Source organism: Rana temporaria, chromosome 13 (assembly GCF_905171775.1).
Source record: "Rana temporaria chromosome 13, aRanTem1.1, whole genome shotgun sequence".
NCBI classification, from domain to species: Eukaryota; Metazoa; Chordata; class Amphibia; order Anura; family Ranidae; genus Rana; species Rana temporaria.
The window spans coordinates 73,217,658-73,289,746 of NC_053501.1; the positions used below are offsets into that span (position 1 = coordinate 73,217,658).

General features: G+C 45.2%; 2 protein-coding genes across 2 annotated transcripts; one reads left to right on the plus strand and one right to left on the minus strand.

The window, feature by feature from the left end:
- The first annotated feature begins 22,642 nt into the window (after positions 1-22,642).
- On the plus strand, positions 22,643-47,357 carry GCHFR (GTP cyclohydrolase I feedback regulator). Its single transcript, XM_040332523.1, has 3 exons — positions 22,643-22,803; positions 46,395-46,489; positions 46,618-47,357. Exons 1-3 carry the CDS (start codon positions 22,768-22,770, stop codon positions 46,739-46,741), a joined length of 255 nt encoding a protein of 84 aa, XP_040188457.1. The 5' UTR covers positions 22,643-22,767; the 3' UTR covers positions 46,742-47,357.
- A 9,499-nt stretch (positions 47,358-56,856) lies between these two features.
- On the minus strand, positions 56,857-58,446 carry LOC120920061 (the record flags this gene model as incomplete). The annotated part of the gene is made up of 1 exon (XM_040331975.1): positions 56,857-58,446. A coding segment is annotated over one exon (1,590 nt), but the record flags the coding sequence as incomplete, so codon positions are not given.
- Between the last annotated feature and the right edge of the window lie 13,643 nt (positions 58,447-72,089).

The window sequence follows — 72,089 nt, forward strand, 5'->3', positions numbered from 1 at the left end:
CCGCGTCCCTCTACACAAACTGAATGGGGGGGATATATTACTACCAGTGCGAACCCTGGCTGTAGGTGATCCATACAGCAACTTGATCCAGCCTATGAACCTAGAGCCGAAGCCGAATTTAGACAACACTTTCCACAGGAAGGCCCACTCTACCGAGTCAAAAGCCTTCTCTTCGTCTAGTGAGGCCACTGCCCCTTCAGTGTTCTGTTCACTAAAGAGTGCTATATTAGTGTGGAGCCTGCGATTATTTATATCCGTGCCCTTCCCTGGCATAAATCCCGTCTGGTCACCATGTACCAGCGAGAGGATCACTGTGTTCAACCGACCGGCCAGGATCTTGGTCAGAATTTTGGCGTCTACATTGAGTAGTGATATTGGCCGGTAGGACGAGCACAGCTCCGGGTCCTTCCCAGGCTTAGGTATTACCACAATCACTGCATCCATCATGGAAGGCGGGAGGTTTTGGCTCTCCAACGCTGCACAGAGTGTAGAGTGAAAATAGGGGCCTACCACCTCAAGATTAGATTTGTAGAATTCCACGGGGAGTCCGTCAGGGCCTGGGGTCTTACCTGCCTGCATAGATTTAATTGCATCTTGGACCTCCTTCAGCGTGACAGGGGCCTCGAGGGTTCGGCTGGCAGCGGAGGTCAAGGAGGGGAAGTCTAGAGTGTGCAGGAATGCGTCAAGGTCTTCCATGATATAGGAAGCTCTGGACGTGTAAAGGTCTCGGTAGTAGCGCTCGAATCTAGCGTTAATTAACAGAGGGTCCGAGATCAAGGTATGATCCTCGTTCCTAATATTTGCTATACAGGAGTTCCCCGATCGCTCAGTCGCCAGCCAGGCCAGCATCCTACCCGCCCGCTCCCCCTGCTCAAATATTCGCTGGGTTTGAGCCAGAAGGAAACGGCGGCAGGAGGCAGCCCGGATGAGTGCCAACTCCCTATAGGCAGTGAGCATGTCGGCGTGGGATCCCGGGTCGGGTGTCTCTGCATACCTAGTTTCTAATCTCATGGCCTGTCTCTCTGCCTCAGATAGCTCCAACCTGGACTCTTTTCTCACTTTGGAAATGTTAAACTGGTACCTTCCCCTGGTATAGGCCTTGAAAGCGTCCCAAACCACCCCAGGGGGAGCCGTGCGGTCATTGTGGGTCCAGTAGTCCCCAAGCTCTGAGGGCATTAACGGCTCCAGTCTCTCGTCAGTGATCCAGTATCTAGAGAGCCTCCACAGTCCCTGCGCAGCGGCAGTGTCCGTGGAGAGCTCCAAGAGGACCGGGGCATGGTCCGAGATCCCCCGCGACAGGTGAGATATCGCCTGCACCCTGGACAGGAGGGGGTCTGTGACATACATCAAGTCTATCCGGGACAGTGTCGCGTGGGTGGCTGAGTGACATGTGTATTGTTTGTCTACGGGTATTTCCATCTCCATACATCGGTCAGTCCATACACCTCTGCCCATCTAGACAATGCCGAGTCAGTCGTTTGGTCAGGGTTTAATCTGTCAACAATGGGCTTGGGGACCCATGTTAAAATCACCTGCCCAGAGCACCGTGGCCAAGGGGTAAGCAGCAATGGCTGTCTGCACCTTGCGTAGAACCGTCATGCCCATTGAGGGGGGCAGGTACAGTCCGACGATCACTACCTCTAGTCTGTCACACAGAGCATGGATAACGACATATTGGCCATCGGGGTCTAGGCGGAGATCCAGGAGGACGAATGGAAGCGCTTTGTGAATCAGGACACTGACTCCGCGGGAGTGAGAGGAGTGGGTGGAGTGAAAGTAAGAACCCACCCAAGGCTTTTTAAGTGAGAGGACCCTGGAGCCAGTAAGATGGGTCTCCTGAAGTATGCTTATGTGCGGGTGATATCTCTTGAGATATGAGAACACCAGGGACCTCTTAAATTTAGAGTTCAACCCCCTCACGTTCCAAGACAATATTCTCAGGGGAGCCATAGCGAGGGGAAGAAAATATACTGCGCTCCACCGTCTACCGGACCCCCGCCCATCTCCCTAGTTAGAGAGCAAGGACACTCCCCTTCCAGCAACCACATCACACCCTTCATAGTCAGTAGGAGAGCAAAATTAAGCATGTAATCACATCTATTATTAAATGCACCTGTACCGTACCAGTAACTGAAAAAAAAGAAAAAACAGAAAAGAGAACTGAACCCCCCCCTCCCCCCACCCCACGCAACCGCTAAAACACGGGCGCGTTTGAAATCCCAAACAGTCCATGACTAATAGTCTCTGGGAGGCAATGCACCAACAGGGCGCCTAGGAGGCCCAACAGAAGATGTCCACTAGATGGACCTGCATCTATGCCACCCGCTTCATAAAGGAAGTGTAAAACAAATAAGAAGATGCATAGAAGTAAGGATTCCGGATAAGAAAAAGTATATATAAACGTTTTCCCTGCGAAGGAATCTAATCACCCAGCTACTGCTGGGGGCACGTTCTTAAAACAAAAAGTTATGCGGTGCCCCGCCAACTGTTACAAACCAAGAGTGTAGGTAACGGAACCTTGTTAGGAACCGAATCTTCTCCGCTCCCGGGTCCCCGGGCAACAAGTAATAAAGTAGCTCCGTCCCCCGTCAACTGTTACAAACCAAGGAATGTATGTAACGGAACCTCGTTAGGAACCGAATCTTCTCCTCTCCCGGGTCCCCGGGCAACAAGTAATAAAGTAATAAAGTAGTCCCGTCCCCCAGCGCCCCACATACTCACAAATGGGTCCATAGTCAGGCGTCCAATGGCGGGGGGAAGCATCTTACCCGTCGGTATCCGCAGGACTCGGAGTGGTGACGCACAGCCGGTGAAGACGGGAGAGGTGAGTCCACATCAGGGCGGGCAGGGGGAGACAAAGCTGATCGAGTGGAAGCGGGATCCGTCCGGGAGATCATCGGGAGCGACGATCAGGAAGGCTCCACAAGAGAGCACACCTGCTGTGTTGATAGCTGATCAATGGCGCGGAAGGGTCTCCAGCCAGGCAGCCGCCTCTTCAGGAATCACAAAAAAGCGATGGGACTCCCCATCCTGGACACGTAGTCTGGCGGGGAACAGCATACTGTACTTGATCCCTCTCTGGCGTAGGGCCTGTTTCACCTGGTCGAATGATTTCCGTTGTTTTTGAGTCTCCACGGAAAAATCAGGGAAAATCATTAGGCGGGCTCCCTCGAAGCGCAGGGCCTCAATCTTCCTGCTTTCACGTAGCACTGCATCCCTGTCCCGAAAGTTTAAAAGGCGCAGGATGAAAGTGCGTGGGGGTGCACCTGGGGGGCCCCGGGCGGCCGGCATCCTATGGGCCCTTTCCACGGTGAAATATGGAGAGAAGGGAGCCTGGGGGAGCAGCTGGCGAAGGAGGCGTTCTGTGAAAGCGACGGGGTCAGGGTCTTCTGCCCTCTCCGGGAGGCCGATGATACGGAGATTATTCCTCCTGTTACGATTTTCTGCGTCCTCTGCGCGGTGCTCGAGGGCTCTGACCTTGGTAGTAAGGGTGCGAATAGAGGAGGCATGGTCCCCGAGCACTTCTTCCGCGTCCCCCACGCGGCGCTCGGCCTCCGTCAGTCTGGTCCGGACCTTATCCATATCTTTCCGGATAAAACCCATCTCCAGCTGCATGCCATCTATTTTCTCGGTCAGGGTAGATTGGCAGGTGGAGATGGCTTGCATCAGGGCAGCGAAGTGGTCCTGGTCTTGCAGCGCCGGGTCTGCTTCGTCGGTTTGGGATGCCATGTTGGACACCACGAGGGATCCGGGCTTCCCGCCACTAGGACGAACGCGGGCTGGAGGAGACTTCTGAAAGGTGGTTTTCTTCCGCTTGTAGGGCATACCAGCCCAGGGGGCAATCCGGTAGGGTCCCCGATCGTCAGGGACAGGATAAACCGCAGGGAAACAGGATAAATAGCGGGTATGGCTGCGGAGCTCCTCTGCTAAGCGTCCATCTCCGTCGCCATCTTGGACACGCCCCCAGGAGACATACATTTGAGATGGTAGTTGAAATTTCAATGCCTCCAAGTACAGATTACTGTAAAAAAAGTTAGGTTAAAAAATATTTTTGTAGGCAAAAGAAAAATAACAAACATGTTAAAACGTAAAATTTTATAAGTAAATTCCTTTACACAACCCTTAACCACTGACACGTGTGATAAATTACCGCATGAGAAAATGCAGTAGTTACCGAACAATCTAAAAAATACAGCATTTGTTATTTAAACGAAATTCTTAGTGAATTTTACTTTCACAACTGATTTACCGCATGCGTTATTTTACTGCATTTTATTTGCCGTTATTTAACTCTTAGTAAATTGACCCCTTAGGAGCTTGTACATCCCTAGGACCCAGAAAGCATAAAAAAGAGTCATATACAACGTACATCAAACTGGGAAAGTCATCCTTCGAGGAGGGGGGTTTGACACCATTTGTCTCCCACATATAAAGTTTCAATATCTCTCTGCCCTGTTGTTTTGACAATTTACACCTGCTGCCATGTAAACCAAAGATTTAGACCTATGCAGAGTTTCTGACACCAAAGATGGGATTATGTAACTAGAACAGGATGGTTTCACAACTTTCATCCTGTTCTTGGACAATCAACATTTCCCTTTCCATGGTGATTGAATTAAGGTGTCAGTGATACCGGTTTATTTACTGTATAAATGCTGGGGTATATTCTTGATGCTCATCCTAGCGGAAGAAATTAGTGAATGCTAAATTAAATATTATAACCACCATGCTACCAGTGTGGAAAAACGAAACCAGGGCTCAAGTCCTGCAGGAACGCGTGGAAACGGAGTTCCTGCACTTTTTTCACAGCAGGAACGCAGTTCCCTTTGCAGGACTAGAGCAGCCGAGCCGCCCGAGCCAATCCTTCACTAAGGGGCGATGCCCAGCTCGAGTCACTGTCAGGGGCAGGTAAACCTTAGTAATCCTTTATGTTATTGGCCGCTTCCTGTATATGGATTCATCAGGTAGTGTGCAGGTATTTCGTCACTTTCTCGATGCCGCAATGTCTCCTGGGAGCTTTTGTCATTGTTCCCAGGAGACCTTGCGGAGGTTTGCCGCGAGTTATTGCGGGATTTAGAAAGAACTTGCAGTGGATCGAAAAAAAAAACATGCGGTTCAGTAATTATGCATATGAGCGTATCTTTTTTTTTTTTTGGTGGGGGAGTGGATCTTGGGTGGGAGTTCCCACACTTTTTTCCCCAGGACTTGACCCCTGAACGAAACCAATCATTTTTGAAAGAGACTTAATTGGTCTTCTAGCAGCATCAACGTGTTCCCAACCCACACGACTAAATATTGGTATAAAGAATGCAGCGCAGCCCTCCATTCTATAAGAAAAATCCTAACAGGTGAAAAATATATACAAGTGTAAATATGTAAGTAGGCTATATGCAAAAAAAAAACATATACCGGTATATTAAAGTGGAGGTTCACCCTATAAAACATTTCTAACACTGCATCCAGCCCAGTTGTGCATATAAAATGACACTGACCTTTTTTTTTTCTTTTCCGTAGATAGCGTTTAGCCGTAGAATTTGACCGCCGCTTCCGGGTAGGGAATCCCGCGGGAGTGGGCGTTCCTATCGACATGCCAATTGATTGACATGCTAAACGACGCGCACACAGTGCGTCTCGACTTCCCGAAGGAAGCTCGGCTCTATTCGGCGCCGGTGCGCAGGCGCCGAATAGAGCCGACCCGAGCTTCCTTCGGGAAGTCGTGACGTGCTGTGTGCGCCGTTGTTTAGCATGTCAATCAATTGGCATGCCGATTGGAACGCCCACTCCCGCGGGATTCCCTACCCGGAAGCGGCGGTCAAATTCTACAACTAAATGATATCTACGGAAAATAAAAAACAAAGGTCAGTGTCATTTTATATGCACAACTGGGCTGGATGCAGTGTTAGACATTTTTTATAGGGTGAACCTCCACTTTAAGTTCCCACCACAATTCGCTAAATATATATATTTTTTTTGTCCTTTTGCGAATCTGCAGTAGGTGAGCTAGGGGGTTCTACCACCACTCATCTATTCACTTAATGATATTCACTCATTAACTGTTAATCTTAAAACCTAAAGTAATTTGATTAAAACAAGTCACAATTGCTTTGCATATGGGAAATGGAAGCTTGCACCGAGAAAATATGGAAGCTGTCAATGATGACCGCCCTTCTAAAAAATATATATATTAGCTCCCTGACTGTCATCCCAAAATAGTGTCAAAAGTGTCTGATCTGTCCACCGCAATGTCCCAGTCTTGGTAAAAAACAACAACATCACAACCATTACTAGTAAAAAACAAAAACTAATAATAAAATTGACACTATAACTTTTGCGCAAACCAATCAATATTTGTGTAGCGCCTGTGTACTTTTCAGTACAGGTGCTATGTTAAATTTAGAAGGGGGATGAGAGAGTTACCTTGCTCTCATCCAGTTGATTTATGTAAAATGGGTTTCGGCCTAGCTGGGCTGTACTGCCAGTTCATTTTGTGTTCCAGATTTGGGTACTGGGTACTAGTACAGGACGTACCTGTACGTACATGTGCCCAGTCGTGCCATTCTGCCGACGTATATGTGCAGGAGGCGGTCCTTAAGTGGTTAAGATGACCTTAACAAAAAAAAATTAAAAATAGTGATATTTATCATGCCTTGTGATACCTTGGGTATTGACATATTCTCTTTATGGAGAAATCTGGGGTTTATTAGACCCCTGATCCCTCCTCTGCCCTCCAAGGCCAGGTAAATGCAGAACCAATACTGGAAGTGAAGAAATCTTCATGACTTAAGGCCTCAGTTTTCACAGAGGAGAGGGAGAAACTGATGTTCCTCCTTCTTTGTGCGCTGTCAATCTGACCAGATGGAATGGGAGAGCCTGGCAGAACAGGGGAGGGCTTTGGCGAAATGCAGCAGGGATAGCGCTGCCATTGTCCATTAGCAAAGGTGCTGAAAAGGAGATCCTGCCTATGCTCGAGAGGAGGGAAGAAGAGACCCTCAGACCCTGGTAAGTGTCTTGCTGCCCAGCCACTCAACAGTGCCCCCTTCATAAGGCGCCTATGGCACTTGCCATGGCTGCCATACCCTAGATACGCCACTGGTCACAAACGTGAGTTCTGTGAAAAGTGGTGTGAGGTCTCCACGCAAAACTCGCTTAACTACATGTTAATTGTCATAGAGGAAGTCAAAGATCAACTGTGTCAAGTCAATAGAGAACTATCGACCCTTGAAATATCAACTCAGGACAACAACGTAGATTCGAGTGCACTACAAACTATTGACAATGAGATACTAGCATACTCCGAAAGACAGAAGCAGGCCAAACGAGATAAATTAAGACTGGTCAATCAGGATTCCCAAGAAGGCCGCGTTTATCTTCGGGTCACAGGTGCCACATGCCCTAGGAGGAGACTCCGTGCACGCAGAGGTGTAACATGGAAATATGGTCAGAGAGCTACCACCCTACTGAAAATCCATCAAGTTACAGTGAGGCCGGGCATCAGCAGGCATTAATTCCTCTGGAGGTGTCAGCAACACAAAAAACGTTTTCCGGTGGCCAGTGGAAACGTAGATTAGACCGTTCCACCACTTCGCAGCAGTGTACGACAGGGAGTCAGATGTGCCCGGTAATTAAGCTCTCATCACGATCCATCACTAATGGTGAGTCCAGACTGTTATCTAAAGGCCTGTCATTCTGCCCTGCAAATAGACTAAACCTGTTTGATTTTGTTTAAATGTTTAAATCTGAACGAACATTGAAAATAAAACAATTTTTCCACACCCAACCCGGGACACCGGCCAAGACCACACTAGCCCCATTTAGACTGAAAAGCAGATTCATGCCTCCTGGGCAGTTCCACTACATTGAAAATTATACTAGGACGATCAACCATGATGTGCCCAGTAATATTTCCAGTAGAATACAAACCAATTTGGGTCCTGAGGATTTTGCAGCACTTAAATCCCTTAAAGGAGTTGTAAAGGAAAAAAATGTTTTGCCTAAAATTAATGTCTGCAAGTAAGGCCCCGTACACACGATAGAATCTATCCGCAGATAAATCCCAGCAAATGGGTTTCTGCGGATAGATCCTATGGTGTGTACACGCCAGCGGATCTGTTTCCGCTGAGAAATCTCCTCTGGGATGGATTCCAGCAGATCGAATATTTGTTGTGCTGCACAACATATCCATCTGCTGGAATCCATTCCAACGGATGGATCCGCTCGTCTGTACAGACTTACCGGATCCATTCGTCCAAAGGGATTCCCCGCACGCGTCGTAATGATTTGACGCATGCGTGGAATTCCTTATATGACAGCGTCGCGCCCGTCGCCGCGTCATAATCGCGGCGACGGCGCGACACGTCATCGGCAGAGGATTTCCGCGCGGATTTCAATGGGATGGTGTGTACACTCCATCCCATCGAAATCAGCGGATATCTTTGAGAGGATTTATCCGTGGAAACGGTCCGCTGGACCGTATCTGCGGATAAATCCTCTCGTGTGTATGGGGCCTTAGACAGACAGATTCTGTTAAAAAAACAAGTAAATACCTAATCCATTCCTTCATCTATATCACCTCCGGCATTCTAGTTTCTGTTCTCTCATTCACTTCCTGGTTTGCATCGTTAGTTCATGTAAGAACTACATTTCCCAGTATGCATTGCGGCACGCCCAGTAATTCACACCTCCTTGAGTTCTCTAACACGTAGAGAGCATCCTGCCGCACAGATGTAGTTCCCAGGAGGGGGTGAGCACGTTACTGACCACGGCAGTAAACCCTCCCGTCATGGTGGTCAGTAAAATCAGACAAGCAGGAAGTGAACAAAACAGAGAAGAAATAGAGCAACTTCTGAGCAAAAACGAACAATGAGGAAGTGAAAAGAGGAATGTCTGCAGGTAAAGGATGCTTATTATGAAAAATAGATTCCTTTACAACCCCTTTAAGGACGATGGGAACATCATCATCAAACCTGCCGATAAAAGCGGGGGTGTTGTAATTATGGATTACAGTGACTATAGAGATGGCATGCTTTTTATGCTGGCCGACTCTAGCAGCTATATGACACTGAAGAGGGAACTTTCACAGGGCACTAAGAACGGTCTGTCTAACCTTATAAACATGGGGCGGTCAAATGGCTGGCTGACCAATGAGGTTGCCAACTTCTTACATAATGACTTTCCACCTATGCCAGTCATCTATGGACTACCAAAAATCCATAAGGGCACTACACCGCTCAAGTTCCGGCCTATAGTCTCCGGCACAGGTTCCGTCACCCAACCGCTGGCCCAGGTTATCGACTTCCATTTACAGCCTCTTGTGAAGGACTTACCTGCCTACATCCTTGACACAAGTGACTTTCTTGAGAAACTGGGGCCCTTCTCGACATTTCATGATGAGTATAAACTTGCCACAATGGACATTTCTTCCTTATACACTTGTATATCAAATGCTGCTGGCCTGCGGGCCGTTGAACACTTTCTTGCTAAACAGGACTCTCCTGTGTTACTGAGTGGTTATATACTGGAATGGCTTGGATTTATCCTCACTAACAACCATTTTATGTTCGAGGGGAGGGCATATACACAGATCAGCAGCACCCTCATTTGCCAACCTATTTGTTGGTTATTTCGAAGAGATATACATCTACCTATCCCCCATGATCAACAAATATGTATAAAAATGGATGAGGTATATAAATGCCATTTTTCTCATCTGGACAGGCAGTGAGGTCGACTTCACTGTGTTCGTTGACTTCCTGAATTGTATCCATCACTTATTTTACTATGCTGGTAGTTTATCTGTTTTAGTTTTGTTTTGTTCTTTTATGTCTAGTCTGGGCAATACCTTATCGGGTATGATTCTTACCATGTGTTATATTTAGCACTTTTCTTTCTTCTCTTTGGGTCTGATTTTTCCTTTTTTTCCCTACACAAAATGCTTATTTGTGATATTTGCTTAGGAAAGTCATGTGATTAAGTAGACCCACACATTTTTGCTAGGTCCTGATATACTTTATAGCAGCTAAATGTGATGACTTTAGCTCCATTTGCCTACACACCAGATTAAATTTGTATTTGATAAATCCTAAGCCACCGCTGTGATATTAGCATTTAGTGTTTTCACTTTGTAGCGACACGCTTGGACTTCCACTTTGTATCTACGGTCATCTTTTTTCCATTGTCTATATGCTATCCTGAGTCTATTTTTATTTATTTAGATTTTATTTTTATTCATCTTTATTAAATTTTCTATCTCTATCTTTTTTCATTATTATTTTTTATTTGATTTTACTCACTTTAATTTTATTCTTTACTTTACTTTATTTATTTTGTTTTCTGCATTTTTATTAAATTTTTTCGCTTATTTTTGTTTAATTTTAATTTTATTTAGATCATTATTATTTATTTATTTTTTGTCCTTACCATTTTTTTGTATATATATATATATATATATATATATATACAGTGAGGCAAAAAAGTATATACCGGTAGTCAGCCACCAATTGTGCAAGTTTTCCCACTTAAAAAGATGAGGGAGGCTGTAATTTTCATCATAGGTACACCTCAACTATGAGAGACAAAATGTGGAAACAAATCCAGACAATCACATTGTCTGATTTGGAAAGAATTTATTTGCAAATTATGGTGGAAAATAAGTATTTGGTCAATATCAAAAGTTCATCTCAATACTTTGTTATATATCCTTTGTTGGCAATGTCAGAGGTCAAACGTTTTCTGAAGTCTTCACAAGGTTGTCACATACTGTTGCTGGTATGTTGGCCCATTCCTCCATGCAGATCTCCTCTAGAGCAGTGATATTTTAGGGCTGAAACTGGGCAACACAGACTTTCAACTCCCTCCAAAGGTTTTCTATGGGGTTGAGATCTGGAGATTGGCTAGGCCACTCCAGGACCTTGAAATGCTTCTTACAAAACCACTCCTTTGTTGCCTGGGCGGTGTGTTTGGGATCATTGTCATGCTGAAAGACCCAGCCACGTTTCATCTTCAATGCCCTTGCTGATGGGAGGAGGTTTGCACTCAAAATCTCACGATACATGGCCCCATTCATTCTTTGATGTACACAGATCAGTCGTCCTGTTCCCTTTGCAGAGAAACAGCCCCAAAGCATGATGTTGCCACCCCCATGCTTCACAGTAGGTATGGTGTTCTTTGGTTGCAACTCAGCATTCTCTCTCCTCCAAATACGACGATTTGTGTTTCTACCAAACAGTTCTACTTTGGTTTCATCTGACCATATGAAATTCTCCCAGTTCTCTTCTGGGTCATCCAAATGCTCTCTAGCAAACCTCAGATGGGCCTGGACATGTACTGTCTTAAGCAGGGTGTCACGTCTGGCACTGCAGGATCTGAGTCCCTTGCGGCATAGTGTGTTACTGATGGTAGCCTTTCCTACGTTGGTCCCAGCTCTCTGCAGGTCATTTACTAGGTCCCCCGTGTGATTCTGGGATTTTTGCTCACCGTTCTTGTGATCATTTTTACCCCAAGGGGTGAGATCTTGCGTGGAGCCCCAGATCGAGGGAGATTATCAGTGGTCTTGTATGTCTTCCATTTTCTAATTATTGCTCCCACAGTTGATTTCTTCACACCAAGCTGCTTGCCTATTGCAGATTCAGTCTTCTCAGCCTGGTGCATGTCTACAATTTTGTTTCTGGTGTCCTGACAGCTCTTAAGTGGAGTTTGGAGTGTGACTGTTTGAGGTTGTGGACAGGTGTCTTTTATACTGATAACAAGTTCAAACAGGTGCCATTAATACAGGTAATGAGTGGAGGACAGAGGAGCCTCTTAAAGAAGGAGATACAGGTCTGTGAGAGCCAGAAATCTTGCTTGTTTGTAGGTGATCAAATACTTATTTTCCACCATAATTTGCAAATAAATTCTTTCCAAATCAGACAATGTGATTGTCTGGATTTGTTTCCACATTTTGACTCTCATAGTTGAGGTTTACCTATGATAACAATTGCAGGCCTCCCTCATCTTTTTAAGTGGGAGAACTTGTACAATTGGTGGCTGACTAAATACTTTTTTGCCCCACTGTATATATATATATATATATATATATATATATATATATATATATATATATATATATATACACACACACACACACACATAATTTTGTGTATGTATATATTTTCTCTGCATTCCTTTTCAGCATCCTGCTTATATCCTTCCCCCCTTTTTCTCTCTTTCTTTCCTTTTTTTTCCTTCTTTCGCTTTTTTCTCCCCTTTTTTGTTCCTCCCTTTTTTTCCTCTTCTTTTTTCCCTTTTTTTTGTCTTCTCGTTTTACTTTTAGCTTTCTCCTTTTAGATCACCTCCCCTTTTCTCACCCCTCTTGTCCTTTTTCTTTTCTTTTTCCTTTTTTTTTCTCCTCACTTTGTTTTCCCTTTCCAGCTCTGTCCTTTTTCCCTTTTTTCTCTTTTTCCAGTCTTTCTTTTGCTTCCTGCTTTTCTTGCTTTCCTTACATATTCTTTCTCATCTCCGTTCTACCCTCAGGTTTATCTCTCTTTTGTTCTGCTTGCTTTCCAAGCCTCGCTCCCACATTCTCTTACACTCTTTAGTTGCCCGATGCGGCGCCACCCGTACATCACTGGTTTCTGTGACTACGGCGGCCCCGCAGCTTGACGTCCTCCCCGCCTTCCTGACATTATGGGCTCAGGTGCATGCGCGGCATACGTGGCACGGCGTGATTGGTGGCCAGGACTGTGAACCAGCTATTGGACCGCTGGATCCTGGCGATGATGAGCTCTGGATTGCACACAACAGGTTAGTGCATCCAATCTAGTACTCGCAAACCAACGGCAGATATGTGGTCGGTATTGTGCGTTTTTTAGGCTTCAAGATCATTGACTATTTCAGTAATTTTTATTGCCTGGCTACTTTTTACTTTTTTTGGGCGGGATTCTGACGCCTTAATGACATCACAGGGAGGGGGTGTCAACCTTTTTTTCCATTCTCACATGTTGATTGGTGGCTGTTGTATATATATTTTGCTGCTCCACTGATACACTTTATCACGCGCCTGACGAAGGGGTACTACGTGACTCCAAAACGTTGCACCTTTGTGATGTTATTTTTCTGTAATAAAATATGTCTGATTGTTTTATGACTCCAGGACCCAACTGGTAATCGTTGCAGCACCCACCATTTTATGAGCCATTTTACCAGGAATGTGTGCGATTGGAATATTGATCAGACTGCACTGTCAGTCTGTCTGCCTTCTTTGTGTAAAAGGAATAGTCGCGCTATATATGTGAGTGAGAATATGTGTTTATAATACTCGATGTGCCATTGAAGTGCAAACTACAGTGGAACGATAGATCCAACGGCATATATACACAGATAAATATATCAAACTGTGAAGTTGGTGTATACTAATAAGAGAAAATACAAGCAAAAAAAAATAATAAATATATGAGAAAAAGTCCACAAGTATATACTGAACAAAAACATGCTCAAAATGAATAAAGAATAAAATGTGTGCAAAGTCCACTACATCCAAGGAAAGTGAATCCAATTCCCCAGTGCAACAAAAGAAGATGTGTTGAAAGGCTGAAGCTGAAATTGAAGATGGATATCCACCACCACCAGAAGGTAGGCTTCTCTTTGTGACACACACTAGAGGTAACAGGGACCCTTACCATATAAGGTGGACCTCCTAAAAGTAGCAAGTGTGATGGAAGTACTAAAATGAATATTTTTTGTGTTTTGATTACTTTCCTCCTGAGCTACTCAAATGTTACACATGTATGTGTGAAAATATACTACAATGCTGTTACTTTCCTTAGAAGACATTATAGGGTTAAAATCTCGGCTCAGGAAGTGAATAAGTGATGACAGCTGTTATCCCTCCCTTGTACGCACTCCTAAACTCCCTCCTTCCGGCCCATCCCATTGAGTGAAGAAGATGGCCCCCAAAAGACTATGATGTCATTCTGTTTATAAAAGACCAATTAAAAAGTCCAGCCCCCTCTCTGTGGCTGAACGTTGGAAGGTGAAGATGTAGACTGTTTTTCTTTCTGGTCTGCATGTTTCACTATTATGATTTGGGTCAAATGGCAGAATGGGTTTATTCTCTGGAATTGGGTCAGAGTACCACTATATCACAAGGTCATGAATGCCTGCAGATTTTACCCTCTGCGGGGTCTTGAGTCCGACTGAGATTTCAGAACCCCCAGGCTTCTATCGTTCTTCTCACCGCCAGTGCTGTATTTCCGTCCGGTATGTTACAGGAAGTTTCTCTCGAATGTGGGGCTAAGCCCTCCCTCGGACCGGGACCAGGCGTGTGAAAGGGTAGAAAAAGGGAACTCGAATAGTGTGTTATTCTTTAAAACACTATATCCTTTATTGGAGATCCAAAAAAGGTTTTAAAATTCACAACAGATTTAAAAATTGCCGGCATAAAATTCTTCTAAGCGGAAACCTGTGCTTCCGGGGTCAAGCGTGGTGACGTCAAAGCGTGGCACCGCCCTGACATTTTTCGACAAAAATTATGTTTTCAAAGGGCAAAGCCATTGGATCTATTGTTCCACTGTAGTTTGCACTTCAATGGCACGTTGAGTATTATAAACACATATTCTCACTCACATAGATAGTGCGACTATTCCCTTTACACTTTGGCATGATTATCACATGTTATGTATCACAGCTTGGTTTCACTAGTCCTTTATTCTCATTTTATCATTAGCGCAGTATTCACTTTTAATATTACACTTTGACTGTCTGCTTCTTTGGCTAAACTTGAGCTGTGTGCATTCCCCACCCCCTCCTCCTCTGCTCCATTCGGATAGTGCAGAGCGCGTAGAAGGAGAGGAGACTGGAGAAAGTGCAGAGAAGGGCAACCAAACTGATAAGAGGCATGGAGGAGCTCACCTATGAGGAAAGATTAGAGGAACTGAATGTATTTTCTCTTGAGAAAAGGAGATTAAGGGGGATATGATCAACATGTACAAATACATAAGTGGTCCATATAGTGAACTATAGTGAGTTATTCACTTTAAGGTCACACCAATCACTAGTTACATCTAGAGGAAAAAAGATTTCATCTCCAAATACGGAAAGGTTTCTTCACAGTAAGAGCTGTGAAAATGTGTAATCCATCCAGAGGTGGTTTTGGCAAGCTCAGTAGATTGCTTTTACAAAGGTCTGGATTATTTCCTAAATGTACATAATATAACTGGGCACTGACATTTATAGGTGAAGTTAATCCGGGGAAAATCCAGGTTGCCTCTCTGGGGATCAGGAAGACATTTTTTCCCCTGCTGTAGCAAATTGGATCATGCTTTGCTGTTTTTTTTTGCCTTCCTCTGGATCAACTGTGGGTATAGGATTGTGTATATGGGATTATATTACATTTTTTGGTTGAACTAGATGGACTTGTGTCTTTTTTCAACCTGACTAACTACAGTATGTAACTTCTTCATACTGAACAGAAGCCCAGCTTCTGTGTGTGTATGGGACAGTAGCAAGCTGTGGGCAAGAGGCTAGCACCGGAGGTGGCGGAACTCCGTTCCAGGAGGAAAAAAGACCTGTGCACATGGGGTGATTAGGGTCTGCCTAGGCACATCCGGCACACCCTGTGTCCACGCCTATGTACATTGTATGTTATTGAGCGATAGTGAGGGGACAAAGACACCTGGGACATTCCAGAAATACTTAGAATCAGCCATGACACCTTTTCCTTAAAACATCCAAAAAGTAAGACATTTTTTTTTGTAATAATTTTTTTAGGTATGCTGTGCAAAAGGGAACACATAACAAATGTATAATAGAACAATGTAATGAAAAAGCCACGCTTACTCTACAAAAAATGCATGCAAACCAAAAAATCTAACAAACAGAATAATAAAAAAAGATAGTCCATAAAAAACGTTGATAATTCAAATGTGTGCCAAAATGAATGTCTCTCAAAGTGCCCGTGCTCAGAAAGTGACTGTGCGTCAAAGAATGATTTCTTCTATAATAAAGTTCCACACTCTTATCCCCCGAGGTCATCTGAATGCACTCGCATATTACTTAAAATGACAATGGTCCCAAAAATGTGTCAAAAGTGTTCAATGTGTCAGCCATAATGTCGCAGTTACGAAAAAAAATGGCTGATCGCCGCCATTACTAGTAAAAAAAAAAATATTAATAAAAATGCCATAAAACTATCCCCTATTTTGTAAACGCTATAACTTTTGCGCAAACCAATCAATAAATGCTTATTGCAATTTTTTTGACCAAAAATATGTAGAAGAATACATATCAGCCTAAACTGAGGAAAATAAAAAAATGTTATATATTTTTGCGGGCTATTTATTATAGCAAAAAGTAAAAAATATAAAAAAAAAAAAAATTGTCGCTCTATTTTTGTTTATAGCGCAATAAATAAAAACCGCAGAGGTGATCAAATACCACCAAAAGAAAGCTCTATTTGTGGGAAAAATAGGACGCCAATTTTGTTTGGGTGCCACTTCGCACGACCGCACAATTGTCAGTTAAATCTACGCAGTGCGGAATCGCAAAAAGAGGAAGAGGCACGGTCCTTAACCTGCATAATGGTCCGGGTCTTAAGTGGTTAAAAGTGTCACACTCTTCACCACCAGCCTTCCACTGTGTGCAAAATAGTGCCCTTGCCCCAATGGGACCACACTCACAAAAGGAATATGACCACCCTAGCTTATACCAAGGTAGGTCAAAAAGGCTTGTTCCTAAGCTGTGTGTGGCAGTATTCCTCTAGTTGCAGCCTTTGTATCAGAGATCCACAATATGCTCACATAGGATAAGGATTCAAACAGAGGGTCAACTCAGAGGGCATACCATTTATTAAAATCCACAGTTAAAAAGAAAATAGAAAAAAAAAAACAATCACAATCTCTAGTACACTTCCTGGCACCCCAGGATTATCTGTCTTTTTTTTTTTGTATAGCCTGTTGGTGCTCCACATGCGGGAACTGGCGTGCGTTCCAGTCTACGGAAGCGGCTGTCAGACCGAGTGGATCCCCGCCCCTGCGTGTACATGTTTCGTCACACCAAGGACATCATCAGGAGGACTATGTGGGACATGGGTATCCTTTTATGCTTTCTTCAAGTGCATGAGTATGGATGTTGGTAGCCCGATTTGGTCTTTGGAAGTGTTCTGTGGGATCAGGATTTGAGTTTTATTTCTGTCTTTGTGTGATTTCCACGAAACACCTGAAGGTATCCTGGGTCCAGTCTGCTGCCAAGTGATGGGCTTTGGTATATACCATGGATGCCAAATCATGCAATATATGACTATTCTATTAAATTAGAAGGTCATATAGTTCTGGTAAGATTCTGTAAACATTTTACCTACATAGACATAGTAGGTCAGGTCCAACCTATGTATGCTGTGGTTGTTTGGGTGCTTAGCTAATCGTTTCTTGAAACCATCCATGCCCCCCGCTTAGACCACCGCCTGTGGAAGGGAATTCCACATCCTTTCCGCTCTTACAGTAAAGAACCCTCTACATAGTTTAAGGTTAAATCTCTTTTCTTCTAATTTTAATGAATGGCCACGTATCTTGTTAAACTCCCTTCTGCAAAAAAGTTTTATCCCTGTTTTCCTGGTGGAGGTCCCCTTTTTTTCTCTGGAGTGAGAAACACTGCATCAACTTGGAGACGGAACAACATAACACATCACAAGTGGACTTGGAAGTTTATTAGTGTACTTGTTTTCATATTACGGTATATATTTTGTTTGGTGTTTGCACCATAAGCACATTTGGTGTTTTTTTATTTTTAAATTTATTTTATTTTTTAAGTGCAGCACATTGTTTGTCCTAACTGGGATCTCTTATCACATATTAAGCAAAATCTATTATACGACGTATGAGATTCTTAGGCCTAGTACACACGAGAGGATTTATCCGCGGATACGGTCCACCGGACCGTATCCGCGGATAAATCCTCTCGAGGATTTCCACAGATTTGGATCCGATGGAGTGTACTTACCATCGGATCGAAATCCGCGCCGAAATCCCCTCGCGATGACGTGTCGCGCCGTCGCCGCGATAATGACGCGGCGACGTGCGCGACGCTGTCATAAAAGGAATTCCACGCATGCGTCGAATCATTACGACGCATGCGGGGGATCCCTTCGGACGGATCGATCCGGTGAGTCTGTACAGACCACCGGATCGATCCGCGGGAGACAATTCAAGCGGATAGATTTGTAGACATGTCTACAAATTTTTAACTGCTGGAATTGGGAAATTTCCGCAGATAAATATCCGCAGGAATGTACACACCATAGAATCTATCCGCTGAAACCGATCCGCTGAGATTTTTCAGCGGATGGATTCTATTGTGTGTACGGGGCCTTACTGTTTTGATATTCCTCAATTTTGGTTTTTGATCTCTCCAATTGCTTAAAGCGGTTCTAAAGGCAGAAGGTTTTTTTACCGTTTTTTTGTCCAAAAACAGACATTTTTATGTAGAATTAAACACTATGGCCCGGATTCACAGACATTGGGGCATATTTATGCCGGCGTAGCGTATCTAATATACGCTACGCCGAAACAGCGCACAGAGGCAAGCACAGTATTCACAAAGCACTCGCCCCCAAATCTACGCTGGGTTTTCTCTGCGCAAGCCAGCGTAGGTGGAAGTGGGCGTGAGCCATGCTAATGAGGCGTGACCCCATGCAAATGATGGACTGAGCATCATAAAGATACAAATAACGTACGACGCATGCGCCGTCCCGTGGACGCATCCCAGTGCGCATGCTCAGAATCACTTCGAAACCACTGCCTAAGATACGTCGAATCACTGCCTACGACGTGAACGTAACCTACGCCTAGCCCTATTCACGTACTACGTAAACGACGTAAAAGACGGCGGCTGTGTTCCCTGGTCCATACCTTAACATGACTTGCGCCTCCTATATGGGGAATAACTTTACGCCGGACGTAAGTCTTACGCAAACCGCGTATATTATGCGCCGGGCGCAACTACGTTCGTGAATCGACGTATCTCCCTCATTTACATATTCCAATCGTAAATCAATGGGAGCTCCCCTTGCGGCCAGCGTAAATATGCGCCCACGATACGACGGCGTAGGAAAGTTGCGTCCGTCGGATGAAGCCTATTTTCAGGCGTATCTAGTCCTGTGGGCACGGCGCATAGATACGATGGCGCATATTTGCACTTACGCTGCGTATCTCGAGATACGTTGGCGTAATTGCTTTGTGAATCCGGGCCATACAGTCCAAAGAACCACAGTTATAACATATATTGCAAACAAGTACAATTCCATATATTATGAAAGCAATACGTTTTTACTCTAGTCACCATCATTAATGATCATACAACCTCAGTCAGATCCCATAGCACCCCCTGTCCATAATCTGTGACAGTTTATCCCCCCCCCCCCCCCCATACTCTCAGTATACTCTCAGGAGTGCATTGTGTCAACATTTGTGTCACATTAAAGCGGTATACCCCAAAATTCTTTATTTATTTTTTTAAACCTGCAAGGCAAAGGCATAATGAGCTAGTATGACTAGCATACTAGCTCATTATCAATTACTTACCTTAGATCGAAGCCCCCGCAGCGGTCCTCGGACACATCCTCCGTCGTCGCCATGATACCCGGAGTGACTTCTGGGTATCGTCGCTCTGGCGCTGTGACTGGCTGGAGCGGCGACAACGTCACTCTCAGGAGAGGGGAAACCCATGCCGTTTTTTTTTTTTTTTTTATTTGGCATGGAGTTCCCCCTCAAGATCATCAGAGCACAAGTCGAATGCCAAAGTCGAATCAGGCAAGACGGTGATCCGACTTTAGTGATATTCAATAGGCTGAAGTAGGATCAAAGTCGGACCAAAGTAGTACAGGGAGCATTTTTTAAGTCGGACCGACTTGTGTCGGACCAGATAAGACGGCTCCCATGCGACATGAGCGCCCAATGTCAGAGCGTTTGTCGTACAAGTGTGAACCCGGCCTAAAAGGTCAATGAGTTTCTGGACTCCTGACAGACCCTTACATCTTTCATCCAGTGCTGCACTGACGTTTCTGAATTCTGGATTCTGAGTTATGGGGGAAGCATAAGAATTGTCAAAGGATCTGTGGGAAAAGGTAATTGAACTGTATAACACAAGAAAGGGATATAAAAAGATATCCAAGGAATTGAGAATGCCAATAAGTAATGTTCAAACTCTTGACTTTTAACACCCACTCACCTGTCCCACAGTACAGCTATGCAGCCACCCAAAACCTTGCTGGCATCACTACTGTGAGCACCCGGCTGTGACAGCTTTAGTCTTCACAGCTGGATGCGCACTGCGCGAGTCGCGCTACGCGTCCTGAATGGCCCGGGCAACCTTCTCGGACCTGTGATGTGTACTAGAAGATTGCAGGGAGGGGTTGCCTAGGCGGCCCAAGCGGAAGTGAGAGCTGGGTACCTGTCAAAACGAGGTATTCGCTCCCCCCAAAAAAATTACATGCCAAATGTGGCACATCAGGGGGTCAGGATTCCTTAAAGCGGAAGTTCCACTTTTGGGTGGAACTCCGCTTTAAGGTTGGGGGTAACAGTGTGACATCTTTGCTTTAGCGTTAGAGGATCTTGTCCTTGTACTAACAACAAACAAGGCAACATGTGTAAAGGCAGAGGCGTTGCTGGCGGGTGCGGGCCGCACCCGGGTGACACCCACCAGAGGGGTGACACCCGTGTGTAGCAGCATCTCTTACACTACCCGCTGCCCTGATTAGTTGTGCCTCTATATACCTTAGCGGTGCAGACCAATGCCGCCTCCTCCTCTGTTTACATCCACAGAGGAGAAGGAGCCTGTGCTCAAGGGACACACAGTGTGTGTATCTGTCAGTGCTGAGGTATATAAGGGGGGCGTCTATACTGCTGGGGGGTCTGTACTACTGAGGGGGGGTCTGCACTGAGGGGGGTCTGTAATTCTGGGGGGTGTCTGCATACCTCCCAACTTTCTGAGAGGGAAATGAGGGACACCTATCGGCAAAAGTATGCAGGCATAGGACACACCCCTTGTCACGCCCCCTTAAAGGAGAATTGTACAAAAACATACGATTGGTTAAACCCACAAGTGCTTTTTTACCACTACTATTCCTTTATATTGGCTCTTGGAATTTAAAAATGCAGCAATTTAGAAATCAGATGAAAGGTTTAGCACTGGGAAACACTTTTTGATAGATAAAAAGTGCATTTTATATACATCTATATAGAACAGACCAAAATGAGGGACAAATGAGGAGAATGAGGGACAGAGGGACATTGATCCAAATCAGGGACAGTCCCTCAAAATCAGGGACAGTTGGAAGGTATGGTGTCTGTACTGAGGAGGGGTCTGTAATGCTGGGGGGTCTGCACTGGGGGGGTCTGCACTAGGGGGGTGTCTGTACTGAGGGGGGTCTGCACTGAGGGGGTGTCTGTACTGAGGGGGGTCTGCACTGCTGGGGAGTGTCTGTACTGCTGGGGGTGTCTGTACTGCTGGGGGGGGTCTGCACTGAGGTGGGGGTGTCTGTACTGATAGGGGGTCTGCACTGAGGTGGGGGATGTCTGTACTGATGGGGGGTCTGCACTTGGGTGGGGATGTCTGTACTGCGAAAGGGGGGGCTGTAGTTAGTGGAGGGGGGTCTGTATTGCAGGAGGGGGGTCTGTAGTTAATGGAGGGGGGTCTGTACTGCAGGAGGGGGGACTATAGTTAGTGGAGGGGGGTCTGTACTGCAGGAGGGGGGACTATAGTTGGTGGGGGGTGACACATGTTTTTTTCGCACCAGGTGACACTAACCCTAGTGACGCCACTGTGTGAAGGGACCTCAAAAGAGAAATCCACCCTTCTGACAACATTTCATGTTATACACGTTCTTATGATCGGTCTGCAGCCCAAACCATCCCCTCTACAGAATATGATCATTTTTTACATTTGGTGCCATTAGGTATCACTCCACCAGCAGTGTCATTCATTCATAGGAATCCAAAAAGACTACCATTCCCATCCTTCCCTATGGCAGAGGGACTGTAGACCTCAATGGAGCACAAGTCATCGAACTTGTATTCCACCATAGACACTTCCAGCTCGGTGTATGGTGTCGGGGTGGAGGAAGAGTCTGCAGGCACCAGAGCATTGCACCCACCATCCACTAATCACAGTGGCAATGCTTTGTAAACTCCAGTGCTAAGAACACAACAAATGCCATTCTGCCAACGTATATCGGCGTGAGCCAGTCGTCAAGCGGTTAAAAGCGGTGCCGATATTCTTTTTACAAGAGGTGAAGCAGCAGAAATCTGAACTTCTCACTCTCATCATCTCACCACACCTTCCTGGATGTGTGATGGAAATGAACATATAGGGGGTCATTTACTAAAGGCAAATCCACTATAAATCTGAGGAGAAGATCTGAAATGAGGGGAAGCTCTGCTGATTTCATCATCCAATCATGTACAAGCTAAAATGCTGTTTTTTTTTTATTTCCTTGCATGTCCCCCTCAGATCTACAGCGATCTGCAACATTTTCTCTTCCACACACAGATCCATCCCTCAGCTCAGCATCCTCCACCCGGCTTCTCTCTCCGAGCACACACGTGTTAATAGCAGAGCTTAGATACTTCTGGAAACGCCCCCCATGACGACAAGTAAATCTGATTGTAGTGATTGGCTAGCGAGTGGAGACGTGTCAAGAATGCCGAAGGTCACATCAGCAGAGAGCCCTGAATCTGATCTGGTGGAGTGACAGCGGAGAGGAGAGAAGAGGAGAGGAGAGGGGCGATCATCATCATCATCATTATGCCGTACATACTGATCAGCACCCAGATCCGCCTGGTGAGTGCACGGTGCATGGAGTCTGCATTGCTATACACTGCCCGATTGCTGATCAGTGTATTATTATTATTATTAGGGATCAGTGTTCTATTATTGGTGATCAGTGTATTATTGTTGTTATTATTATTATTATTAGTGATCAGTGTATTATTATTATTATTATTATTATTATTGGTTATCAGTGTATTATTATTATCAATGATCAGTGTATTATTATTATTATTATTATTATTAGTGATCAGTGTATTATTATTATTAGTGATCAGTTTATTATTATTATCAATGATCAGTGTAGTATTATTATTATTATTATTATTATTATTATTATTAGTGATCAGTGTATTATTATTATTAGTGATCAGTGTATTATTATTATTATTATTAGTGAGTGATCAGTGTATTATTATAATTGGTGATCAGTGTATTATTATTAGTGATCAGTGTATTATTATAATTGGTGATCAGTGTATTATTATTAGTGATCAGTGTATTATTATAATTGGTGATCAGTGTATTATTATTAGTGATCAGTGTATTATTATTATTAGTGATCAGTGTATTATTATAATTGGAGATCAGTGTATTATTATTATTAGTGATCAGTGTATTATTATAATTGGAGATCAGTGTATTATTATTATTAGTGATCAGTGTATTATTATTATTAGTGATCAGTGTATTATTATTATTAGTAAGTGATCAGTGTATTATTATAATTGGTGATCAGTGTATTATTATTAGTGATCAGTGTATTATTATTAGTGATCAGTGTATTATTATTATTAGTGATCAGTGTATTATTATAATTGGAGATCAGTGTATTATTATTAGTGATCAGTGTATTATTATAATTGGAGATCAGTGTATTATTATTATTAGTGATCAGTGTATTATTATTATTAGTGATCAGTGTATTATTATAATTGGTGATCAGTGTATTATTATTAGTGATCAGTGTATTATTATAATTGGTGATCAGTGTATTATTATTATTAGTGATCAGTGTATTATTATAATTGGTGATCGGTGTATTATTATTAGTGATCAGTGCATTATTATTATTGGTGATCAGTGTATTATTATTATTATTGATCAGTGTATTATTATTAGTGATAAGTGTATTATTATTATTATTGGTGATCAGTGTATTATTATTATTATTATTGGTGATCAGTGTATTATTACTTTTATTTTTATATTCATTTATTAATATTAATAATAATAATTATTTACTAAGAGCAAGTGTTACAAATTAATGTTTCATTCCTGTTCTTAGGATCACTTAAACAGAAGTCATGTATTCCTGTTCCCCATTGTAGCATTAATATTATAGTACAGACATCAGCTGGCAAAGTGTACCTAGAGCCAAGAACAGAAATTGGTGGTAGTTCAGTTTACTGCTCATTAGATGTGGTGACCGCATACGTTTTTTTGTTGTTGTTGTTGTTGTTTGTTTTTTCCACACGTTTCTCTTTTCTTTTCACCGGTTGATCCTCCAAATTTATTTTCTTTTTTTCTATTGCTGCTCTGGCCAGTAAGGATGGGCTCAGGCGTGATCACAACTCCACGTGCCCACGCCCACCAGGAAGCTGACACTCTGCAGCGCTAATCACAGGCAGTGAGACATTTGCCGATCTATGCAGCCGGGGATTGGGAAAAGTCTCACTGCCTGTGATTAGCACTGCAAAGTGTCAGGTTCCTGGCGGGCACAGGCACGGGCACATGGACTTGTGAACACGCCTGAACTCATCCTTACTGGCCAGCCTAACACGAGGTTCACACATATATGGGTCAGGGACCTCGTTTCCCAACCCACAAGCAAATGTGCCCCTCATAGGTGTCTGAAGCCTATTGCATTAGGGTGGGCACCCCAAAGCTCAAACGCATGCAGTGGATGGTGTCAGTAGTTTTTGTTTTATATATATATATATATATATATATATATATATATATATATATATATACACACTGTATATATATACTGTATATATTTTTTACAATTGTATTTTTTTAAAGAAAAAAAAAAAGATATCGTTTTTCTGTCTTTTTTTTTTTATAATTTGTTAGGAACGCCTTTAACCACTTCAGCCCCAGAGGATTTGGCTGCCAAATGATCAGGCCATTTTTGCGATTCGCACTGCGTCGCTTTACCTGACAATTATGCGGTCGTGCGACGTGGCTCACAAAAAAAATTAACGTCCTTTTTTTCCCACAAATAGAGCTTTCTTTTGGTGGTATTTGATCACCTCTGCGGTTTTTATTTTTTGCACTATAAACAAAAATACAAAAGAATATAAGTTGGTAATATTGAGCATTTAAGTGCCACATCCAGTGAAATGGAGAAAAAACAAGCTCCCCTTGTAGTGGACTTTTAAGGCACAAAGGGCCAGATTCACGTAGAGCGGCGCATAATTAGTTTGTCGTAACGTATGTCAATTACGTTACGGCGGCTCAATTTTGTGACGTAAGTGCCGTATCCACAGCGCATTTGCGCCCAAATTTGCGCCTGCGTAACGTAAATACAGAGGCGTAAGGCGGGGTAATTGCAAGTGGGAAGGAAGTGGGCGTGCTCCATTGAAATGAGCCGTGACCCCATGCAAATGAAGGGCCGGCCGTACTGCGCATGCGTGCGTGAATATGCACCTCACTGGGCATGTGCAGAACTCGGCCCGGCGCAATCAGTGAGATAGGAAAAAGACCAGGCATACTTAGTGAGAATCGCCCTGTGCTGCTTAACCACTTGCTTACTGGGCACTTAAACCACCTTCGTTCCCGGAGCAATTTTCAGCTTTCAGCACTCTCACACTTTGAATGTTAATTACTCAGTCATACAACATTGTATCCAAATGAATTTTTTGTCCTTTTTTTCATACAAACAGAGCTTTCTTTTGGTGGTATTTGATCACCTCTGGACTTTTAATTTTTTGCGCTATAAATGAAAAAAGGCGGAAAATTTGGAAAAAAAATGAATTTTTCTTAGTTTATGCGATAAAATTTAGCAAAATATAAATTTTTCTTCATAAATTTTGGCCACAATTTATACTGCTACATGTCTTTGGTAAAAATAACCCAAATTAGTGGATATTATTTGCTCTTTGTGAAAGTTAGAGAGTCTACAAGCTATGGTGCAAATCATAAAAAAAATATCACACCTGTTGTACCGGTGCCTATCTCATTTCTTGGGGCCCTGAACACGCCAGGAAAGTACAAATACCCCCCAAATGACCCCTTTTTAGAAAGTAGACATTCCAAGGTATTTAGTAAGATGCATGATGGGGTTTTTGATGTTGTAATTTTTTCCCACAATTCTTTGCAAAATGAATATTTTTTTTTTTTTTTTTTCCCCTCACAAAATTGTCATTGTAATAGGTTATTTCTCTCACATGGCATGTGTATACCACAAATGACACCCAAAAATACATTCTGCTACTCCTCCTGAGTATGGCGATACCACATGTGTGAGACTTTTTTACAGCCTGACCACATACAGAGCCCCAATATGCAGGGAGCACCATCAGGTGTTCTAGGAGCATAAATTACACATCTAACTTGTTGACTACCTATTACACTTTTGAAGGCCCTGGAGCACCTGGACAATGGAAATGCCCACAAAGTGACCCCATTTTGGAAAGCTAACACCCCAACGTATAATCTATGAGGCATAATGAGTCTTTTGAACGATTCATTTTTTTCCAAACGTTTTTGGAAAATGTGGGAAAAAAATGAAAACGCATTTTTTTTACGCAAAGTTGTCCATTTATAAGATATTGCCAACACATAGCCTGTACATAGCAAAAATTACACCCCAAAATACATTCTGCTACTCCCCCTGAGTATGGCGATACCACATGTGTGGGACTTTTTCACAGCCTGGCCACATACAGAGCCCCAATATGCAGGGAGCACCATCAGGTGTTCTAGGAGCATAAATTACACATCTAACTTGTTGACTACCTATTACACTTTTGAAGGCCCTGGAGCACCTGGACAATGGAAATGCCCACAAAGTGACCCCATTTTGGAAAGCTAACACCCCAACGTATAATCTATGAGGCATAATGAGTCTTTTGAACGATTCATTTTTTTCCAAAAGTTTTTGGAAAATGTGGGAAAAAAATGAAAACGCATTTTTTTTACGCAAAGTTGTCCATTTATAAGATATTGCCAACACATAGCCTGTACATAGCAAAAATTACACCCCAAAATACATTCTGCTACTCCCCCTGAGTATGGCGATACCACATGTGTGGGACTTTTTCACAGCCTGGCCACATACAGAGCCCCAATATGCAGGGAGCACCATCAGGTGTTCTAGGAGCATAAATTACACATCCAACTTGTTGACTACCTATTACACTTTTGAAGGCCCTGGAGCACCTGGACAATGGAAATGCCCACAAAGTGACCCCATTTTGGAAAGCTAACACCCCAACGTATAATCTATGAGGCATAATGAGTCTTTTGAACGATTCATTTTTTTCCAAACGTTTTTGGAAAATGTGGGAAAAAAATGAAAACGCATTTTTTTTACGCAAAGTTGTCCATTTATAAGATATTGCCAACACATAGCCTGTACATAGCAAAAATTACACCCCAAAATACATTCTGCTGCTCCTCCTGAGTATGGCGATACCACATGTGTGGGACTTTTTCACAGCCTGACCACATACAGAGGCCCAACATGCAAGGAAGACCAACCGGTGTTCTAGGGACACATAGCATACACATGACAAGAATTACACACCAAAATACATTATGCTAAGCAAAGGGTAAACAAAAAATGTACCTGTGGTTTTAGTAGCGCAGTTGTCCACGGGACGATAGCACTGGTCCAGGCAGCAGGCAGGGACTTGGTCAGCAAAAGAAAATGCAATTGTCCAGGCAACAGGCATGATGGCATAGGTCCTACAGGCAGCAGGCAGAAGTAGGGCCTCGTTCAGGACAGAATGGGGACAGGGGTAGAGGCTTCTCCCACCCAAATCTCTTTGAAGCCTCCGGGCAACCAGACCCTAATCTAGAATGAGAAAACAAAAACAATAGTTTTCTTCATCCAGAAAAACAATTCTGGAGCCCCTCACATGTGAGACCCCTGTGCTTTGAATCCCACTAGTCCACTGGCAGGGTAAAAGATCAGTCCAAGAGGCAGGCAAAAAGAATGGTCAAACGGTCCAGGGTCAGTTCCAGATCAGGCAGAGGTATAAACAGAATCGGTAGGCATAAGCGTGGTCAAATAACAGTCCAGGGTCAGTTCCATATCAGGCAGAGGTATAAACAGAATCGGTAGGCAAAAGCGTGGTCAAATAACAGTCCAGGGTCAGTTCCATATCAGGCAGAGGTATAAACAAAATCGGTAGGCAGAATCGTGGTCAAATAACAAGCCAGGGTCAAATACAGAGCAAGCAGAGGCATAAGGGGTGTAAAGGTAAATGGCAGGAAGTGACTAATAATTTAGTAAGGAATGATAACGGCGGAAACAGCCGTCTATGCAGAGGCCTGGTTGGGAAGGGCATTGGGCACAATAAAAACGGGTGTCTCTTCTCACTCCATCTTTGGAGCACATCCGGCATTTTTTTTGGGAATTTCGGCCTGTTGGTCCGGGAGGGATTTTATCTGGGAAGTGGCGCTCGTAGAGTCGGCTTACCACATCGGATCGAATGGTTGCTGGTGGGTTGCTGGTGTATAAAAGGGCAGTGGTGATTTCCTCCTGGAAGTAAAGGTAGGATTTGGGTCTTGGAGTGGATTTTCGATATAATACGTACGTGTTGTATATGGCCAAATTGAATAAGTAAATTGAAACTTTTTTATACCACTGGTATGATCGTCTTGTGGAAAGGTAGGGCTCGATCATTTGATCATTGAAATCGACACCCCCCATGAACTTATTGTATTCGTGGATACATTTAGGTTTCTGGATTTGCCCATTCCTCCTTCTGATGGTAACGCATGTATTGTTGTGGATGGTAGAAAGCACGTACACATCCCTTTTGTCCCTCCATTTCACGGCCAGAACTTCCTCATTGCGTGCACTCGCCGTCTCCCCTTTTCTTAGCTTCTTGGTGACGAGGCTTTGAGGAAAGCCCTTCCGGTTCGACCGTACGGTGCCGCATGCGGGTGTCTTCTTTCTATACAAGTTTCGGAAAAGGGGCAAACTTGTGTAGAAATTGTCCACATACAAGTGGTAGCCTTTCTCCATGAGCGGGTTTAGGAGTTGCCAAACAATTTTCCCGCTGGTTCCTATGTAGTCTGGGCAATTAGGGGGGTGTAGCTGGCTGTCCTTTCCTTCATATATGTTGAAGGCATAGGTATATCCGGTGGCACGGTCACATAATTTGTAGAGCTTCACTCCATAGCGGGCCCTTTTGGAGGGCATAAATTGCTTTATGCCGAGCCTGCCAGAAAATTTGACAAGTGACTCGTCAACACAGATGTTTTGGTCCGGGGTAAACAACTGGGGGAAAATTTGGGAAAAATAATCTAGTAGTGGCCGAATCTTATAAAGTTTATCAAAATTTGGGTCATCTCGGGGAGGGCACTGGGTATTGTCACTGTAATGTAGGAATCGCATAATCATTTGATATCTGGACCTGGGCATTTTTGAGGAAAAGACGGGCATGTGGTATATGGGGCGTTTTGACCAATATGAACGTACTTCGTTTTTGTGGTTTAGTCCCATACAGAATACGAGGCCCAAAAATTTTTTAAACTCTTCCACTGTAAGGGGTCTCCATTGGAAGGGACGGGCATAATAGGATGTGGGGTGACTGGAAATAAATTGTTGGGCATAGAGATTGGACTGGGAAACAATTGAGGAAAGCAAGTCCTCAGTAAAAATTAAACTGAAAAAATCTATTGGGGCAAAATTTTCTGTGTCCACTTGGACTCCTGGCTGGGCCGTGAAAGGGGGAATGTTGGCTTCTCCTGAATTAGGAGGAAGCCACAAGGGGTACTGAAGGGAATAGGGAAGGCTGGCATGGGACCTACTGGTACGTGACCTTGCTTGACGAGGTGTTGCGGTTCTGGTGGATGGCACAGCAGTGCTGGTGGATGGCACAGCAGTGCTGGTGGATGGCACAGCAGTGCTGGTGGATGGCACTGCCTCCTTAGCAATACGCCTTCGTCTGGCCGGCGGACCCTCTTCCTCCTCTTCTTCCTCTTCTTCCTCTTTCTCCTCTTCTTCCTCTTCTTCCTCCTCTTCCTCATCTTCCCCCTCTTCCTCCTCTTCCTCATCTTCCCCCTCTTCCTCCTCTTCCTCCTCTTCCTCTTCACTGCTAACTATCGGCTCATAGTCAACATCAGATCCGGCGTCTGACCTTGCGGAGGAATCCGAATCGCAGGGCTCCCCGTTGCTCTCGTCGGCCGCAATAATTTCGTATGCCTCCGTAAGTGAAAAAGATCTTTTAGCCATGACAAAAGATGGCACGTGGCACTGATGACACTGACAGGTGGCACTGACGGCAAATGGGACTGGCAGATGGCACGGGCAGATGGCAGATGGCACTGATGGCAGGTAGCACTGATGGCAGGTGGCACTGATGGCAGGTGGCACTGATGGCACTGATGGCTGACGGCACTGATGGCACGGGCAGATGGCACGGGCAGATGGCACGGGCAGATGGCACGGGCAGGTGGCACGGGCAGGTGGCACTGATGGCAGGTGGCACTGATGGCTGACGGCACTGATGGCACGGGCAGATGGCACGGGCAGGTGGCACGGGCAGGTGGCACTGGCGGCAGGTGGCACTGATGGCTGACGGCACTGATGGCACGGGCAGGTGGCACGGGCAGGTGGCACTGGCAGGTGGCACTTTTGGCAGATTGCACTCTTGGCAGATTGCACTTTTGGCAGATTGCACTTTTGGCAGGTGGCACTGATGGCAGGGGCAGGTGGCACTGATGGCAGGGGCAGGTGGCACTGATGGCAGGGGCAGGTGGCACTGATGGCAGGGGCAGGTGGCACTGATGGCAGGGGCAGGTGGCACTGATGGCAGGGGCAGGTGGCTCTGATAAATGCACTGGCTGGTGGCACTGGCTGATGGCACTGGAGGGTGGCACTGGAAGGTGGCACTGTAAGGTGGCACTGGCAGGGACTGTGGGTAGTGTTTTGTGTCACTCACTGTTTTTTTTTTTTGACTGTAACGGATGGATGCACTGTAAAAGGCTTTCTCTCCTCACACGCGGTCTGTGTGTAAGGAGAGAAAGCCGGCGATGAGAGATGATCTCATTTGTTTACATTCGAGATCATCTCTCATTGGACGGCTAGATCGAATGCTGAATGGCCGCTGTGATTGGCCATTCAGCACGATCTGTGATTGGCTGTGTCCGAGGGACACGGCCAACACAGTTTTCTGCAGAAGCGCGCTCGCGAGGACGCGCTTCCAGCAGAGAAACGACAGGCCGTTTAAAAACGGCCACTTGGCACTTCAGGTCCGCGCTGCAGACGTATTTTTACTATAGCGCGGATCTGAAGTGGTTAAATAGCCCCAGTCAAACGCCCTTCCATTGCAAAAGTACATCCATTTGTTCCCTTTCCTGAAGCAAGGTGCTTTTGTTCTGTTGTTTGTGGCTGTTTGTTGGTTAGTGTAGTATTGTTCTAGTAAAGATTTTTTGAAGTAGGAGTTTGTATTAGTTGTGTTTTTTTTCTGAGTGTTTTTTGTGTCTGTATTTTCTGATTGTTTTTTTTTGTCAGTTTTTTCTGTGTTTTTTTGTTGCTTTTGTATTAGCTGTCTGCTTGTGTTGTTTGATTTTGGTTTCTGGTCTTTGCTGTGTGATTTTTGTGTCTGTTTGTTCTGTGTGTTTTTGTGTGTGTTTGTACTGTGTCTTTTTGTGTCTGTTTGTTCTGTCTGATTTTTGTGTCTGTTTGGTGCTGATTGTTTGGTGGTGAGATGGCACCTAAGAGAAGAAAGATGAACTTCTCTGTTCGTGAAAAGCATTTGCTTGCCAGGGCCATCACCCAATTTGGGCGTTTTTTGCATGGCCCTGACAGCCGGGACATACCCCCGGCCAGGAAGAGGGTAATCATCCAGGAGATTACGGATCGGATCAATGCGGAGGGGGGGGGAGACAAGGACCCCCAGTGGGATTGCTAAGAAGATCAATGATCTTAGGAGCCTGGTCCGGGATAAGCTGGCCCAGCAAACAGCCCATGCCAGGGGCACTGGAGGAGGTCCACCTTGCATCATAAGGTGGACTGAGGAGGAACGTGCGGTGGGCCGGTGCTTCCACAGCCAGCAAGTGGTGGGCCTGCCTGGCTTTGACTCTGATGATGCTGTGAGGACAGGTAAGGTTTTTTTTTCCATCTGGCGAGTAGCATGTGTGGGGGGGGGGGGGGGGGGAAGGGAATATGTGCCAAGTGTGTGGATCCTCCAACCTGTGTATGTTTTGTGTCATCCACAGATGGCCAGGAGGTTGCTGGGCCATCAGGCCAGTCTGCACCAACCCCAGGACGTCAGGCTGCTGAGGAGCCCCAAGAAAGGCAGGAGTCCCCAGGGCAGGGGAGTGGCCACAACTCCCCTCATGAGGAGGTTCAGGGGGAGGAGGATGAGGGGGGGGGAGGTTGTGGATGATCGGATGGACATTGCCAGAGAAATTCTGGAGTGTTTGTATGTGGATCCCCTTGTGGCTGACAGCAGTGAGGCCACCATCAGGGGTAGTCCCTCCCACTCCTCCCCCAACAGAGCTGCCCCCCCAGGGGGATCCCCTGCTCCCAGGCCACAAGCCTCATCTGGAGGCAGTGAGGCCACCATCAGGGGTAGTCCCTCCCACTCCTCCCCCAACAGGGCTGCCCCCCAGGGGGCTCCCCTCCTCCCAGGCCACAAGACTCAACTGCAGGCAGGAAGGCCACCCAGAAGACCAGGGGGGTGGCCGAGTTCCTGCCTGCAAATCTGCAGAGGGACCAGGCCCGTTAGACCCAACATCTGGGTCAGGTCACCCGGACTTTGGCCCAGATGGAGGAGAGCCTGGTCTCCATTAAGGAGTCGGTCAGTGATGTGGGCACAAATTCTTTGGCGCTGATAACGTGCTTTTGTGAGCTGCAGTCCGTCACAACAGGCATGGCCCTGGAGGTGACTGCCCCGACCCAGGCTGTCCAGGACAATACGGCAGCCCTCACTCTGGGCCTGAACAGGATAGCCGTGGCCTTGGAGGGCAGGCCAGCAGGTGGTCAGAGCCCAGGGGAGGCTCCTCCTTCACCTGCTCCCCCCCCATGAGTCTCCCCTGAGGGCCCATGGCCATGGCCGTGGCTGCGGTCAGCCCAGGCGTAGCTCACGCCGTCAATAAATGTGGATGTTCTTTTTTTTTTTTTTCTGTGATTATGATTTGTTATATTTATGGGGAATGATGTATGAATGTGGGGGAGGGGGTGACATTCCTGCTGAAAAAAGGGTGTCACCCTCATTTTTGGTGGTGTAGGGATCCCCAGGACCAGGGAGAAGTGATCCCAGGTCCATGTGAATGGTGTATTAATGCACAGTGACATAATTGGAGCCTTGGCGTGGCGTTGCTGCTCCCTAATACCATGTGGTTTACTTGGGTCTAATCCAATTCGATGAGGATGTGGGGTGTGTGTGCTAGGGACCACAGTGGTGTGCATGCATGCATTCTCATTGTGCCATGTTTAATGTGTGTGTTTACTGTGCAAAGGTGCCTTCTGCGAGGCGTCTCCTGGCTGCTGTTCCCTCAGCAGACCGGGTAGAGTTGGTTGGGGGGGGGAATGTCTGGTTGGGGGGTCAGGTCATCACATATGTCAATCTCCAGGCCCCTTCTCACTGTGAAGTTGTGCAGCATGCAACATGCCCCGATGATCTGGCACACAGCGTTTGGGGAATACAACAGGGTACCCCCAGACTTATCCAGGCATCGGAAACGGGACTTCAGGAGGCCAAAGGTGCGTTCCACCACTGCACGGGTACATATGTGTGCAGCATTGTAGTTTTCCTCTCCTGGGGTTTGGGGGTTCCGGAATGGAGTCATGAGATGGGGTCCAAGTGCATATGCAGAGTCACCTGGAAGAGAAAAGACAGAAGGATGTTAGTCATGCATGTGCCCCTCGTGTTGTCTGCATCATGGGGGGGGGGGACAGTCATACCTGACACCCATGTCACTCACCAACCAGCCAGCTGTCCCCATACACGTTCTGTTCAAATTCTCTTGAGATGTTGCTCTGACGGTATATGAAGCTGTCATGGCTGGATCCTGGGTGTTTGGCACGGACGTGCCATATGAGGCCTTGGGCATCAACTATTACCTGTACATTGATTGAATGCCAGTGCTTCCGATTGCGGTACATGTGCTCTGTCTCATGGGGGGCTGTAGTGCCACATGTGTGCAATCAATGGCCCCCACAGTGCGTGGGAATCTGGCAGTTTTGTAAAAATCTGTCATTGTGTTCATTCGCTGGACCTCCTGGGTGGGTTTGATGATTTGGTTGGCCATGCGTCTCAGAATTGCAGGGACAACCTGGTGCACACATCTGCTCATGGAGGATTGTGACATCCCAGCCACAGCTCCACTTGTGCGCTGAAAAGAGCCACTGGCAAGGAAATGCAGTGTTGCCAGGACCTTGATCAGTGGCTGCACTGCATGTGAGCGTTGTGTTGGGCTGGTGATGTCATCCTGCAGGGTTGTGGCTAATTCCAGGATGGCTTAACGGTTGAATCTGAAGGTGCGATACACCTCAGAAGCAGTCATGCGAAAGACATCTAGGCGTGTGCGGTATATCCTCTCCTGTGCCCTCCTCCTCTGTTCCCTCTTCCTTCTGCGCGCCTCTAAAGTCACTAGTATAGCTATGACCATGGATGCCCCTGGCATGTTGGCATACAGATTGTAGTCCGGCAAGTGTGTGTGCTCAGCTCTTCCTTAATGGTGTTGCTTTAGCTGACCTTTACACGGCTGGTGTAAAATTAAGGCACCTTTTATAAAGTGTAACTTTACTCCGGGAAACTAACAGATGCGCACACGGCGTAGCCTACGCCGCACAAACTTAATTTTGTGGATCGCCGTATCTCCCTCGTTTGCATCTTTGCCTATCAAAACAATGGTGTGTCTAGCGTATTTTGCGCTCCAAGATGCGCCGGTGTAATCGTTTTACGTCGGAAGGAAAAAACTGGTTTTCAGGCATATCTCGTTTTGAGGATATGGTGCAAAAATACGCGCGGCGCAATTTTCAAATACGCCGCGCATCTCTAGATACGTCGGCGTAAGTGCTTTGTGAATCTGGCCCCAACTTCTTAAAAAAAAGTATGTATCAGACACACATATATACAAATACATAGCATGCTTAAACATATTTACAGTGTTGTCAACATCATCACATCATTTTAAATACTTTAATTCTTGCACCGACACGTTTCAGAGTGCATATGTGTTTCCTTCTTCAGGGGTATAATTAAGCAAGAATATTTTTTATTATCTGTTGAATTGATGTAGTGCTTTTCAATGTATTGTAGTTAAAAACATATGAGGGCAGAGTATACTCTCAATTTTTTTGCCAGAAGTCCAAAAGGAAATGGTATGCACCCCATGAGGGTGTTGGTAGGAGAGGGGAGCGGGGCCTTGCGGATGTGCAGTAGGGTTCCCGGCGTGTAGCCTTTTGGCTTCACGCCGGGAACCCTACTGTCGACATCGAGGGACAGCAGGACAGGTAAGTGTCCATTTATTAAAAGCCAGCAGCTGCAGTATGTGTAGCTGCTGGCTTTTAATAGTTCTTTTTAGGGGCTTTGGTGAAATAGCAGAGAAAGGCACTGTGGACAGAGATTCCCCAGTTCCTTTCTTTGCAGCCTCAGGTACCATGGGGGTAGGGGCGTTCAGCAGGGAAATCTACATCACACAGGGTGATTAGCGTGTGAAGATGCCATTAATTCTTAAACCCCCTATGCACTGGAAAAGCATGACATTTTCACATGTGATAAAATCGCGTGGTTCAAAATAATCCTGCAGTTCTGTGCAGTTGCAGTTTAGAAAAGGGTTGGGCACTTTATTTTTCATGTTTCCCACAGGTACAGCAACCCGTTTTAACGAATGCAAACGCGCCCACACAGAACCCCAAAGATGTGACCCTAGGCTTAGAGGGTGACTACGTTCATTCTCTATGGTCCCACTATATGTAGGCATGTATCCAGTGGCGGCTGGCGCTCAAAATTTTTGGGGGGGGTGCAAACGAGAAAAAAAACAATTGCAGCCTCACTGTGCCCATCAAATGCAGTCACTGTACCATCAATTGTCACCACTGTGCCCAGCAATTGTAACCACTGTGCCCAGCAATTGTACCCACTGTGCCCAGTAAAATGCTGCCACTGTGACCTGTATGTGCCATCAATTGTCACCACTGTGCCCAGAAATTGTAGCCACTGTGCCCAGTAAAATGCTGCCACTGTGACCTGTAAAATGCCCCCCCCCCCCCGCCTGGCACTTACCTTTCTGGGGTCAGCCGTACTTCTACCGTCCCTCGATGTCTTCTCCCGCCCTCGATGACGCTGATAGGCACTTCCACACAGCCAACTAGCTGCCGTTATTCAGATCGCCCGGCGCTCAGCGATCCGGCCATCTGAATAATAGGCGGTAGCGGCGAAAATACATAGATTCATGCAATGCATGAATCTATGTATTTCAGTGGCTGTGCGAGGGCCAGACAGGGGGGGGGGGCGCTCCAGCACCCTCTATGGACGAACCGCCACTGCATATAGCCACCCTCTCTTGCTCGTTCCCAAGATAGACTATGGGATATATAATGTGTATAGAGCAGTGCTCATGACCAAAAGTAACCCGTACTGCTTGTTCCAAACAGAAATGAGGAGGGAGAAGAAGGTGTTTGGGAACTCATAAAGGACATTACAAGGAGGCAGAAGAACAAGTAAGGCCTTGATTACACTTGCTTTGCTCTCTAAAGAGTGATCCACATTTGACAGGCAGTGAGAAGGCATTGTATCCCCCCTAAATGCTGGATCACCATGCCACAACCATGTGCATTGTGCGTGGTAGTTGGGCGGTTGCAACGTAACCCCAATTCCATTGGGGGTATAATTACTGTCTTGGCCATGAAGCAAAGCGTTGCAGCCATGGTATGTGTACACCCCCATCCGTCGCCTTTCCAGGTAAAGGGAAAGCATTGAGGGGTGATAAAAACACAGCTCAACTGCATGATTTTACCACCACCAAACTGCTAGCGTAAACAAGCCTTTAGAAATGATTTCATTAAAAAAATATATATTACAGTTCCATTAAAGAGGAAGTAAACCCCGATGGGTTTTACTTCCTCTTTTGCTACCTGAAAAGCCTGCAAATTAAAAGCATAATGGGCTAGTATGCATTGCATACTAGCCCATTATGTGACACTTACCTGCAAAAGAATCCAGCGATGTCCCCTGTGTAGGCATCGTCCATCTTCTGTCTCCTCTTCCTTCTGGGCTGTGGACTCCGGCTATGATTCGCCGGAGCGGCGTGACGTCGCTCCCACGAATGCGCACGAGAGCCGCCATTAACGGCACAGGCTGGGGAAGAAACGGCACCGAGTTTCGTTTCTTCCCCGCGCCTGCCCTGTTAACATTTTCGGTGGACTACAAGTGCAACATCTCCTAAACGGCGCACGTTTAGGAGATATTTCCACTACCTATAGGTAAGACTTATTCTAGGCTTACCTATAGGTAAAAGTAGTCAAAAGGGGTTTACAACCACTTTAACTAGTGTATGTGTATGGAATATTTTTGTGGAATAAGAATGTTATTTAGTATCACTTCCTGTCCTACAGTGACAACCGTACTGAGCAGCTTTGTCACCTTTGGACAGGCAGTGTGATAGGTCTATACAGTAAAACCTTGGTTTGAGAGTGTTTTGCAAGACAAGCAAAATATTTTAATTTATTTTTCCTTGATATACAAGCAGGGCTGGACTGGGACAAAAATTTGGCCCTGGACTTCATCCAGACTGGCCCACTTTGACGGGTCTCTCCCATGGCGGCCAGACAACTCCCTCACCCCCCCCCCCCCCCCCCCAGCCACCCAAGCCCCCTCTCCCCCTTCACTAGCCACTAGCCATTCTACTTTAGTAGAGTAGAATGACTGGTACTGGTACTCTTATATGCAGTACCAGTGGGGAAGCTAGACAAAGAATCAGTTTGGTGCCCCCCCTTTGGGACAAGGTTAGGCAGAAGGGAGAAACTCCCAGGCCATAGCTGTTGAGTCAGCTTTCTGTCCCCTCCCCCATGCTCCTGTGTCGTCCCCTCTGGTCCTCCCCCTGCTTCTCTGCTTCCCCCCCAGGTGAGCGCTGCGGGGAGGGAGAGGAGGTGAGCGCTGCGGAAAGGGAGAGACAGAGGAGCGGAGGGGGGATTGGCGGTCCGCTGTCACTGAAGCCGGCCCACTGAGTCATCGGCCCACCGGGAAACTCCCTGTAGTCCCAATGGCCAGTCCATCCCTGTATACAAGCGATGTCTTGATATAAGAGTAGCGTCATGTCACAACCGAGTATAAAAAAAAAAGAAGAGAGGAGCCTCTATGTGTAGCAATATGGTTACATTTAATGAAGGTACAACATTTAGCAACTTATTGCTACACTTAGAGGTGTCTCTCTTCTCTTTTATACCCTGTAAAAAAAAATGCTTTTATATACAAGTTGCTTTGGATTACAAGCATGTTTCAGAAACGAATTATGCTCACAAACCAAGGTTTTATTGTATATGAACAACAGGCCAAAAGGCAACAATCAGGAGAAATTTACACTATAAGTAGTGGCACATAGATTCCTATTAGTCAATGGTATGTTAAAAATATACTAAAACTTAAAGGGGTTGTAAAATCCATAATTGTTGCATCTGGTAATGAATGTCAGTTACGGACATGCAGACTACATGTCCGCAATGGACAATCAAGGACAGATGCAAAAAGTACAGATTTTACAAACTGTTCGTAAATTTACTGAAAGTTGGCAACCCTGGTTGTAAAGGTTCATTTTTTCTTTTCTAAATAGGTTCCTTTAACCACTTCATTACTGGGCACTTAAACCCCCTTCGTGCCCAGACCAATTTTCAGCTTTCAGCGCTGACGCATTTTGAATGACAATTGTGCGGTCATACAACACTGTACCCAAATTATATTTTTATCATTTTTTTCCCCACAAAGAGAGCTTTCTTTTGGTGGTATTTGATCATCTCTGCGATTTTTTTTTTTTGCGCTATAAACATAAAATTTTTTGAAAAAAAAAACAATATTTTTTACTGTTTGTTATAATAATATCCCAATTTTTTTAAATATCCCAGTGTGCATTGCTCCAAATGACGTTGCAAGGACGTCATTGGTTTCGATGTGAACATAAATGACGTCCAGCCCCATTCACGGACGACTTACGCAAACGACGTAACTTTTTAAAATTTCGACGCGGGAACGACGGCCATACTTAACATTGGCTGCGCCTCATATAGCAGGTGCAACTTTACGCTGGGAAAAGCCTAACGTAAACGTCATACTCAACGCGGAATTCGACAGAAGCGCCACCTAGCAGGCAAAATGGCCCAGATTCTCATAGGAGTTACGACGGCGCAGCGCCATGTACGCCGTCGTAAGTCCTAATCTGAGCCGTCATATCTATGCGACTGATTCTTAGAATCAGTTACGCATAGATATCCATTAGATCCGACAGGCGTAACATCGACAGGATCCACATCACAGCAGTAAATCCACAAGCTTATTATAGTGGTACAGTTGAACTGAGTTTTCATCTAATCAGAAGCTTGATTTTGTCTAGTAATCAATAGACCATTGCTGATGTTCCTGGGTTATGCCCATTCTCAGTTATCTGATCACATGCAAAGCATATACAGAAATTAGATTTGTTCTGCCCATCTCTATTGTATACTTTTCTGGATGTACAGTGGATGTATGTAAAGGATAACCGTTTTTATTTTTTTTTTGGTCACTAGGTGTATGACAGTGTTGCCAACCATCCGTATTTTTACGGACAGTTTGTAAAAACGGGCACTTTTCCCCCCCGTTCGTAAATGTCTGTGGTTGCGGGAATGTGTCAGTAAAAATAGTCGAGATCGGTTCGGCTTGGAACTGCGCATGGAGATTGGAGGCAGGGGGTGACGGTGGCTGCGGTGGCACTGCAGAGGGGGGTGGAGGCAGGGGGTGTTAGTGGCAGGGGGTGATTGGAGGCACCGCAGAGGGGGATGGTGGCACCGCAGAGGGTGGGGGATGGAGACAGGGGTTGTTGGTGGCACCGCAGAGGGGGATGGAGGCAGGGGGCCTGGGGGAGATTGGAGGCAGAGGGAGATTGGAGGCAGGGGGAGATTGGAGGCAGAGGGAGATTGGAGGCAGAGGGAGATTGTGTCACCGCAGAGGGGGGTGAAGGCAGGGGGTGTTGGTGGCAGAGGGGGATGGAGGCAGGGGGTGATGTAACTAAATAATTTGCCCTAATATCGAAAATAACAAAAATATGTTTTTTTTTACCTTTAATATCTACCTTAAATCACATTGCCATTTGCCTTGTTTGTAGCCTAAATACTGAAATTTGCACCTAAAAATTTAATTTAGTAACTTTTGTGAAATGCCAGTAAAAACGTGGCTGCACTAGTAAATTTCGGGTGTCGTGCCAGTACATTTCAATCTGGTAGGTTGGCAACACTGGTGTATGACCATTCAAGTACATTCCTGCTTACACAAAAGAAGCACTTGTCAATGGTTCATTAAGTAAATCTGTCATAAATCTGAGCGCAAATGCAGTGGTTACTTTCAGTGAAAAAAAGGAAAATTTATATGAAATACTTACCGTAATTTTCCTTTCCTGATGGACTCCATGGCAGCCTACGTGTGGGTTAATCCCGCCTCTCATACCTCATAGGACCCTACTCCCATAAAGCTTTGCTTCTCCCAATAGACTGTGTTCCGTAATATAGCCTACTCCAGCAAAGGGGAGGGAACTCCTGCTGCCATGGAGTCCATCAGGACAGGAAAATTACGGTAAGTATTTCATATAAATTTTCCTTTTTCCTGACAGACTCCATGGCAGCCTACGTGTGGGAAATAACTAGCCATACACACCCGGGTGGGCAATTTACTGGTTAAAGAAAAGTTTTTAATTGACATTGTCAACAGATAGAACATGTAAACCAAAATTAACTGACGATAAAGAAGCCCGTTCTACGCAGTAGTGCGTCATAAATGTATTCAATGATGACCAAGAGGCCGCTCTACAGATTACTTCCGGAGACACGTGTCGGGCAGCCGCCCACGACGTAGCCACGCCCCGAGTAGAATGGGCGGTTACAGCTTCCGGTGGAGCCAAACCCTTCGCTTTATAAGCCCCTTGGATGGCCTGTACAATCCATGCTGCAATAGTTCTAGGGGAAGCACGCATTCCCTTGTTCTTTCCGTGAAAGGAGACAAATAGATGATCGGATTACCGAAAAGATGCTGTAGCTTCCAGATACTGTTTTAACACATTCCCAACATCCAAAGCATGAATTTCAGAGTCCTCAGAAGAACGAAAGATGGGAAGGACGATCTCCTGGTTCTCATGGAAGACTGATGTAACTTTAGGTTTGTGACCTAACATAGGAATCAAGACCACACGATCCGGGAAGAACGTAAGGAAAGGTTCCTTACACCCCAATGAGCCAATTTCTGAAACCATTTTAGCTGAAGTCATGGCCACGAGAAAGACCACCTTGAGAGAAAGAGCTTTGATTGATTGTTGGTCTGAATTTTGCATGTTTGAGAAAAAGTCCAAAACTAGCGGAAGATCCCATTTGGAGAATCTTGGCTTTCTTAGAGGTCTCAGTCGGATAGCTCCTCTGAAAAATTGTCTGACAAGAGTGTGAGTGGCCCAGGATATGCCGGTGAATGCGGAGATAGCCGAGACTTGGACTCTTAGTGAGCTAACAGATAGAGGTAGCTCAAGACCCGTCTGAAGAAAACCTAGAATGTCTTGAATTCTGGGATTACTAGGAGAACCGTCCATAGAAGTGGTATAGTCTGAGAATTTTGACCATATCCTTTGGTAGATTCTGTTAGTACTTGGTCTTCTAGCATTCAATAGGGTGGAGATGGCTCCGCTTGGACAACCTAACGCTTCCAACCTTCCCCTTTCAAGAATCAGGCCATCAGATGTAGATGGGTTGGACATGGATGAGGAGTCGATCCTTGTAGCAGGAGATCTGGTCTGGATGGGAGAGGAACTGGATCCCGGAAGCTCAATTGAAACAGCAATGGGAACCACGGCCTGTTGGGCCAGTAAGGGACTATTGCCACTATCTCGACTTCCTCCCACCTGAGTCTCGATAGAAACTTGAGGATGACTGGAATTGGAGGGAAGGCATAAGCCCTGCGGAACCTCCACTGATCCGTTAGAGCATCCACCCCGAAGGCCTGGGGACAGCGACATCTGGTGTAATACTTCTCCAGCTTGAAATTGCATGGGGATGCAAATAGATCCACTTCTGGTGAAAAATCCAGTGACAGGATCCAACTGAAAATCTCGCTGTGGAGAGACCATTCGTTGTTGTCGTGAGATGTCCATGACAGGAAATCCGCCTGGAGATTCTGAGATCCGGGGAGATATACAGCTGTCAAATCCTTCAAGTGTGTCTGTGCCCAAGACATAATTGGATTCACCTCCTTCAGTAGAGACAGACTGCGAGTGCCACCCTGTCTCTTGATGTACGACACTGCTGACGTATTGTCCATCCTTAGGAGGACTGAAGATCCTTTTATCAGGTGAAGAAACGCTTGTAGGGAACAGAAGGCTGCGCGAAGTTCCAGCACATTGGACACGATTTTCTGGGACGAAAAATCCCACTTCCCTTGGGCTACTTCCTTCAGGCAGAGAGCCCCCCAACCTGTGTTGCTGGCATCTGACGTAATCGTGATCCAAGACACAGGGGCTAGAGAATGGCAATTGAGGAGATTTTTCCTTAGTAGCCACCAAAGAAGACTTTCCCGCATGTGTGATGTTATCCGAATCATTTGGTCTTGTGATCTCGGATCCCACTGCTGAAGAAAACCCTTCTGGAAGGGCCGCATCTTCCACTGTGCCCATCTCACCATCGGAGTTGTGGAAACCATGGTGCCTATAATGTTGAGGCATTGTGAGGCTTTCAGAAAAGGAGATTCTAGAGCGCAACGGATCCTGTCGCGCACAACTGGGATTTTCTCCAGGGGCAATGAGATGGTACTTAGAGATGTATTGAATTGGGCCCCGAGAAAGATCAGCGATTGTGTCGGTACTAGGTGACTCTTCTCCTTGTTTAGTAGCCAACCAAACTCGGTCAGAGTGGAAATGACCAGACCCCGGTGCATCAAAATTTGCTCCTTGTTTTGCGATAGCAGCAGCAGGTCGTCTAAGTAGTGGTTCTGATCAGGGCCACAACCACCAGTAAGAGCTTCAAGAATACCCGTGGTGATGTTGCAAGTCCAAACGGGAGACAAACAAACTGGAGGTGAACACTGCCTACTGCGAACCGCAGATACTTCTGAAACTCCACAGCTATAGGCACATGGAAGTAAGCGTCTTTCAGGTCTATAGCCACAAGCCAGTCGCCTGGTTGCACTGCTTGACGGATCGTGAGCAGCGATTCCATTTTGAACTTTTCCTTCTTGATAAAGGTGTTTAGATGTGTCAGGTCTATCACTGGTCTCCAAGAACCTGACTTTTTTTGGACCAGAAAAAGGGGTGAATACATCCCCTGGAACCTCTCGGCCGTTGGGACGTGTATAGCAGCACCTTGAGCCACAAGGGAGCTCGTGTATGACAGGAGGACTTGTCTTTTTTCCTCTGAGCATGGCATTGTTGTTTGAATGACTTGAAGAATAGGGGGATCTGTAAATGTCCAGGAATGGCCTGTAGATACCGTCTTGACTGACCAGAAATCTTTTATTGAGGCTGCCCAGACATGCTTGAACTGGAAGAGACGAGCCCCGACTCTTTCCGTCTGGGCCGGCTCTATATCAAAAGGATTTAGGGGCGTCACGTTCACTAGAAGAAGGGCTTTTTGCCAGCTTTTGACCAGAGGGCTGGTTTCTTCTCCAGTTCCTCCTGAAATCACGTCCAGGCCTGTACCGACGAGCCTCCCTTGCCCGATCTTGATCCTGCCTGGGAAAGAATTTTTTCTGTCCATATGGACGACGATCCTGGGGAAGGAACCCTGACTTACCCCCTGTGGCTCGGGTGATGGCGTCATCTAATTTGTTCCCAAACAGGGAAGAACCCAAGAAGGGTATCTTGCACCATGCCTGTTTAGAGGCAGGGTCAGCCACCCAAGGGCGTAGCCACAGGGCACGCTTGGCCGTCACGGAGGAGAGCATGACCCGAGACACTAGACGGATAAGGTCAAGGGAGGCTTCCCCCAAGAAAACTGAAGCCATCTTTAGTTCTTGGACTGGAATGCTTCTGGCTATGTCTTCAGAGACACAAGACAATACAGAGTCCATCTCACCTGTCCAGGCCTCCATTGCTTTTGACAGGGCTGCAAGAGCTAAGGCTGGTTTACAAGCCATGCCGGCTGTAATGTAAATGCGTTTTAAGTCAGTGTCTATTTTCCTCTCCAGACCATCCTTAAAGGAAACGGTGTCTTCCAAAGGGAGAGTGACATGTTTCACCAGTCTCATCCAGGCCGCATCAACTAGAGGAGCTGACTCTAAGTGTCTCACCTCTTCACTTTTGAATGGGTACAGCGTCGCTATCTTGGATAGTAAAGAATTTTTCTTGTCTGTGCTGGACCATTCATCTGTAATTACATCTCCTAGCTCACCAAGGAGGGGAAAATTTGGGCGGTCTTTTTTAAGCTGGTTGAAGTACTTCCTTTGCTTGGAAGGTGCTTCTACTGGATCTTCCCACTTTAAAGCGTCCTTGACTGCTTTTACCAATGTTGGAACCAGGGAAAAATCAAAACCTGCAGCATAATTGACATTTTCCATATCACTGTCTGAAGACACACTTGGGGAGCGGTTAACTCGAGAGGGCCCCGCAACTTCAGGATCATCCTGCACCAGGACTGGGGATGGTTCAACAGGAGGAACAACCGCTTGGGCGGGATTAGAGCCGTTCAAGGACTCTTGGACCACTCTTCTGACCAGGGCTTCCACCTGCTGGTCTTCACCCCCTCTTTCCCTTACAGCACGGGAATAACATGGCTCACAGAGGGATTTTCCTTCTGGGACCTGGGCTCTACATCCCCAACAGGAATTCCTTCCAGAGTGACTGGAATGGCGGCGAGAGCGGTGACCAGATGAGGATCTAGAACCTTCTCTATAATGTTTAGATGAAGATCTAGAGCTTCTAGAATTTGATTGATGTTTTTGCGATTGAGTATCAACATTATCTTCACGTGCTATTATTTGAGGAATAGACCTAGAGGGACTGGAAACAGAAAAGACAAAAAAGGTATATATATATATATTTTTTTTTTTAAAGCCAAAAACCCAATAGAAAACAGGTAGAGGGAAAATAATTCCATCCTACCTGCAGCGTAAGGTTTGGCCACAGGGGGGCGGTGACACATCCATAGCAGAGAAGGTATACAATACTGAAACAGACCAGTGAAAAAAAGAAAATGGTAAGGCAATGAGAACCAGCACAAATATAACCAAACACAAAGGCAGTGAACCAGCGCTGTTTCTTACCTTTAGGACAAACGAATACACCTAGTATACACTGCTCTCGGATTGTGCCACCAAATAGCTGTATCTGACAGCTATTTAAACTTGCCACCACGCGATGACGTCACCGCGCTCGGACGTGTGCGTCACGCGCTTGCGCAGTGTCCGGCGTCACCCGCGCATGCGCGATCGCTACCAACTGGACGGAACTGCGCGTGTGCAACCAAGCCTCGTTCGGGAAACGAGACCGGCGCACGCGCAACACCATCTGAAGGCGGCGAGGCCGGAACGCAATGCGTTCCAGCGGCCATAGTTACCTCCTAAACGACAGACAACATACGAAAACCGGCTGCCATGAGTAAGTAAAAATATACATTACCACCATGAAGTCCCGCGATCCCGCCTGGAGCAAGGGGCCACTGCTGCCCATATTGTGTAGACTGGGTCACTTAGAAACGAAGCCTCCTGCTAATAGCCAGGATGTATGGCCAATTTCTACCGCTTACCTGCCAATGCCAGGTTAGTAAGCACCATAAACCTACTGCAGACGTCCATCTTGCTAATAGCCAAGATTTAATGGAAAAAGGCATAACTACCAGGACTTTCGGACCGAGGGACATACTTCTTCTTAGGTAAAAACAACCTAGGTCCTAGGAGGAGGACAAAAAAGGAACACAGTCTATTGGGAGAAGCAAAGCTTTATAGGAGTAGGGTCCTATGAGGTATGAGAGGCGGGATTAACCCACACGTAGGCTGCCATGGAGTCTGTCAGGAAAACATGTTTTCCAACTACTAGTAGATCCTCGGATTTCCACTATACACTGAATTATGTGATAAACTTTTAGATTGTTAGCTCTCCCCATTTTGTAAAGTGCTGCACAAACAGTTAGTGCTACATAAATCCAGTATAATACCAATAGCTATTCTATTAAGATGACAATGAAAGATGATTTGCCAACTTTAGGTACCGTATATGCATTGCACAGCAGAGTAATAAGGATGTGTCTTACACAGGAGATTGGCCCTACAATAGTTGGAGATGAAAGTTCTGATCCAGAGTTGATGGAGAAGCTTGGAGCCACCAGAAGAACTGTACTTGGGAATAATTTGTAAGTGTATCTAGGAGGACAGACTCAAGAACATTGTTTTATGTAGTAGGCATACCATGTTTGCAAGACATGTGATAATTTTTGAAGTATAATGTGGTTAATGCATTTTTTTTCTTTTTCTGTTCTAGTGCAGAATATTTTGTAAATGAGCCTCCACGTGTGACACTGAACAAGCTGGAGAATTTAGGATACCGTGTTGTCAGTATGACAGGAGTTGGGCAGACTCTTGTATGGTGCCTACATAAGGAGTAGACATGCTGTGCCTCACCAGCACCAAAGACTGCTTCAGATGCCCATGTGAGCAGCATCCTGCGATGTTCCTGAAGAATTTTTCCCACTGATAAGTGCAAGATAGGGTTGCCGAGTTTTTAAAATGAAGTATAATCCTTATACATAAGTTTGGATCTTGCTTGCATGTTGCAATGGTGAATTTGCCACAACAATATTAATATACTGCCAGTGTTAATTAATGTCCTGTGGGCAATGGTTTAGGTCTGTGCAACTGTACATTCCTGTGGAACTACAAATCCATATCTTTATTGCTTGATTTTCTTATGTTCCTTCAATGTGATTAAAACATTTGTATTTTTTATTTTATTTGTTTAATGAATCAAAATGTCTTCTTTAATTATAAGTAGTCACCCTGCCTTTAGTACTTTAGAATGATCAGTCCAGCGAGCAATGAGATAGAATAGCCTATGGTGACCTATTTTTGAGTAGTTTAGTATTATCAGGACAATGAAAGCACATTTCTTCCAAGCCGCTGTTATGCATCGCTGGATATCAATGCATTTGCTATAGCGCAAAGTCTGTTGTGTCAAAAAATAAAAAAAGTATACATTTGTATGCATGCTTTACGATTTAGGAATGCATATTTGTTTGAGTCTAATTTAAGGGAATCCTATATTTTATAAAAAATGGAGGCCATCATGGCAGACTTCTTGGAAAGGCAGGTTACCTAGATGTCTCTAATATCAATTATTAGGCACTGACCCAGAATTAGCATGCATATCAAAAAATTCTGAGATTCTAATTTGCATATTTGTGACTAAGCAGTAAAAATCCTAAAGCCATTGGAGCAGGATGACAGCTAGGGAGCCAATATATTATATATATTTTTTTTAGAAGGGCGGTCATCATCAACAACTTCCAGATTTTCTGGGTGCAAGCTTCCATTTCCCATTTTTATGTTTAAAGTGGATGTCACAATGTAGAGAATAAGATTTCCTATCATCTGTGCCCAGTCTTGCCACACAGAGTTAATCCAGCTCTGAGCAATCCTCTTTTAGGCTGCATTCACACCTTGGCGTACCTAATCGCGGCGTTTTGTCCCGTGAATTGCGGCGACAAATTGCGGCGTTTTGTCGCCGCGATTGTGAATGCAGCTTACCCCCAGGTCCACATCTCCTATGCCGAACGCCGCCTGAAAAAAAGACCGGGACTTGTTTTCAGGCGGCAGGCGTACGGCGTTCGGCGTGGAGATGTGAACCATCTCCATAGAGGGCAATGTAAAATCATCCCTCCAGCGTCTTAGGGGCTGCTGCGGCGTCGCGCTTCAGGCGTATATACGCCTAGGTGTGAACAGAGCCTTATTGTTCAGTGAAAATTAACAGACTTCCAGATAAAACCCTGTCTAAATTAAAAGTCCGAAAGCCTCTCTCCTTGCTTTGAGTGACAGGTTATTTACATATCTAGCTTGGACATGTTTATCATATGTTATGCTAATCATAATATGAGGTGATCCACAGGTCATTGTATATTACCAGGATGTGTTATGTGGGGGAGGGGTGGATGTCTCACTTTTTTATACTGTGGATTACCTCATATTATGATAAACATAACATAACATATGATAAAAATGTCCAAGCTAGATATGTAAATAACCTGTCACTCAAAGCAAGAAGCGAGGAATGGACTTTTTATTTAGACAGGGTTTTATCTAGAAGTCTGTTAATTTTCACTGAACAATAAAAGAGGATTGCTCAGAGCTGGATTAACTCTGTGTGGCAAGACTGGGCACAGATAATAGGAAATCTTATTCTCTACATTGTGACATAAAAAAAAAATTGGGGGTTTACATCCACTTTAAGAACTTACAAAGCAATTGTGACTTGTTTTGATCTAATTACTTTAGGTTTTCAGATCAACAGTGGTATTTCAGGCCAAAACTGTTGTGTAAAAGACTGTGGTTCAACATTCCTTCACACAGCAGGGTTTTCTAGGAGTTCAGTGTAGATCCATCAGTGTAGATCCACCATGTTTTTGCAAAAAAGAAATCTCAAAACAAGTCTGTAAACTAAAAGTAAGTTATTTTAAAACATGAGGTGTTGTCTGAAAGAATGTGTATCCAGTTAGAAATAACTGTACAGGTCAAGGGATACCTAAAACGAAGTAAGAAAAAGTATACATGGCGTACATTGTAAGCCCTGGTATTTGGGTACATAGCTAAATAAAAGTTCACAAACAATAAAGATTCGGCCTCAAGGCCATTTTTTTGGAAGAATTAAACAACTTATCATTGAGGAATCTCAAGTGTGTGATGCCTAAAGTGATACTAAACACACACAGTTTAATTTTATACTATCCCTTCTCTATATATATATATATATATATATATATATATATATATATATATATATATAATAAATAAAATAAAGGCACTGTATCCTATTTTAGTTGAAATAAAAAAAAGAGGAGGTTAATTTTTTAAGAATATATAGCAGTCATCTGACCCACCTTTTTTTGTTGGCCCATCTGCAGGAAACATTGGTGGGAGCAGATTCTACTCCTCTGCTGCTGGTCACATTTTCTTTTCCCAATTACTGTTATTGTTTTATAGTACGTGTACAATACAATTACAAACTCTTAGGCCTTGTACACACGATCAGTCTAAACCGATGAGAACGGACTGAAGTTCAGTTTCATCGGTTAACCGATGAAGCTGACTGATGGTCTGCTGTGCCTACACACCATCAGTTAAAAAAACGATCGTGTCCAGCGCGGTGACGTAAAACACAACGACGTGTTGAAAAAAAAAACTAAGTTCAATGCTTCCAAGCATGCGTCGACTTGATTCTGAGCATGCGCGGGTTTTGAACAAATGCTTTAACGAACTAACCATCAGTTTTGACCTATCGGTTATCAGTCCATCAGTTAAATTTTAAAGCAAGTTCTACATTTTTGGACCGAAGGACAATTGACTGATGTGGCCCACACACGGTCGGTTTGGACTGATGAAACTGAACTTCAGTCTGTTCTCATCGGTTTAGACTGATCGTGTGTACAAGGCCTTACAGAACCAGTTTGGTGCCACACTGAAGAGACAAACATTTAGTAATATCAGACATTGCTTTCAACTATACAAAAAAAAAACAGCCTTTGAAATACAAAAAGATAAATTCACAAATAATACCAAATAAAGGTCTTAAATTGTCATACAAATCTGTATTTGAACTCAAGTGTTTATGTGAGAGAGAAAAAGAGAGAAAAAGAGAGAAAAAGAGAGAAAAAAAAACATGGTGTGGGCTGTCAGGGGAGGTTCATAGCCTGCTCCACGCCCTTCCAGCCTGAGTTTATTGTTTATGTTCTTAGAATTACAGGGAGGTGATGACTCCATCAATTAACATGTAATATACCGCCACCATTGTGTTTAGCGGGCAGGTAGGAGGAAGGGAGTGGGATGTCATTTATCTGGGGTACATACGCCCACATGTGTGACTCTTTAGTCACATGGGCTGCACAGATAAGAAAAGGAGGAAATCAACAACTTGGGCAACTCAGACTGGAGCATGCTCAGTAGATGTGGCAATGACTGGCCTACACAATCTCAGACTGCAGCAGGAACACAGACCAGGGTGCAGGGACAGTAAACAGCAGGATCATTCAGTTTTTTTTTTTTTTTAAGAAGAATACAGAAAACACATGCCATAGTGACCAAGTGCTTTAATACAGCATGTACTGACAGTTTTTAATGATGTGGGTTTAAAATAAGTGGAGAGTTTTCCATCATACAGCTGAAGGTGAAACATTGTTTAAAACGTGGAAAAAAAAATGTGTGTGAACTATTTTTTTCCCTTCCATGTACAATGTAAAATATTGGTTGGAAATAATGCATCCTGTACTTTTATGTCTTCCTGCTGGTCTTCCTAAATTATACAGGGTATGTGGTGAATTCACATTGAATGCCACAGTTGTGTTTTACCACAAAACATGCCAAAGGACCTAGACATAAATTCTACACATATTTGCAAAAATGTGCACAATGGGCTTAATTTACAAAGTATTTTACCTCCACTAGTGCGATTATCACATTTGTGTATGTGTAAAATATATATACAGTGATGAAAATAAGTATTTGAACACCCTGCTATTTTGCAAGTTCTCCCACTTGGAAATCATGGAGGGGTCTGAAATTGTTATCGTAGGTGCATGTCCACTGTGAGAGACATAATCATAAAAAAAAAAATCCAGAAATCACAATGTATGATTTTTTTAACTATTTATTTGTATGATACAGCTGCAAATAAGCATTTGAACACCTGAGAAAATCAATGTTAATATTTGGTACAGTAGCCTTTGTTTGCAATTACAGAGGTCAAACGTTTCTTGTAGTTTTTCACCAGGTTTGCACACACTGGAGGAGGGATTTTGGCACACTCCTCCACACAGATCTTCTCTAGATCAGTCAGGTTTCTGGGCTGTCGCTGAGAAACACGGAGTTTGAGCTCCCTCCAAAGATTCTCTATTGGGTTTAGGTCTGGAGACTGGCTAGGCCACGCCAGAACCTTGATATGCTTCTTACAGAGCCACTCCTTGGTTATCCTGGCTGTGTGCTTCGGGTCATTGTCATGTTGGAAGACCCAGCCTCGACCCATCTTCAAAGCTCTAACTGAGGGAAGGAGGTTGTTGCCCAAAATCTCGCAATACATGGCCCCGGTCATCCTCTCCTTAATACAGTGCAGTCGCCCTGTCCCATGTGCAGAAAAACACCCCCAAAGCATGATGCTACCACCCCCATGCTTCACAGTAGGGATGGTGTTCTTGGGATGGTACTCATCATTCTTCTTCCTCCAAACACGGTTAGTGGAATTATGACCAAAAAGTTATATTTTGGTCTCATCTGACCACATGACTTTCTCCCATGACTCCTCTGGATCATCCAAATGGTCATTGGCAAACTTAAGACGGGCCTTGACATGTGCTGGTTTAAGCAGGGGAACCTTCCGTGCCATGCATGATTTCAAACCATGACATCTTAGTGTATTACCAACAGTAACCTTGGAAACGGTGGTCCCAGCTCTTTTCAGGTCATTGACCAGCTCCTCCCGTGTAGTCCTGGGCTGATTTCTCACCTTTCTTAGGATCATTGAGACCCCACGAGGTGAGATTTTGCATGGAGCCCCAGTCCGAGGGAGATTGACAGTCATGTTTAGCTTCTTCCATTTTCTAATGATTGCTCCAACAGTGGACCTTTTTTCACCAAGCTGCTTGGCAATTTCCCCGTAGCCCTTTCCAGCCTTGTGGAGGTGTACAATTTTGTCTCTAGTGTCTTTGGACAGCTCTTTGGTCTTGGCCATGTTAGTAGTTGGATTCTTACTGATTGTATGGGTGGACAGGTGTCTTTATGCAGCTAATGACCTCAAACAGGTGCATCTAATTTAGGATAATAAATGGAGTGGAGGTGGACATTTTAAAGGCAGACTAACAGGTCTTTGAGGGTCAGAAATCTAGCTGATAGACAGGTGTTCAAATACTTATTTGCAGCTGTATCATACAAATAAATAGTTAAAAAATCATAAATTGTGATTTCTGGAATTTTTTTTTTGATTATGTCTCTCACAGTGGACATGCACCTACGATGACAATTTCAGACCCCTCCATGATTTCCAAGTGGGAGAACTTGCAAAATAGCAGGGTGTTCAAATACTTATTTTCCTCACTGTGTATATATATATATATATATATATATTTATATTTTTAGCACTTATATAAACCAATTTGAATTTTTTTCACAAAAATTACGACTCACTTTCACTATAAGCAATCATAGTGGAAAAAAATACTGATCACCTCACTTTGGTGACACTGTACTGCTCTGGTCACAGTATGTAAAAAAATTGGGGGGGAAAACAATGTATTTTTTTTTTTAAAACACTTTTTTTTAAACAAGTTATAATAATGGAAAAACAAATATAGTACAGCACATCTCTGCAGGATAGTAATTCAGATGAATCATACAGAGAGAGTAAAGGGGTACAAAAGGAAACACTTTGCAGTAGTAGATGTGATAAATCTAATGTCAGCGAGTACGTTTAGACTAGGGATGAGCCGAACACCCCCCCCCCCCCGTTTGGTTCGCACCAGAACCTTCGAACGGACCGACCGTTCGCGCAAAAATTTAGAACCCCATTGACGTCTATGGGACTCGAACATTCGAATTCAAAAGTGCTCATTTTAAAGCCTAATATGCAAGTTATTGTCGTAAAACATCTTTGAGAACCCGGGTCTTGCCCCAGGGAACATGTATCAATGGAAAAAAAGTTTTAAAAACGGTTGTTTTTTCAGGAGTCGTGATTTTAATGATGCTTAAATAAATAAAAATAAAAAATCCTTTAAATATTGTACCTACTGGGTGTCTATAGTATGCCTGTGAAGTGGCACATGTTTAGAACTGTCCCTGCACAAAATGAGATTACTATAAGAAAAAAGTAATTTAAAACTGCTTGCAGCTTTAATGTAATGTCTGGTCCCTGCAATGTGGATGAAAATCATTGCGAAAAATAGCACAGACACAGACAGTAAACACACCACGTAGCTTTAGGTGCAAACTACAGAGCACACGGCCAGTACACACCAAGTAGCTTTAGGTGCAAACTACAGAGGACACATGCAATAAACCACGTAAGAATACTGCAGCTAGCACAATCACCTACCTGCCAGTAAATTAGGAAGAACTGATCTAGCTAAACTATACAGTGTATAAATATATGTACAACACCTGGGATGTATATATATCCTCTACACACTAACATTAACTGACAAGCCTGCCTGCCTGCTCTATCTACCTGCACAAAATGACACTCTCTCTGTTCTCTCTAACCACCGCCGCAACACACTACACAAGGCCGACCTGCAGGCGGCCTTTTATAGTGTGGGGCGTGTACTAAACCCCCCAAGCCATAATTGGCCAAAGCCACCCTGGCTTTGGCCAATTATGGCTCTCCGTTTTTTAAAAGCTGTGATTGGCCAAGCATACGGGTCATAGTACATGCTTGGCCAATCATCAGCCAGCAATGCCGCGGTGAATTATGGTCTGTGAAACCTAACTCGAATTTGGCGCGAACGGCCCAAAACGTTCGTAATTCGACGAACGATCGAACATACGATGTTCGAGTCGAACATGAGTTTGACTCAAATACGAAGCTCATCCATAAATGAGAGCTGTGCATGATGTCATAAGCCTAGGCTTTTTACCAGACAAGAAACAGAAAGTAAGCTATATATGGTATTTACTGGCAAAAAAAAAAAATATTCTCCAAAGTTAAAACAAGGGCAGAATATTTAATAGATGGAAAGTTGAAAAAATAACTGAAGATCTGCTTTAAGATAACACAAAGTCACATGGGCAGAAATATTAAGAGCTAAATTCTGACCCAAGCACAGAAGCAGGAGAGGACTTGTCCAGCACAGAAACTCCTGGGGAGAAAGTCATGAGGCTTAGACCAAGATAAGCAGGCATTACATATCCAGTGATAGATTTAACATGAAGAAGTAGACCGCCCCGCTTAGCATTAAGGGATTCCTAGACTCCACGATACTGCCTCTCGACATTTGAGCTCCAATCATCAAACTGTCAAAGGCAGCTTGATGCTGGATGGCAAAATTCCTTGGGAACAGATGATCCTAGAACAAGGAGGAACACTGGAATGCTTTCTATTCTGAACATGCGAGAAGAAGGAGGTAAGGATGTACTGAGAGTAACAGGAGGACCACTACACCTGAGCCAAAATGGACTAGCATTTAGTTAGACTTCAGGGGCTCGGTAGTCGACCTCTGAAGTTGCCTACCTGTGACACACCTCCAGGAATAGCTCCAGGGGTAGAAATAATTTTTACAGGTTTAGGCTGGGTTCACACTATAAAAATCAGCGGCTCATAGCAGGAGTCTGATGCATCTCTATTCACTGTATCAAGTCTGATTTCATCACGAATTTTGGGCTGAATTCAGACCTAAAACGGACCAAAAGACGCACAGGGCTCCTGAGTATTTCGCACCAGAGCCGCTCTGGAGATGCGTGAACCGGTTCCATATAGAGTCGGTCATAATCTCCTGCTATGTGAATTGGATGCAGGAAAATCTGCATCCAATTCGTATAAGTGTGAACCCAGCCTTAGGCGCTGCTGTCAGATGTAATCTGCCTGCCACCGTGTATACCTGGAATGCTCATGCCCAACAAGGCTAGAGCCTGACGTTTTGCAAAAGATACCAATCTATCTTTTGCTACTGCAAAACTCTGGATCAACTGAAAATGTATATACGCCACCTTCATGGCATTGTCTGCTTGGATCAAGATTATATAAACAGCCCAGAACTTCTGGCTGTTATCTTGGGAAACAAGATGCCAAAGACAACCAAACCTCTTGATATCAAGGGTGTTAAGGTCTCCACTGTCTGCAGGTGTCTTTCCTCAGGGATTCCTTAAAACAGGAAGAGAAGACTGTCTTGTTCGAGAGTCAGACCCCTGATCCTTAGCAATAGGGAAATCACCTGACCAAACACAGTCAACTTGTCCCTCTATGGCCCGTAATTGAGAGGGTGGGGAGTTTGGGACTTTAAATAATGCACAATAAATGTACCTCTATCTCGGGTTCCAGTACATAAGAAAGGAATGTGGGACTTCAAATGAGGCAATTGACTTGTGGAGGTATAGTTGTTAACATTATTTATTTGTAACAACTAAATAATGTTTATGGTCATGGCCCTATGATCGAGAGGGAAGTGAATCACATAAACACGCGACAAGACTTACAACATAAATAGACCTGGAGTGTGCCTTGATGGTCTGGTCGGAATGCCCAGAAAAAGGGGGCATACAGGAGATAGATAATGGTAGTTGTGTGGAAGGATGTGTTTGAGAACTGCCTTGAAAAGGGAAGGGTGGGAGGGTATCGTGCACTGGAACCGACAGTGAGTGTGGCTGAGTGCTCTGTTTAAATAGTCTCCGGGCTCCTCCCATAAACTCAGGCCACCATTTTGGCCTTCTAATTTATGGTCATGGCCCTATGATCGAGAGGGAAGTCAATCACATAAACACGCGACAAGACTTACAACATAAATAGACCTGGAGTGTGCCTTGATGGTCTGGTCGGAATGCCCAGAAAAAGGGGGCAAAAGACTCAGATAGGGAAATAGCTTTTATTGATTGTTGTGTTATTGAGCCAGTATGGAAAAGGCCTGTGCCATTTCTTCTTGAGGGTTCGGGATATAGGTAGCAAAGCAAGCGGACTTCCATCGGCCCAGCTTCTTGATCACGTGCTCTGGTACTCCGTGTTGGGAGGCGGCTGAGGCTGCTCCAATACGGAAGGAGTGTCCAGAAAAGTGACTGGGGTTGAAGCCTAGGTTGCTTAGGAGGATCCTGATGTGTTTTATGAATTGGCTGCTGCTGAGGGGGCTGGTTAGAAAGGGTAGTAAGGGGCTGTTCTCAGATTGGTCGGGAAGCTGAGATAGCAGTCGATCAAGGACTGTTACTGGGCACCAGGCATTGTTGGTCTGAAACAGCAAGATGTCGACCCCTGGGCCTGTTTGTTGCGTCTTACTGACTAGGAGACGAAGGGTGTAGTGGTTCTGGGAGCGAGTCAGGTGGCGTCGGAGCAGTGTGTGGCTGCTGGGGCCGCTGACGGTGAATTCACCTGGTCGTAGGAAACCATAAAAGGCCAAGTAGATGGCCGCCTGGATGACTAGGCTGGGCAGTGCCCCGAAGGGGGAACGGATGAGGATCTCGGACATGTCCCTGAAAATGGCACCGGTGATAGGTAGGCGTATGCCACTGGTCACTGGTCTGAGTTTCTGAATGCCTCGCAAGAGTGACTTAACGGCATGGGCGGTGAACACTGACGGTTTGCTGGGGTCTTCTATAGATAGGAAGTGCTGGACGCCGGCTAGGTACAGTTTTATAGTGTTATAAGCGAGGGCTAGCTGGGTATGGCAGTATGACACGAAGGCTAGAATGTGTCGGACATCGCCTGTTGCTGCTCCTGGGCAAGAGGCCAGAAATTTGCGGTAGGTGTTCCAAGCCATGACATAGGATTTGAATGTGTTGTGAGACAAAGACTTGTTGATGAGTAGAGTTGCATTGGCGAGGTGAGTTTTTAATCCATCGTTAGCAACGACCAGGGTGGGACAGGGGTGGACATTGGGTCGGCTCCAGGCTCCTGCTGAAAAAACAAGGTGAGGTTGAAACGGGACAGTGCATCAGCAGCGGTATTGAATTTGCCTGGAATATGTCTACAAACAAAATTAAAGTGGTGGCAGAGAGACAGCTGCACGAGCCTTCGCAGGAAGGACATAATATGGAGAGATCGGGATCTGCCCTTGTTAATTATGTCAGCTGTGGCCTGGTTGTCCGTGGTAAAAAGCACTGTTTGATTTGTCCACGTGTGGCCCCAGAGCTGGGCAGCTGCAACGACCGGGTAAAGCTTGAAGAGAGATGAGGACTGGGTGAAGCCTGGGATTAGGAGGATTTCTGGGGGCCAAGGTTCGGCGAACCAGTGACGGCCAAATATGGCCGCAAAGCCGGTGGAGGCTGCGGCATCGGTGACTACCTGTGGAGACTCGTCTAAAAGAGCTGGGATGAACATTGAGATGCCATTCCAGCTAGTGAGGAATTCATCCCACATGGCCAAGTCTGATACTGCTGCCTGATCTAGCTTGAGGATTCGGTCTGGGTCTTGTGCTGGCGTGAGAAAGACTAAGAGTCGTGATATGAAGGACCGTCCTTGAGGGATAATCCTCATAGCAAAATTCATCATCCCTAGTAAGGACTGTAACTGTCTCCTGGTACATCCTTGCGACTGAGTGAAGTCGTGGATAGCAGCCCTGATGCGAGTTAATTTGTCAAGAGGCAGGCTCGCTTGCATGGCTTGTGTGTCTAGGTTGATACCTAGGAAGGTGATGGAATGTGCTGGTCCTTCTACTTTGTGCTCGGCTAGGGGCACATTTAGGTTGTTGAAGACCACCCTTAATTTGTCTAGATCAGTGGGGGATGTACCTGGTTGCTCGATGAGCAGGAAATCATCGAGGTAGTGGATGACTGAGTGACAGTGGGCCTTGTGGGACAGTATCCATGTGAGGGCCTGGGCAAAGACATTGAAGAGCCATGGGCTACTTTTTGAGCCAAAGGTCAGTTTGGTGGCAAAGTAGTAGGCCTCTCTCCATTTGATGCCGTGCCAGCGCCAGAGGGACGGCTCAATGGGGAGGAGCTTGAACGCGTCAGATATATCCGCTTTGGATAGCCAGGCTCCGGGGCCTATTGAGATGATTGTTTGGATGGCCAGGTCCACTGAGGCGTACTTGAGGGAAAACTGTGCAGAGGGGATTAGGGAGTTCAGGCTGGGGATGTGGGAGCAATGAGGCGCAGACAAGTCGTACACCAAGCGGACTTTATTAGTGAACTTGCCCTTGACAAGCCCAATAGGGCTAACTCTCCAGACTGGGAAAGGAGACTGTGGGAAGGGGCCAATAACAAAGCCTTTATCCACTTCTGACTGTAGTAAGGAGTCGATTGCTTGCGTGTCGATGGCTGCTGACTGGAGGTTCTTGCACTCGTGTGAGGTGAGGGGTAAGGTAATGAGGCCAGTGTGGAAGCCTTCTGTGAAGCCGTGCACCAGAAATATGGCCAGTGAAGGAGTGGGGTGAGTAGAGAGGTAGAAGCCTAGCCAGCCAACATCTATTCGGCTTAGTCAGGCCTTTGAGTCCTGTTTGAGTTGACAGGTGGTCTTTGGGTGAGCTTTGTGGCATGCTGTGCAAATGTGGAGTAGCTTGCACTGGCTGTGAAAGCAACCGGCGTTATTAAAATTGTTGCAGATGGGAGCACCTCCTAGAAAAAGGATAGGCCGTCCTAGTCTATCCACTTGTCGTTGGTGACTGGGACCTGGGAGGCTCTGACTGGTACTGGAGAAGGGAGGGTAGGCAGGGCGCTTAGTGGAGTTATCGGAGCACCAATTTGCCGTGTGGGTAGAGGACTGGCAGAGGGTGCACAGTGGTGAGCGGAGGCCTGCAAAATGCCGGCAGAAAAGCTCTGTGTCACAAATGCTCCAGTCTGTCTTGGCCTGAAACTGGCTGAGCTTGGCAGCCGCCTTGGCCGAAAACGAGCGGTGGTAGTCATAGAAGGCGTGCCCTCCGTACTTGTAACCTAAATCTGTGACTGAATGGAGATATAGGTCCAGCTCTTCCCTCCTGTTGGGGGCGGCTGAGCAGATGATGTCCCTAAACATTCCGAATGCCAGGACGAACTCAGTGACTGTAAGTTTACGGCTGAGTCTGGGGTCTCTCGATTTGACGACTACCGATACGTCCCCCCAGGCATATGCTCGGTTGTCGGCCACATCGTGCACCGAAACCAGCAGAGACGCTAAATTTACGTCCTTTCCCTCCAATATATCCTTCCTGAGGCTGGCGGAGACAAGGTGCGCGGGGATCACGGTAGAAGAGGACTCTGGCGTACCTGTAAGAGGGGATGCCAGCGCCGAAACCACAACTGTGTCATGGATGGGTGTGAGAGGGCGAGCCTCCAGGGTTGCGATTCTGGTCTGTACGTCGGAAACTGTTGCGGATAGTGTGGCGACCATGGAGTGCAGCTGGGAGATGGCCCCGGATATGGACTGCAAAGATGTCTGCGGGTTGGAGGGTGCTGTATTGGGTGTTGGCGGGAAAAGTAGCCTGAAGAGCTCTGCCTTCCGGGCCGTAGCGGGGTAGGGGATGCCCTTGCGTCTAAGCTGTGCTATAATCCTGGGGATGGTCCATGTGCGGAGGGTCTGCAGGCTGCCGCTCTCTGAGCCCGTGGAGGGTGACAGAGGGGCGGGTGCGAGGTCAACACTGCCGGCCTGCGACATGACTCTGACTGAAAAATAATAAGGGGGTGCGAGTATACATAAAGAACTGTGGTATTGGATTGCGGCAACGAAAGGAGGAGGCAAAATATTGGGGAACGGGGACTTGGTTTAAGAAGAAGATTCGTTGGCTACACACCTGAGTGGAGTCCTGGAAGGGAGGTCCTGGCACGGACTGAGACTGGGTCGACCGGGAACTTGTTTCTTAGGGGTGAACGACCAACCTGGTGGGGTAGAGACCTGAAGTGGACTGATCTGAGGAAGAGAGAGAGGGTGATGAGTAGCTGGTACGGTACTGAAGATAACGTACGTTCTGGGTGTCGCTACGCGACTGTGGGGTTGTTGGGGGCCCGATGTTTGATGCCAAAGGGGTGAAATGGAGTCTGCGATGGTCACTGAGTGGTTTGGGCTGCTGAGGCAGCATTGCATGGTTTAGCAAGGGTCTCGGTCTAGTTTGCCGAGATAAGAAGCCTGGTCGCAAGGGCAAGAGTATGGACTGCCGAGACGATATTGCGTGGTTTAGCAAGGGTCTCGGTCTGGTTTGCTGAGATAAGAAGCCTGGTCGCAAGGGCAAGAGTGTGGACTGCCGAGACGATATTGCGTGGTTTAGCAAGGGTCTCGGTCTGGTTTGCTGAGATAAGAAGCCTGGTCGCAAGAGTGTGGACTGCCGAGACGATATTGCGTGGTTTAGCAAGGGTCTCGGTCTGGTTTGCTGAGATAAGAAGCCTGGTCGCAAGGGCGAGAGTGTGGACTGCCGAGACGATATTGCGTGGTTTAGCAAGGGTCTCGGTCTGGTTTGCTGAGATAAGAAGCCTGGTCGCAAGGGCAAGAGTGTGGACTGCCGAGACGATATTGCGTGGTTTAGCAAGGGTCTCGGTCTGGTTTGCTGAGATAAGAAGCCTGGTCGCAAGGGCAAGAGTGTGGACTGCCGAGACGATATTGCGTGGTTTAGCAAGGGTCTCGGTCTGGTTTGCTGAGATAAGAAGCCTGGTCGCAAGAGTGTGGACTGCCGAGACGATATTGCGTGGTTTAGCAAGGGTCTCGGTCTGGTTTGCTGAGATAAGAAGCCTGGTCGCAAGGGCGAGAGTGTGGACTGCCGAGACGATATTGCGTGGTTTAGCAAGGGTCTCGGTCTGGTTTGCTGAGATAAGAAGCCTGGTCGCAAGGGCAAGAGTGTGGACTGCCGAGACGATATTGCGTGGTTTAGCAAGGGTCTCGGTCTGGTTTGCTGAGATAAGAAGCCTGGTCGCAAGGGCAAGAGTGTGGACTGCCGAGACGATATTGCGTGGTTTAGCAAGGGTCTCGGTCTGGTTTGCTGAGATAAGAAGCCTGGTCGCGAGGGCGAGAGTGTGGACTGCCGAGACGATATTGCGTGGTTTAGCAAGGGTCTCGGTCTGGTTTGCTGAGATAAGAAGCCTGGTCGCAAGGGCAAGAGTGTGGACTGCCGAGACGATATTGCGTGGTTTAGCAAGGGTCTCGATGTGGTCTGCTGAGAGGGAAAGCCTGGTTGCAAGGGCCTCTGTCTGGATTTTTGAGGCGACATTGCCCGGGACTCGGAGGGAGTCTGGCTGCCGAGACGAAATTTGCGCTATTGCAAGAGTCTCGGTAAGTACAGGTGTGAAGTTGTTGTGAGACGATAGCGTGGTTGCCGGGGTCTCTGCGAGTGTGGGGCTGTTGAGATGGCGTTGCGTTTGCGAGGGTCTCAAAATGGGGGTGTACGCAATGAGAGTTGGCTGGAAGGCGGAACTTCCGGTAAACTTGCAAACAAAAGTTTCCTTGTGAAAAGGGAGAGAGAAAGAAAAAAAAAAAAAAAAAAAAACTTGCAACAAACTTTGTGATGTTTGTCATGGCAGGTTCTCCTGTCATATACCAAGCATTCAGCACTTTGCTGAGAATCTGCTAAGGCTGCCATAATTGTTACATCAATATAGATAAGGACTTTGGCGTAATCTACTGAACATTGTATTGCAATATACATTTAGAAGGTGGCATGTCTTGGGGAGTGGGAAGGTGAAGAGTTAACCTCGGGTGGAGAAAACTGGGGATGCTGTAACAGCACGTTATGATCCACCTGCATGTGCAAGCAGCACCCGGTGGCCGGAAGGGAGCACTGCACGTCTGGAGGGAAGCCAGGGGTGCTGAGCATTCTGAAACACAGGGAAACATGCCGCTGACTTAAAGCGGGAGTTCACCCATTTAAAAAAAAAAAAAAAAATCTCCCCTTAGCTTCCTGCTCGTTCGGTCTAGGGGAATCGGCTATTTATATTAAAATATGTGCAGTACTTACCCGTTTTCGAGCTGCATCTTCTTCCGTCGCTTCCGGGTATGGGTCTTCGGGAGCGGGCGTTCCTTCTTGATTGACATTCTTCCGAGAGGCTTCCGACGGTCGCATCCATCGCGTCACTCGTAGCCGAAAGAAGCCGAACGTCGGTGCGGCTCTATACTGCGCCTGCGCACCGACGTTCGGCTTCTTTCGGAAAATCGTGACGCGATGGATGCGACCGTCGGAAGCCTCTCGGAAACCTGTCAATCAAGAAGGAACGCCCATTCCCGAAGCCCATACCCGGAAGCGACGGAGAGGATGCGTCTCGTAAACGGGTAAGTACTGCACATATTTTAAAATAAATAGCCGATTCCCCTAGTAATAACGAGCAGGAATCTAAGGGGGAAAAGTGCCCTCTAAGGGTGAACCCCCGCTTTAACAAGCTGGTTGTAAATGACAGGAGTTCCGCGGCGGGAAATTAACACAGGATGGGGTATACAGTACACGCCAATACTGATGTAACAACATGACCAATGAAAGTAATAGCTCCTACCTGCGCCGGAGGGCGGAATAGCAAGGAAAGCCACGGACAAGCAGTAACAAGGAAGACAGGAATATGCTGTGATCTGGATCGTCGGCCTGGTGACGTAGATATCGTGCACTGGAACCGACAGTGAGTGTGGCTGAGTGCTCTGTTTAAATAGTCTCCGGGCTCCTCCCATAAACTCAGGCCACCATTTTGGCCTTCTAATTTATTAACCACTATACCTCCACAAGTCAATTGCCTCATTTAAAGTCCCACATTCCTTTCTTACGTACTCTAATGGCCTGTACACACTATGCTAAAATTGGACGACAGATCGCACGCTAGTCGCATATCAAAAATGAAGAGTTTACTAAAAGTTACGAAAATTCTCGTACGACAGAATAAAAAAAGTCGGAAGTGATGTCATGCGTTGTTGTGTATTTGTATTGCATTTTCTGTACTGGTTAAATGAAAATCGTACTCTAGCCTTCTTCCACTAGTTCCACAAGTGTTCAACTTCAGCCACATCTCTAATGCCGACTGTAGACCTGGACTGTCCCTGGAAGGCCATGAAGGCTACGTCTTCCGACTGAGGAAAAGCTGCAGCAAGTTTCTTACCTAGGAGTAATCCACTGGATTCTTACCTGGCTCCTCTGGTTCTTCTCCACTCATGGTAAATGTACCTACCTTAAATGGAAAATGGGCAGCAGGGGCAGAGCATCAGGCTGAACATAAAGTACCAGTTGGTTCTTCCTTGCCAGCAGTTGGCCTGCTCTCTGCTGAGGGAGGCTTTATGCAGTTGATAGCAACAGTATTGGAATGAAGCTTGAGTTATTTGCAATAACTTGGATATGGTTAACATCACCCAGGCCACAGCAATCCTTTGCAGCTATAATTAGTGGGCAGGAGAGCTTCTGTCTACCCCTTTAAGGCTTTTTGGTCACACTCCATCTTGTAAAGGCAACTTCACCCAGGCTCACAGCAATCTTTTGGGAAGAAGCGACTTCGTGGTCATGGAACACATGAGCTGGAACACTCAAAAGATGCATACGACGACAAGTGGTATCCCCCTACCTTGGTGATTTATATATGCAGAAGCATTGAGATCTGTATGATTAGCATTATATATTGTATCTTATGCTTTGGGGGAGCCTGGTGTAGTCCAATACAATTTTATTGTATTGGATATTTATAATATTGGATGTTTATAATTTTTTGTATCACCGTATTTGCCAGCGTATAAGACGACCTTCTATACTTAAAAATGTGGCTCAAAAATCGGGGGTCGTCTTATACGCCGGATGCAGACGGCGGGCGTCTGTTTTTTAAAAGCCGCGCCTCCTCCTCGTGCTGTTCCGTGATAGGCTCAGTGATCCGCTTATCACGGACGTCGTCTCGTCCTCAGCCTCGGACGAGAGGATGTCCATGATAGGCGGAACACTGAACACAGGCTCTGCTGGGAAACTGAGTGTTCCGCCTATCAAATGGACGCCCGCAGTCTGACTCACTCTGCCAGGCATAAAATAATGAAGATCGGCGATTGGGGGGTGAGGCAACGGCACAGTGAGGTGAGCAACGGCACAGTGAGGTGAGCAACGGCACAGTGAGGTGAGGCAACGGCACAGTGAGGTGAGGCAACGGCACAGTGAGGTGAGGCAACGGCACAGTGAGGTGAGGCAACGGCACAGTGAGGTGAGGCAACGGCACAGTGAGGTGTCGTCTTATACGGCGAGTATATCCCAAAACCAACATTTTAGCTGGAAAACTAGGGGGTCGTCTTATACGCCAGCAAATACGGTATGTGGAAAAAGGCCTCTAAAGTCCATTATTTTCTTAGTATTCCATAAATGTATTTCCCAGGATGTGGCACATGTTAAGTAGAGGTACCCAACAGCCACCTTATGCATTCACTTAAAATAACCTTGCCCACTTCCAAGATGGCTTCCAGGCAGTCTGGCCCAACTTCAAGATGGCAAGTGAGCTCGATCCACTTCACATTTTTAGCATCATTCCCTTGACCAGGGGTCTCAAACTGGTGGCCCTCCAGCTGTTGCAGAACTACAAGTCCCATCATGCCTCTGCATGAGTCATGCTTGTAACCGTCAGCCTTGCAATGCCTCATGGGACTTGTATTTTTGCAACAGCTGGGGGGGGGCTGTCAGTTTGAGACCCCTGATGTAGACACTTAGGGCCAGATTCTCAAAGAGATACGACGGTGTATCTCCTGATACACCGTCGTATCTCTGAGTTAGGCCGGTCGTATGTATGTGACTGATTCATAGAATCAGTTACGCATAGATATGCCTAAGATCCGACAGGTGTAACTTTGTTACACCGTCGGCTCTGAACTGCAATTTTAAAATGGCCGCTGGCGGTGTTCTCGCTGATTTACCGCGACGATATGTAAATCAGCGAGATACGCCAATTCACGAACGTACACGGGCCCGACGCAGTCACTTTACGTCGTTTACGTAAGCGTTTTCCTGGCGTATACTTACCCCTGCTTCTATGAGGCGCAGCCAATGTTAAGTATGGCCGCCATTCCCGCGTCGATTTTTTTTTTTACGTTGTTTGCGTACGTCGATTCACAAAACCGCTCGTCGCAAGTTACGCTCATGCCGAAACCAATGACTCCCTAGCGACATCATTGGGAGCAATGCACGCCGGGAAAATTCGCGGACGGCGCATGCGCAGTTAAATCAGCGTGGGGACGCGCCTGATTTAAATGCTACACTCCCCTAGCCGCGGAATTTGAATTCCGCCGGGGGATTTAAGATACCTCCAAACTTGCGGCGGCGTAAGTGTTTAGTGAATTACCCACTTGCCACTAAAACTTGCGGCGGCGGATCTTAAATCAGATAGATTACGCGGATCTATAGATCCGCTGATCTATCTGAATCTGGCCCTTCGTTTTCTTTTCCAAAATTGCCACAAGAATACATACTGGAACATAGTGCAGCTGCAACTCATCTGAGAGGAGATGCAACACACAACTTATTAGGCCATTCACAAAAAAATCCTAAAAAATGAGAAAACATACTTATCTTGAAAATGTCACAGTTCCATGGATCCACTCGCTTTTGGGAGGCAGGCTCCAGACACTGACAGCTCTTCTGAGGAACATAGCCCTTGCTGCACTGCTGTGTGTTGGGCTAGTTAGCACCCAAATGTTCACCCCCCCCCCAAAAAATAAAATATATATAAAAATTCCCATTGGGCCTGCTGGCTGAAAAAAAATAAAAAAGTTTGAGCCATGTTACACTGATGCTTTATTTGCAGCAATTTTTTTTTAGCAAAGGAAATATTCTTTTGATTGGAATACCTATCTTGCAAATTATTGTAGCTCAGTCACTCAGCAAAAAGTTTAAACAGCAACAGTCGTTCTGCCATCACCTTAGCTACAAATCAGCGAAGGAAAGAGATTTGTAGCAGCAACCACTACTACAGTGGAACCTCGGATTGGGAATAACGCGGTAAACAAACGTTTCACAATACGAGCACTGTATTTGAAAAAATACAAAACTCGTTTTGCGAGTGTTGTCTTGCAATACGAGCAGGATTCAGGCCAAAGCGGTGTGCAGTACCGCGTTTGGACTGAGGTGGAGGGCGCCGGAGCCGATCGGAAAGACACGGAAATACTTAGTTTCTAAGATTAGCCAAGGTCAGCAGAGATATCCTCAGGCCTTTCCAGCCTTTTCCAAGGCTCTCCGGCACCCCCCCCACCTCTGGCCGAATGCGGTATTGCATAATATTGAAGTCAATGCGGAACAAATTATTTTTGTTTCAATGGGGAAACTCACTTTGATATGCGAGTACCTAGGATTAAGAGCATTCTCCTGGAGTGGATTATGCTCATAATCCGAGGTTCCACTGTATAATAAACTTCTCAAGGAACTGAATTTATTCACTCTTGAGAAGAGGAGAATAAGGGGGGATATGATCAACATGTACAAATATATAAGAGGTCCATACAGTGAACTTGGTGTTGAGTTATTCACTTTACGGTCAACACTGAGGACAAGGGGGCACTCTTTACGTCTAGAGGAAAAGAGATTTCACCTCCAAATACGGAAAGGTTTCTTCACAGTAAGAGCCGTGAAAATGTGGAACAGACTCCCTCCAGAGGTGGTTCTGGCCAGCTCAGTAGATTGCTTTAAGAAAGGCCTGGATTCTTTCCTAAATGTACATAATATAACTGGGTACTAAGATTTGTATGTAAAGTTGATCCAGGGTAAATCCGATTGCCTCTCGGGGGATCAGGAAGGAATTTTTTCCCCTGCTGTAGCAAATTGGATCATGCTCTGCTGGGGTTTTTTGCCTTCCTCTGGATCAACTGTGGGTATGGAGTTGGGTGTATAGGATTTTACTGTGTTTTTTATTTTGTTTTTTTATTTTTTGTGGTTGAACTGGATAGACTTGTGTCTTTTTTCAACCTGACTAACTATGTAACTATGTAACTATGTAATAATGGGGGATTTTTACTAAAACTGATGCACACAGAATCTGCTACTTAGCAAACAATCAGCATCTAACTTAAGTTTGTTCAATTAAACTTTGACACTAGGGCCCTGTTTACACTCGTGCAACACAAAAGTCTGATCTGACTTCCATGCAACTATAATGAACAGAAAAAATTAACAAAACGCAGCGCTAATGAAATCATAGTGCACACACACACCACTATACAAAGTAAGGAGGATATGTGTGCAGTAAGTGATGTGGATATGTGCAAACAAATAGTACAAGTATATATATTCGCATCACAAAAATCGCATCACACTAAGGTGCATAAACATGCATAATAAATAATAGTGGTAAACAGTCCAATCCTTAAAAATGACACACAAGTCCATATAAAAAAAATATTCTAAGGTGCTTCAGTGTGGATAAAATAATGAATGAAAAATTCCAGTGCTTTAGTGCATTTAATCAGTAGCAGCAATCCAAGGGTGATTTATAATATAGTACATACAACAAAACACGGCCCAGTGAGCGATCCAAAAGTCATGTCAAGGTGTAGTCACACAGGTGCTCCCCTATGGTAATGTACGCTAGACATGTGCACACTGAAATATTTTGTTTCAGAATTTCGTTTGAAAAATAAGTTTATTTAGTTACTCCCCAAATTTGTTTTTATTAATTTTGTTTGTCGTAAAAAAAAATGCATTCGTCCGAAAATCCAAATAAATTAAGGTTGAATCTGTCATTGAAGGCTTATGGTGTCGGTCGAATGTTCTAAGAAGATTCAGCGGAATCTGGTGTCGGTCGAATGTTCCGCCTACAAGCTATAGAAGAATTCTAATGTTGTATGATTAATAGTTATATTTATTAATTATTATTACTAGTCAACCAACATTAGAAATCTTCTATAGCCTATGGGCAGAGCATTTCACCATAAATGTCCGGTTGCTGCGATCGTATGTTTTTTTTTTAAATTCAATACTTTTTTTTATTGTTTCCATACATATATAGCAGAGAAAGAAAAAATACAAATCCATATTCTATATTCAGTGCATTATATGTGCATACAAAAAATTAATTGCATCGGTTAAAAATTTCCTTCAGTCCCATTCCCAACCCTCCCTCCCTCCTATCTTACTTTTAAAGTACATACACGTTTTTTGGTTCTGTTCCTTTCCTTAGATTATTCTTTACCTAACTTTCCCTGATTAAAGTGAGCGGCCTATTTTACATAACCAGTGCTCCCATATTGCTTTAAATTTTTTGAGGTTACCCCTTCTAATCCATGTTCCCCTTTCCTTCCCAATTGTGCTATTCATTACGTTAAACCATTCCTCTACTGTGGGTGGATTTTGTGCTTGCCATTTTAGTGCGATCAATTTCCTCGCCTGGAACAGGCATCTTATAACTGCTACTAATATATCCCTCTGCCCCATTCCCTCCTCAATGCATCCTAATAGACAAACCCTGGCTTCAAGTTCCAGAGTGGTTCCAAAGGTTACATTTATAATGTCCAGAATCTTAGCCCAATATCTATGCAGTTTTGGGCATTTCCACATCATGTGGATGAGGTCCCCTGTATTTTGACATCTGGGACATTTGTCATCTGACTTCCATCCAAATCCATATAATTTCTTGGGGGTATAGTAGACCCTGTGGAGGAGAAACAAGTGAGAAACCCGTTGTGAGGGGGCTAATGAAACCACTGTCCCTAGTTCCAGTATCCTGTCCCATTGGTCATTTGTTATGAGTCCAATATCCTCCTCCCACCTCTGTTTCTTCTTGCTCAGCTTCTCTTTTCCTATTAACTGATCGCTGATCCGTTCATACAATTCTGATATAAGACCTTTCAAGACCCCCGTCTTGATTAGTCTTTGGAGATGCGTGAGCTTTTGCCATCTTACCGGCTGTAATTTAAATTGGGCTTGTAATGCGTGTCTAACCTGTAAATAGGCAAAAAACATAGAATTTGGGATGCCATATTCCCGACTTAGCTCTGAGAAGGGTTTTAATGTGCAGTCTGTATAGAGTTGTGCCACTCTGGTTATCCCACGTTTATCCCATTCTTTTAATTTTCCCATGGCCAAAATTTCTTTTAAGTTATTATTTTCCCATAGTGGGGAGTATTCTGTTAATCCTTTATAGCCCAAGGCAAGTTTTCCCACTTGCCATATTCTTACCATCATCTTTACTGTTGGACTTTTTACCGAGAAAGAGTTGGCCTCTAAGGTCTCTATTACCGATCTATGAGGAGACCCTCTTAGTATCATTTTCCCACTTGCATTACCTCCCCCCTCTATGCTACACCCCCCCAAATGCTGCAACTGCGCCGCCAAAAAATAGCTATACGGATGCGGGACCGATAGCCCTCCTCTGTCTGTTGGCAGTTGCAGTGTTCGGAGACTGATCCTTGCCTTTCCCTTTTTCCAGATTAGGGTCCTAAAGAGGGTCTCTATCTTTTTAAACCATCGGTTATCAATCCACACTGGGGAGTTGTGAAGTATATACAGCAATTGTGGCATCCAGATCATTTTAATAAGGTTGCTACGTCCAGCCACCGACAGTGGCAAGTGTCCCCATACATCCGCTTTGCGTTTAAGTTTGCCCAAAAGTGGCACTAAATTATTATTTATAAATTGTTCTGGGTTACGTGTTACCACGATGCCCAAATACTCCATCTTCTCCCCAATTTTTAATTGCGGGATTCCTATCCCATCCATATTGCTTACCGGATCCACTGGTAAGAGTGTTGATTTTTCCCAGTTTATCACTAGGCCCGAGAATCGTCCAAACGCTTCTACTGTTTGAACTGCAGTTTTAAGGGAGGTTGTAGAGTTGCCCAAGAAAAGGAGGATATCGTCCGCATATAGCGCGACTTTTTCCTCCTCTGCTCCTCTCTGGAACCCCTGTATTTCCTGTCTAGCTCTAATAGCAGTTGCCAAGGGCTCAATTGCCAAGGCGAAAAGGAGAGGGGACAATGGACATCCCTGTCTCGTTCCCCTCTCCAATTCAAACGACTGTGAAACTTCATTATTTATTTTTATTTTAGCCTTTGGGGAATTATACAGTAGCTTTATCCATTTAATAAAGGATGGGCCAAACCCAAACTTCTCCAGAGTGTACCAGAGATAGTCCCACTCCAGACTATCAAAGGCCTTGGTGGCATCTAATGATAGGATAGATCTATCTCCCGCATTCTCCGTCGGGGTCTGTAGGTTTAGGTACAGCCTTCTTATGTTTATACTTGTGGACCGGTTTGGAATAAATCCAGACTGGTCTGGGTGTATTAATTTCTGAATAAATTTGTTTATTCTCGTTGCCAGTACCTTAGCCAAGATTTTTACATCTGAGCAGAGCAAAGATATAGGTCTGTAAGATGATGTATCTAGTTGATCCTTTCCTTCCTTCTGGATCACTATAATAATTGCTTCTAGCATTGAAGTGGGTAGCCTTCCTCCTTCTATCGCCCAATTCAGCGTTTTTAGCAACTCCGGGAGCAGCACCTCACCGTATTGCTTATAAATCTCTGCTGGTAGGCCATCCGGCCCTGGGGACTTTTGATTAGACAGTCCTTTAACTGCCTGTTGTAATTCCAGTAATGTAATTGGGGATTCCATAGCATTTCTATCCTCCTCTGATAGAACTGGGGTTCCTATTTCTCTAAAAAAATTCTTCCATTTGCACTTTAGCTTCCCCCTTTTTTGATCTATATAGCTCTTTATAATATACTGCAAACGTGTCCACTATTACCGATGTTTCAGATGATATCCCACCTCCTACCGTCCTAACTGCGGGAATGTTAGAGGGCGCCGTATTAGTTTTCGCTAGGAGGGCCAGAGTATGGCCCACACTTTCCCCTTCAGAAAAAGCACTCTGCTCCTGGAATAGGCGCTTATTTTCAACTTTCTTGTTGATCACCAGCTTATATTCCTGTTGCTTCTCCAACCATAACCGTTGTTTAGTCAATGTTGGTTTTTCCACATATTGCTTTTCTGCCTCTAGAACCTCTCCCCTGATTTTCTCTGATCGTATGTTTTTAGCTACTTCGTCAAATCTTCATGTCTCTATAATGTCAAATCTTTTCTCTTTATGTAGAATAATATTGGACTAATAGAGTTAAGGTTACCATATTTGCCAGTGTATAAGGCGACCGGGCGTATAAGATGACCCCCTAATTTTACATTATTTTTAAGATTTTTTGCCTGTACTCACCGTATAAGACGACCCCCCTTCCGAGGCTTCCAACGCTTCATATTTCTTCCTTCTAGAGCCATATTCTTCTCCCTTCTTGCTGGAGCTGGAGCCAATCACGGCAAGCGATGTATTATATTATTGAATACAAAGCCTGCTTGGATTGGCAGAGGCTATGACATTATCATCCCACGCCTCTCTGACTCTCAAAGCCAATCCAAGTAGGCTACTGTATGTAGCCTGCTCGGATTGGCAGAGGTTGTTACTCAAATCCAAGCAGGCTCTGTATTCATTTGAATACATCGCTCACCGAGATTGGCTAAGCGGTATATACTGTATGTAGCCAACGCTACATACAGTATTACCGCACATCCAGCAGGCATCCGAGCAGCTGCCCCGTGTATAAGACGACCCCCTGCTTTTTGGACATTTTCTTTAAGGGTAAAAGGTAGTCAGTCTTATACGCCAGCAAATACAGTAGTCACATTCCACCGCAACGAAAAATAAAATAAAGCATTTGTTTATGTCGGATCTTTCGGTTTTCGTTTTCTGTGCTTTCGTTATGGTTTGTTAAAACGATAATGAAAAAACCTGAAATTCGGACGAAAACGAATGCACATGTCTAATGGACGCTCACCTTAGAGCGTGCGACCTTGCAACTAAGCTTGGTCTGTGTACACTTATGAACCACACCTGGGTTCTAATGGATAATCCTGGATTCCTAGTTCCTTGGCAGGCAGCTCCAGATCAAAGAATATATAAGAAAAAAAACCTGGATGGTGCAAGTAACGTTTTAACAATATTTATTTAAATAAAAAGAGATCCCTTGCCAGGGTACTCACATACTGCAGGTGCTACAGTGCACCACTCTATGACAGGCTTGTAGCGAGATGTATAGATCGGGATATGGTAAACAGTGCTCTCAGCCTCACACAGACTTTCCTGCCGTCCTGTCCTCTCCCTATGCGTGACGATACAGGGGGTGTCGTATCTTCTTTTTTTTTCATTTTAACTATAATGAACAGGATCCTATTTTGATACAAGTTTGAGATG

Excerpts from the sequence above, each read along its gene's own strand:
- GCHFR (XM_040332523.1), top strand. The coding sequence starts at position 22,768 with ATGCCGTACATACTGATCAGCACCCAGATCCGCCTG. Across the intron at positions 22,804-46,394 it reads TCAGCACCCAGATCCGCCTG|GAGATTGGCCCTACAATAGT; the intron begins GTGAGTGCACGG and ends TGTCTTACACAG. Across the intron at positions 46,490-46,617 it reads ACTGTACTTGGGAATAATTT|TGCAGAATATTTTGTAAATG; the intron begins GTAAGTGTATCT and ends TTTCTGTTCTAG.